The sequence below is a fragment of the Neofelis nebulosa genome, chromosome 7 (genome assembly GCF_028018385.1).
Source record: "Neofelis nebulosa isolate mNeoNeb1 chromosome 7, mNeoNeb1.pri, whole genome shotgun sequence".
NCBI lineage: Eukaryota > Metazoa > Chordata > Mammalia > Carnivora > Felidae > Neofelis > Neofelis nebulosa.
In genome coordinates this window covers 68,613,618-68,685,706 of record NC_080788.1, presented here as the reverse complement: position 1 = coordinate 68,685,706, position 72,089 = coordinate 68,613,618, and the positions used below count along the sequence as shown (strand labels likewise).

Here is a 72,089-nt window from a genome sequence, read left to right as displayed (position 1 = left end):
GGGAGGTATTTTGTTAACTGCATAATGCCAGGCAATCGTAAAGGACTGTCATTTTCACTACAGTTTTTTTACCTCATACCTGGGGACCTGTTGTCACGCCCCGTCAGGCCTTCTTTCAGCCTGAAACCCGGGTCTTTTTTCCCTAAAGAAGAAAGCTTTGCTCAATACCTATTTCTGAGTGACAGCCGCTCCTGAAAAGAATCCACTAATATTTATGATTCACATGCGAAAATGTGTCAAACATATTTAGCAAGCTCCCTGTGAATTCCTTGTGCCTAGCAACGAAAACAGAAAAGGCAACATATGGATTTGTGGTTATTTGAGACCAGTTTGATCTGAATGAACAAATTTGCCTGTTTTTCCAAATGTGAACCTGTACAATGATCATTGTGTGTGTGTAGGACAAATAATGCTCTTCCTACTAGAGTTTTATTTCTATTTTTTCAGAATGAAATTTATATCCCTGGCAAGGAGAGAGTCATTGAGTCTAGTGTATACAGCCTCTGACATTCTAACTCACTTCTCCATGCCCTGTCTTTTCCAATTCCAAAACCCTTGAATTTCAAAGTTATTTCCTTCCTACCGGAAACATTGTATCAGGCATCACAGCAGTAATGATTTCTCTAGAAGAAAGCCAGTGGCCATAACTCCATCCCAGGCAGCAAACCCTGTGGGGGAATTTCAATGGGAAGAATCCAGAAGACAAAAACACCTTGTCTGTTGGGGTCTTGTCTGAAAGGTGCCCCAGTTTCTGGGAGGAGGTGTCGAGGTCAACATGAGAGAGAACTTTCGAGCAGTCAGAGGTGCCAGAGATGGAGTGGATCCTCTTGAAGGGAACCAGCTTCTCATCAGCTGGATGTAGGCACCATTGGGAAAAGAAGCTTTAGGGAATTCAAACACCCAGTAAGAGGCTGGACTAACTGTACACAATGCCTCCAACAACCCCAGGAGCCTGTGAGTCTAAAACAGCTGCATGGTTCATAATAAGTACCAGGCCCCTCTCTGTATAGTTTGAACAAGAAGAACCTGCTTTAAAAAATCCCTTGCATTGACACCGGAAAGTCCACCATTCGTCATTTCTTCTTTTGTGCCAAACATTTTAATTTTCTTAAAATTTTTTTTAAAGGGGTAGTAATGTTAAAAGTTCATCCTTGGGGGGGGCGGGAATAACTGATAAACTACTTGTTCATCCCCTCAAGAGAAAAAATGGAAACCCAATAAAAGCATGAACAGGAAGAAGAAGGAAGGAAGGAACGAAGGAAGGAGCGAAGGAAGGAAGGAAGGAAGGAACGAAGGAACGAAGGAAGAAAGGAAGGAAAGGAAGACCTATGAGAAATTTGGGCCACACCACAGTTATTTGGGACCAAGTTTGACAAGGGCCCCCTTCGAATTTCTCAATTACTTGTGGGGTACATCTTAAAAATCTATCCTATCCCAAATCCCAATCACCTCCCATTGTTACCAATCTCAGTGGACAGTCTACCTTCACAGCTACCCACTGCCTCCCAATTCTACCCTCACTGTATCCAACTCCCACCACACAAAGTGTTAGGATTCTAGAATCATCAGTACAGAGGGTACATTCAACCAAGATTCTTTCTCTCTTTAATCCTCAGTGACTTGAGCTGTTACCTCTGCCCTTTCACCTCCTGCTGCTTTCTTATCTTGTGTCAATCAGGGCCCAGTCTGGAAACTAATGGTGTATCTAATCTGAGTGTTTAGGAAAACTTTCATGAATAAACAACTGACAAACGTTAAGTTCACAGAAGACCATTGTTAAACTCCAAAAGTTTCTCTACATGCAGTAAGTAAAAATTCTTATAAGATTACAAAATTAAATATATCACAATGATATCATATCTAAGTATTATAATATTGTATTTGTGGGAAATCCATAAGTTAAATTTAAAATCATCCAATTTCTTTACCATTTAGAGAGGGGTATATTCCTTGCAGCCTTTCCCACATGCAAATACATATAGTTAAAAATGAATTTATACCACACTTAGCACTCTGTAACCTCTTTGGATCTCAGCTTCCTCCTCTCTAATATGTGCCTTTAGTGCTGTTGTGTTTATCAAATGCATTATTACACACAAAACCCTTAATAAGCACTCAATAAGTAAAATTATTTGTTTTTCATTCAACAATACACAAGTTCATTGAGGACATAACTATGTGCGAGACACTGTCCTTGAGAGCTTCACACCTATTAATTCAATAAATGAGTCCATTAGTAATGCCCAGGGAGTCCACAAATAAAATAAGATGGTGGTCAGTTCCTCTTGATCTTCATCAAGAGCCAAGATCAGGGTGATAGATAATAAACAACAGTAATATTTTCCAAATGTCTCTTTGATTTAGAATTTGTTATACCAGCTTTGCAATGTCTCCAAGAATTTTGTTTGTTTAAGCACGATCTTATCTAAGGTGAAAATAAGTTTCTCTCTGCCCAGAAAAGCCCTTTGAAGAGCAGACATTCACATAAACTGTAAAGGGGTCAGTATTAGGAGCGGCAGAACATTCTAGTAACTAGAAGTTTGGGTTTAGATCAGGCTTTGGTTTCAGCTCTGACTCTGAAACTGGTTGTTTGAAAAATAGGTATCTCTAAACCTCATTTTCTCATCTGTAAGATGGGGTTATTTTCTATTTGTCTTACAAAGGTTCTGAGAGAGGATCATTTGAAAATGTGGATGACACTTCTTAGACAATATGAAGGTCTACACAAGTGGAAGTAATTTATTTATTTCTCAACAGAGCCAAAGTCTAGGTAAATAAAAAAAGGATTTCTTTCCTAACCATTGTTCCTTCAGCAAGGAATCTGATGTCCTGGTGGTCCCATCCACCTTCTTTGGTGTCAAAGCTGGATTAGATCATGTGTTCCCTATATATACTGCTCTTTCCATTACTTCCATTACTGACTTCCCTGGGAGTCATTGTGATGGCCTGAGACAAACCAGGGAATGGAAAAAAGCTGATGTCCCTGCCCAGATCTGCCTTCCTATGTTCTTTTCTCCTTTTTCAGTTTTCTTGCAGAAAACATTGTGATGAACTCAATGTACCAATGGCCATATCCAATACTCGGAGTCTCATTAACAGTAATAATTATTATTATAATAAATGAATAATATTTGTTAAGCACTTAGTAGGTATCAGGCAATTGTGAAGAGTTCTTTTTACAGACATAACCAAATTTAAAACTTCCAACACAGTAAGATAGATGGTTTTATTATTCCCATTTCACAGATCTGGAAACTGAGGTTTAGTGATGTTACATAACTGCCCAGATCCCACAGCTACAAAATCAAAGAGTCAAGAAGCTAATGCAGAGTCTGACCCACATGGAGGCTTGGTAAACGCTTGCACAATGAATGCATCAATGCATTAATCAGAGGTGATCATGGGACACTATATTATGGGTCACTCTTACTTTCCTAGGGCAATTTGACTGTAAAACCTGTGATTGTAACTACTCACCAGCTATTTGTCATCCTCCTATTTTCCTCATTTAATTCTTTGACCCCAGAAAGCCCCCAAGCACATGTTAGATGTGAAATCTATCCCCACAAAGTATGCAGACAAGTGACATTAGAGTTTGCCTTCCGGTTTTCTTAAAACATTACTTTTTCGGCCAACCACTTGCCTCCGTTCTCCCTTCGTTCCTTAAAAAAGGAAATCATTATGTCATTGTACTTCCTCACCTAGGAAAGTCTTTTCAAGTACTAGCCACCCTCATTTCAACACCCGAGGACCCTGAGACCGCCAGAGAAAGGTGTGGTAAGGAGAACAAATATATCAAAGTGAGGAATAAATGCCTGTCGAGCTCATTAGCACCCAGGCACACAGAAGGAAACTGCTATTTTTATCAAATGTACCTTCATTTAAATAAATTTCAGAGTAACTTGGTAGAAACAAGGTTCCTTTGGAAATTTTTGATCCTTCTAATAAGGACTGGCTATCTTATGTGCCCTTTTAAGCCTGGTCTTCAACCCACAGGTGTGTAATGTGTACGTTTTTACATTTGTTCCCTTATAAAATTTCCATCTCTGCCACTTGTCTTTGGTTTCTAACTGGGCATAGACCCGATACCAGCATATAAAAGCTTTATCACTGAGGTGAAGCACCACCTCTGTGACCATCTCTTCCTTGTGAAGCACCAGCTGGGTTTGGATCACTCAGTGTGCTTCCAGCCATCTCATTTCTATAGCTAAGGCTGGTTCAGGACCCAGTGCACGAGCAGGACTTCAGAATTTAATTATATCCACTAGTTTTCTCGCTCAAAACTTTGCCATCATTTTATGGATACCCCAGGATGCTTCCTTGACCTGGCTGTGATCATGCTCATCCTTAGCCCTTGAACCAAGATTTGTTTTCTCAAACACACAGCCACGCAGTCTCTATGCTGAGAGCTTATATTTAGAAAGTTAGCTCCCATTACACACACACACACACACACACACACACACACAGTAAAATACAAAAATGAACCTCCAAGTACTTTTCCCTCCACCCTTTCCCCCAAAAGCAAAGTTAAGAAGATTTACTGTGTGTTATTATCTTAGTAAGCTAGTTTTTCTAGAATCCCAGAAATTATCTTCTTCTTGAACATTCTTGTTAACTGCCAACAACAGCTAACCTTCTCAAATTGACTCTAGAAAATTTGGCAATGTAGCAATAAATCTTAGGGGTCTGCTCTGTAATCCAGCGGTCCTGTAGAAACAGTGTGGTAATGTACATTGATGCTTACTTCACTTTCATATATAACAGTGACAACTGGAAACAACCTAAATACCCCAAGCCAGGGAATCGTTCAAGTAAATTGTGGCACCATTGTATCATAGGATATTTATCCACTAATCAAAAACATGTCGTCAACTTATTTGTTGGTGTGGAAAATATTAACCATCTATATCTAAATGGAGAAAGGCTACAAAATAATACGGACACTGGGATGTTACCTCTAGAAAACCCACATCTGTGGTCCTATGTATTACCATCTATGGAGTAGGAGTCCCACACAGGTATACATCAAAGGACAAACATGGTTAACGGTGATTCTCTGAGCGGCAGAATTTTTTTCACTGTGCTTTTCTCTGAGTAGGTGTTACCTCTGTATTTGGGGGAAATAAACGCTAGCTTTTTTAAAAAAAGGAAAAGTGCTTCTTTGTATTTCCTCATCTCTGAAAGCATGGAAAACAGCTAAGAGGAGGATCACATGGAAGTCTGGCTGCCCTTCCAGAATGTTCACTTAGCTTCTACTTGGTTTGTGGTCCAAGTGAAAGCACTCTGTTAACTGCACTGAACAAACCTCAGTTCCCGAGAGACCAGACCAACATCCTCCATTAAAGATTGGCCTGCCACATTTCTTTGCGATCTCGTTAGAAGTATTGGAAACCACTTTTTGAGAATACATTCATTTCTCTCCTAATATTTGTAGGTTTCTTTCCTGACAATCTAGAGCATAACATGTGTTGAGTCAAGAAGCCACATAGGCTGGAAAGTGCACCAGACTTTAAGTCAGAGAACTGGGTTCTGTCCCATCTGTGTTAAAACTAAGCATGGTTTTAGGGGCATCTGGGTGGCTCAGCTGGTTAAACGCCTGACTTCAGCTCAGGTCATGATCTCATGGTTTGTGGCTTTGACTGCAGCATCAGGCTCTGTGCTGACAGCTCGGAGCCCGGAGCCTGCTTCGGATTCTGTGTCTCCCTGTCTCTCTCTCTCTCTGCCCCTCCCCCACTTGTGCTTTGTCTCTTTCTCTCAAAAATAAATAAAAACTTTTAAAAAATTAAAAAAAAAAACTAACCATGGTTTTAGATGAGTCACCAAACTGAGGCTCTGAGGCTCTGCTGTCCTAAGGAAAAAGAGGTGCCACTAATTCTGTACTGTACCCACCACAGACAGAGGTTACAAAGATTAAATAAGATAATACATAGGGAAGAGGTCAGAAAAAGCATCTATTCAAATGTTTACTATCACTATCACGATTTTTGTTATGATCATGATTATTACTATTACCTGCTCTTGTAACTAAAGAAACTAGTGAATATTGTAATTTGACTTTAGTTTCTAAGGGAGAAAGAATATCCCTGATGTCCGGGTGACCAAGTTATGCTTGGCTGATAGCACCAATTGAGATTATGTTCTTATACATTTTCATAAAATAGAAGACTTGCTTTTATGATGTCAGGTGCATATAGTTTCTGCTTCCTTCTCTGGAGGAAGGCCCTAGGACTCTATTGTTTATGCTCTTTTCCATCTGTGATTGGCTGTCCCTCACCTCTGCCTCTTTTCTCTATAAAAAATGATCAGCCCCAAGCTGCTTCCTTTGTTTTTCTCCTACATGTCTTTTGTACCCTTAGTGCTTAGCTTAAATTCAGGATGTACAAATACTATGTTCAGTGTATATGCATTAACATAATAAATGATTTTTCTGGGTAGTGTTAGTCAGTGATGGGGAAAATGGAGGTGGGAGGGAATCTTGTAAAAAGCAGTGGGAAACACTGACACTGACCAATGAGTATGCACAGGGCAACCATAGGCTCCTGGGGGAGAGAGAGAAAAGCCTGCAGAGAAGCTGTAGTCAAGATGGGTGAGAGTCAGAGGTCTTCTTCATGGTTTAGGAGAGCCTGAGCTCCATTTGGGACCCACCATACTCGCCAGGGATTCTGGAAGAAGAGTCAAAAACATGGTTTCTCAGGGTGGGGTTGTGTGGAGATGTCCAAGTTATTCCCAAAGATAGATACCCACACCCACATGTACACACACAACTTGAGGCCAAGGCCGTAGGTTTGTGCTCTTGAGTTAATCCTCTAACCCGGACTAAGTCCAGGAATATGATGGCTTGGAACTGGATGGGCCATGTGCTTAACCAGTTCAAGATCTCCTTCTCTCCAACACTGTGCCAACTCATGACTCTCATGACCCATGATTAGAAAGATCTGGACCAGGAGTGAGACGACCTCTGACTTTGCCAACCACCACTAAGTAAACTTTGTTCAGCCTAGGCCATCCTTTCCTGACAATTTGAGAAGCTACTGTCTTAATTCCACCCTTCCTCAACTTTCATCTAATCTAGAGCTCTTCGTTCAAGCTTACCTTCTGGATCTAAGTGGTATCTACCGAATGACGGAGTGAATGGGTTCAGCTCTCCCATACACCTTAAGGTCCTGTGATTCAATATTGTCATTTACTCATTCCATCAATAACGTTTGTGAAGCCTTGTTCTGTGCCAGAACTGCAGATACAAAGATAACTCTGGCACGGCAATGCCTTAGAAAGCCTGACAGTCTCGTGCTGTACTGAGACACACGTGAAAAGAAATTTTGGTGGGGAGGAGGGGGAGGAAGAAATGTTCCAGTGAAGAATGTACTGAGAGGGAACTAGCAGACCAATATGCCAGGTTTCTTGAAACCTTATTTAGCAGAACTTTCTTGGAAGTAGTGTCATGAAGTATTAAAACTTGGCTTCAATATCGCACTGCCTGGGAGGGAAGCTAGACATATCATAGACTGCCTATACAACCTAGGCACGCTGATTTGCCATTGCCATTTGGTTCCCTTGTCTGAAAAATGGGTATAATCATACTTAGCACTCTCCTTCCAGGGCTGTTGTAAGGATTAAGGGGGGATATGTTTAACACATATTTGCTACTATGAGATCATGCATAGAAATCTTTAGACGATTCGGATTTCATTAAAAAAAATTTAGTGGTTTTTTTCCCTTATTATCTTTGGGAAAATAAAAATATGGAGGGTAGGTAAAAGAAAATTAGGAAAAAGGAAAAAAAAATTAAAGCCATCGATCATTTGCAAAAAAAAAAAACTTGACTGCTACCCGGAGACAGGTATAACAGATAAAAATGCCCCAGATCAAATGTCTCAGAGGTATGAAAATTTACCAAATCTATATTTAGGTGCCCATATGTTCCTTCTGGCCAGAGTTGCCCCAAAATGCAGACATTTCAGTGCGTACAGCAGCAATTTTCACAAAGGTTTCCCTTTTAGGAGAGGGAGATGCTATAAAGCCTAATCGGTTCTAAGTGATTCTGAAATATTCTATCACTTTACAGCAGAAAGGTCACCACTGGTGAATAAACATAAGGATTCTGTTCTGTGTCTGGGATTTAGCAGACTAACTCCCACTAATGTTAATGGGGCCATGCTGCCAAATCCCCAACCATCACCCTGGATATTTGTTCCAATCCCTTACTGTTGAGATTGAAATGTGTTTTCCAAATCAAAGCTGATCCTGAGATGGAATCACTGCATTGTCAGACAGGAACAGTGTGGCTGATACCCAGGGGACCCACAGCACTTGAAATGAGTTTGTTGAAAGGTGTGTCTTCACATTGTCTACCCAATTCACTGTGGCTTCCTTTGCCGGATGCACAATATAGTTTGCTCATTTTCCAAACCCACTTCCCACTACTCTGTGATGTCTGAGCAAATCAAAATCCCCCAGTCTTCCACATATGCCCCAGACTTCTCTGCCAGAGGAGAACATTTATATTGGCCCCTTCCTACTTCTCTTTTCTTCAAGGAGACCCATTTCAATGCCACCTTGTTGGTGAAATTTTTCTATACCTGCTCCACACCCTCCTACCCAAACACACACACACACACACACACACACAAACACACACACACATGCACGCACATGCACACGCACGCGCACACGCGCACACATGCACACATACAGCCCAGATGTGATGGCTGCCTCTTTGGAACCCCAAATATTTTGAGCCTTGAGTGTGGCACAGTTCACATCCTGCCTTATGAAGTTGTCTCATTTTTCTCAGGTAGTCTGTAGGCACTGTGAGGGTAGAAAGTGCATCACACCTGTCTATATTTCCTTTAACATCCAGTCCAGGCCCTTGCACACCATCAATGTTCAAGGAAGCACTGACTTGAATTGAATGACTTCCTTTTGCTTGTTGATTTTGGAGATTGGGACTTTCAAGGAAGAGGTTGGGAACGGGGGACTTGGGGTGTAATTATAGATGACAGATACTTTATTTATTAAGTTAAATAAACATGTTTGAGAAGGCATCCCTGGTCTTTGGAGCCGGGGAAAAGAACTGGTCCATTCCTCACAACTCCATTTGCCATAGCTGTCAGAGACTTAGAACACTCGCCTGGGTGAATAATGGATCTGATTCACAACAGAAACTCATGCATTGATACTTGGCACCAGTGTCCCTCAGAGATCCCTAGATTTATGCACTGATCTTGCCTACAGCCCTCAAGGCCCAAAGCTGAGTACATTGTAGCTGCAGCTACTCATCTGGGCTTGGTTCAATCAGGTTGGTTTCAGCTAAGGTACAATTCTATCTGGTGTATAATAATCTTCTAAATGAACGTAGGCTTTGGGTAGTCACAAAGCCAACTAGCCATGCCTGTCTGAATATCAGAGCCCTGGCTGAGACCAGACTAATGATTTACCCTTTGCCTGCTCTAATTTTAATTGCTTCCATGGAACCTGCAGGAGGTCTGGAGGTATCTCAGGCAAAGGATAGTTTGTGCTGTTTCTGCTTTCTCACATCCCACTCACCAAATCTAGTAGATGTTCTTGAGGCTTTTATCTAGCTGTTATTTAGCTTTTTTATAAATTGAACTAGTAGCAGATCTTCTTCCTTAAGATTCTGCCTCCCTTAACTTTACGGTATCACTTTTCAACTCTCCTTTGCTAGCCAGCTCTTTTCAGCCTCCATCGTAGGCTCCTCCTCCTCTGTTGACTCCAGCTTTTAACCTTGGTCAGTCCCCCTCACTGCCATGGCCACTGCTTCCGCTCTAGAAGCCTTGAGAGTTGTTGTTAGTCTTCCATCCGTAACTCTTCATCACTAACTTTACCTACGATATAAACAAGGGGAGCTCTGTTGTGAGAACCTCATACTTCCCTTCTCCTCCCTTCCTAGTTTCTCCTCCAAATATCTGATTCTCATTATTTTATGCTAATGTCTCTGACTCCATTGATTTCAATCCTGACTACAGATTAGAATCCCCTAGGAATGGAAAATTAAAAAATACTGATGGCTAGGCTACCGCATCCGAGATTCTAATCTAGGTGGTCTGGAGTGAGTCAAGGGCACTGGAATTTTTTAAATACTATTTTCCCCTGATCGCTGACAAATTTTCATCTTTGTGTTGGAGATGTAGCTTTGACAGCATGCTTGCCAAAGGTCGGGACTTGGTATTATCATTATCTCCAGGGTTCCAGGCCTTGGAGCAGGAGCCCAGGTTCATTGTCTTACATAAGGTCTCCACGCATCTTGGTTTGCTCAGGACAGATCCAATTTACAGCCATTGTTCTTGTGGCACAGTCAATTAGCAACCCTGCCCCTTTCATTCTATAAGGTATCTCTTTTTGTACAATAAATTTATACAGCCCCTCTAAGCATAAGAGTACCTGAAGGTTTGAAAACACTTAGTGTTATGAGCTGGATTGTGTTCCCGCAGGTTAGGATGTGACTATATTTAGAGACAGGGCCTTTAAAGAGGTGATTAAGTTAAAATGAGGCCATTGGGGGTGGGCCCTAATCTAATCTGACTAGTGTTCTCATAAGAAGAGAAAATTTAGACACACAGAGAGTCATCAGGGATACACACGTGTGCATCGAGGAAAGATTGTGTTGTGTGACACAACGAGACACAAGAAGGTGGCCAACTGCAAGCCAAGGAGAGAGGCCTCAGCAGAAACCAAACCTGTTCACACCCTGATCTTGGACTCCAGAAGTGTGAGGAAATAAGTTTTTGTTATTCAAGCCATCTAGTCTATGATATTTTGTTATGGTAGCAGTCGCAAAAAATGAACAAACAAAAAGTCTCACCAAAAGAACAAGCAAGCAAACACACTTGGTAGAATATAAAGAAAGTAAAACCAGTGTAAATACTGTTTCCTAAATATTCCAATCCTCCAAGACGAATGTTTATAGCATTTTCCCAGAAACCCACTGTCTTGAGTTTAGATTTTTGGGGTTCTTCAACCATATAATAAAGGCCTTGACTTGATGTCTTCATAGGATGCCATTAGTTTTCATACACCCTGGGTCTATACAACTGTTCCCATGTGGAAGACTGAGGTACCCATCTCTGGGGTAGTAACTGAGATGGTGACAACACATGTTATATAATGTTACCATGAGTAAGGCATAGTTCCTACTCTCAAGGAGCTGATCTAGAAACAACTCATCTCCATGCAACAAGTAACAGACAGAGTGACTTTCGTGAAGGCTCAGTGCAAGGTCACTGAGCCAACCAGGAGAAGAGTTTAGTACAGGTTCTTGTGTGAGTGGACACCCAAACTGATTTTTTTTTAATGTTTACTTATTTATTTTGAGAGAGAGAGCACTCATGCAGGGGCGGGGGGGGGGGGGGGGAGCGGGGCGGGGAGGGAGGGTGGTGGCAGAGAGAAGAGACAGAGAATCCCAAGCAGGCCCCATGCTGTCAGTGTAGAGCCCAACACAGGACTCCATCCCATGAACTGTGAGATCGTGACCTGAGCTAAAATCAAGTCAGAAGCTTAACTGACTGAGCCACCCGGGCACCCCTGCACCCTCAATTTTAAATGCATTCCTTTGCCTCTTTCCTCAGAGGTTAGAGAGCACAGCTGTTATCCTTCATTTTTTTTTTTAACCCTTTAAATATTTGAGGACTTAAAAAGTACAAATTTTCTTTCCACAGACTACGTAAGTTCAGCCTGTCCAGGGTTCATACATTGGTGCCCACTTTTTTTTTTTTTAATTTTTTTTTTAACGTTTATTTATTTTTGAGACAGGGAGAGACACAGCATGAACGGGGGAGAGTCAGAGAGAGAGGGAGACACAGAATCTGAAACAGGCTCCAGGCTCTGAGCTGTCAGCACAGAGCCTGACGCAGGGCTTGAACTCACGGACCGCGAGATCATGACCTGAGCCGAAGCCGGATGCCTAACCGACTGAGCCACCCAGGCGCCCCACTTTTTAAACTTTTAAACCCAATTTGTACATTGGCCCCCACTACCCCTCCCAATGCACATGTGTGCACACACACGTACACAAACACTCACACGTAGGCCAAAAGGGTCTTCAGTCACCAAAAGACTCTTAAATCTAAAAGAATATATTGGTGTTGTCCTCTCACAAAGTACAGATTAAGGTCACATCCGTCACATAGCTATGTGAAACATCAAATCATTGGTATATTTTCTTCATTAAGTAGAAAGCAACAGAATCAGACTGACACACATCAGTCATTCCGAGGGATGACTCTACATGCCCAGAGGAAGGTATGTTCCCGCCTCCATTTCTGACAAGTGAATTAATCATTTTTCCATTTGCGGGTATTTGGAAACATCAAGGACCTGAAATAGATCAGCCCCACTGGTAGGGGATACACTTCCGCCAGGAAACACTACCGTTCTTCTAATCTTACATCATGGCATAAATACAACAGCCCTTGTTTTCCACACAGATTCCTACTTCTTTCACACCCAAGCATATGCTAAGAGCTCTCAAACAACACTCTTCCTCCATCTCTGGGAGGTGTTTTAAAACATTTTTAGCTCACCAAACAGAAAATAGAGGAGGATCTGTTTCTTTACTCAAGGATAATAATTTTCAATTGCCTATTTATACTACAGATGGAAACCTATAGACGGAAATAAACATATTTTCATTCTAAAATTGGCATCTGCTCTGCTATAGTTAAAGGGTGGCACAATTGTATTTGAAAAACAATCATCCAGGAAATGCCACATTGCCTCACAATGCTCAGACCAAGTGCTTCTGGAATCAGGTGAATAGCAATAAAGAACTGAAGGAAGAATATTAGCCTACTGAGCGAATGGACCACATGTAGACAGAAAATGCCAAAAATAATAGTGAAATGTGTGATGAAAAAGTAAGACCTTATGAACTATAAGCAAAGGATCAGTCTCCTTTGAAAGACCCCAATAGGCAACGACTGATTGACAGTGTACAACTGTGCTGTATAATACAGTAGCAACTAACCATACATGGCTATTTAAATTAATTAAGATTAAACAAAGCTAGAAATTCAGTTCATCAGTTGCACTACCCACATTTTAAGAGCTCAATGGCCACATGTAGCCAGTTGTTCCCATACCGAGCAACATAGATAGTAGAAATTTCCATCATTACACAAAGTTGTATTGGACAGTGGTGCTCTGGAGGGTTCTGTTTGACTATTGGGTTAGCATCATTTTATTTTTATTTCTCTTATTTTTTCATTGTATTATTTCTTTTTTTTTTTTCAACGTTTTTTATTTATTTTTGGGACAGACAGAGACAGAGCATGAACGGGGGAGGGGCAGAGAGAGAGGGAGACACAGAATCGGAAACAGGCTCCAGGCTCTGAGCCATCAGCCCAGAGCCCGACGCGGGGCTCGAACTCACGGACCGCGAGATCGTGACCTGGCTGAAGTCGGACGCCTAACCGACTGCGCCACCCAGGCGCCCCTCATTGTATTATTTCTTAAGTGGGCTCCATACCTAGCATGGAGCCCAGTGTGGGGCTTTAACTTACAACTCTGAGATCAAGACCTGAGCTAAGATCAAGAGTCTGACACTTAACCGACTGAGCGACCCAGGTAACTTGGGTTAGCACCATTTTATACATCAGGCCTTAAAGAGATGATGGGGAGCACAGCACACCTGCTAGATGTGACGGTCCATGGCAGAAAAGTATGGCGGAAAGGAAAAATATTTAACTCGTGGAATTGACCCAATATGATATAGTGTTGGCATTTTATTACAAGAAATATCCTTAGACAAGCAGAGAAATCTTGGGCTAAAATGGAAAGTTGTTAGTAAATCCTACTATTTGAATACTTCATCACAGTCTTCTCAGCATTCCAAAATGTACCAGCCTCTTCTTTTTTTTTTTTTTTTTAATTTTTTTTTTTCAACGTTTTTTATTTATTTTTGGGACAGAGAGAGACAGAGCATGAACGGGGGAGGGGCAGAGAGAGAGGGAGACACAGAATTGGAAACAGGCTCCAGGCTCCGAGCCATCGGCCCAGAGCCTGACGCGGGGCTCGAACTCACGGACCGTGAGATCGTGACCTGGCTGAAGTCGGACGCTTAACCGACTGCGCCACCCAGGCGCCCCTGTACCAGCCTCTTCTCATCCGTTAGCGGCTGATTGGACTTTATTGGTCATCCATTTTTCAGTTCCTGCCCCCAATGTTGTGCTCTTTCGAACATGAAACAAAACACTTTCGAACATACATATAAATAAATAGAACCCCAATCAAAATAGAAAAATAAAGATTCTTCCCTAATTTACGAAAAAAAAAAGGCAAGAACTTTATTTTAAACAAATCCTCAGTTGTGTGTTACACCATGTCCATACCTAAATCAAAAATCATAAATGATAATGCAAAGGAAATTGGGGGCTTCATAAAAGCAATTATTCAAATATTATTCTCAGCCAGTGCTTTAACTAAATACACAGTGGATGTAAAAGGTATAATATGGCACTTAAATAAGAGCAAAGAGAAGGAAACATATTCACAGTCCAAAGAAACAGGTTTTTGAACCTTTGGTATACGTCTCAAATACACATCCGTAAACACATGTTAGCCAATAGTGTTTCCAGGTTTCTTAAGCTAGTGATTAAGTGTGTGTTTCAAAAATAACTGATAAAATAATAAATTGGGATTGACATGGGCTGATTAAGGTCTCTGGTGTGAGCACACAGGTAAATTCAAACCATGGCAAAATGAAGTATAAGAAAATGAATGGAATACACCAGTTAGAAATTCTGTGGCTCAAGTAGACACCCTTGATATCAACAACAACAACAAAATATTTTTAATGCTAGCCAAAGTCCACAAGCCGGAAGGCAGAAGTATCCCAAAGCTCATAGCCACATGCCTAACAGTGCAACGACCATCTCACAGAAGTGTTATACTTGCATATTGCAATTCCCTCCCTCCCACCCAAACCCTGCCCCTAATAAACAGCACCAGTGCAGTTTGAATTAGAAAATTGGAAATACAGAGACATTCCTAAGGTTTTCATAATGACTAAGGGCTTGTCAGATGGGGCTTGAATGCGAACCTCTGCCATGGTCAATCTCCAAAAAGCACCCCATATAATTCCCTCTAGCTTGCAGATAAACCATATTAGGTCTACTGTAAGGCTAGATTCAGAAAAAAGCTGGCATGCTATCCTGGGTTGAAGGAGAGGAGCATGCTGATGGGGGAGGTACACGAAAGATGCCTCAAGGATGTTTGTCCTGCAGCCCAGGATGAAGAGACGTGTTGAGATAGGTCACAAATTTTGGACCGATGAAGTATTTGTTAATGCCATTCACCAGGATATTGAGCTCAGTGGAGCTAAGTCTTACTTGGTAGCTGTGCAAGCACACTGTTGGCAGGATCAGACTGGGACATCAACGAAAAGGCCCAAAGAAGTCCGACTCATCCATCTCATCACTCTGCGCAGTGGTCTCTGTAGGAACCAATGGTGTGACCTGTGGTAATGGCTCTACTTTCTCTCCTCTCCCATTGATGCAGGGTCTTCTCTTAACTAGTCTTGTCCTATAGCTCAATGGCAAGCGAGGGCAGATACAGCCACTCTCTCTGAGTAGTCATCTGCCTTGGGGCAGATTTCATTCCCCAGGCCCTATGTGTGAAGCTGCCCCTTCACACATAGGCAGAGTCACTGGACTGAGTCCTGCCAAAATTGGGAACACTGACCCGGGGCAGGTCCTTGTTGCGGATCTCATAGACTGACTTCCTCTTGGCCTGGGCCCCTCGCACGGCCAACTTGATCTTGCGCCATCCCAGGTGGTTGAGTTCAGCCAGGTTGAGCACAACACAGATGCCACTCACGGCAAACATGAACACTAAAAAGACAGTCTTCTCAGTAGGCCGGGACACATAACATTCCACCTCCTTGATGCAGGGGTAGCGGTCACACTCGTACAACCCTGGGACACTGAAGCCATAGAGAAAGTATTGGCCTACCAGAAACCCAATCTCCAGGGCGTTTCTGAACACCACTTGGATAATGTAGAAGCGGGAGATGCCTTCCTGCCTTCGGAGCTTGGATCGTGCAGCAGTGCGCAGCCCTGATGGGTGTGGGGTCAGCTCCTTAACCTCTAAACAATCTGGCTCTGTCTCCTTGCTGGTGTTCTCTGTGTTCTGCAGCACCCCATTGACAATGGCATTTTGCAACTTCTTATCATCTCGTTTGCCACCACCACTGCCTCCACCCCCAGTTCCTCCAGGACCCCCCATGGACTCAGGGGGCTCCCTGTCCAGGGTTAGGAAGACAGTAGAGTAGCGGCGTTCTCGCTGTTTGGCAGACTGGTGCACAGAGTAGGTGATGAAGCAGAGACTCGGGGTACACACCATTATGATCTGGAAGACCCAGTAACGAATGTGGGAGATGGGGAAGGCGCGGTCATAGCAGGCCTGGTTACAGCCGGGCTGCAGGGTGTTGCACACAAACATGGTCTGCTCATCATCGTACACCGTCTCCCCCACAATGGCCACAATGAGGATCCGGAAGATCACCACCACAGTCAACAGGATCCTGAGCAGGGGAAGAGGGAGGGAGAGAGGTTCTCAAGGGTTGAGTCACTGACTTAGGAAACCCCTGTTCCTCCTTTTCCTGCTCTGGTTGGTGTTTGCCAGTCCTTTGACTGAAGAGCTGTCCATCCCTGGTGGTTCTGACCTGGGAAACTAGGAAATCTTTTTTGGCTCTTCCCTTTCTGCTGGTTGCTGGTAGACTGGAAACACTTCATATTACAAGGATCTCAAATTATATATATATATATATATATATATATATATATATATATATATATATATATCCATGTATTGGGCACGGTGTATTTGCAACAAATAGATTTCATCTGCTACATGGAATGCACAGAGGCAAAAAACACACCTTCACTCTGGATATGGCAAATACACATGGAATATCTGAACAGAGAGTACCTGTTTCAAAGTCTACACACAGAGTGTGCATGTAATTATTTCAAGTGGATATTTAATTTACCCTCAGTATAAATACTGAACTTAATGTCTTATATAAACAGACAGCTATGAATGTATATCCACATATATACACGGCTTTTTATAGTGTATATACATATGAGTATATATATACATATGATGACACAAAATATCAATTGGGAGTGTGGGTGTCTGATACTGTAAGTTTTAACAGCCAAATCAGTTTAGGTTGATAAGTATTTCTTGGGAAAAGATACATCTGTTCCAAAGAGCAGATCCATCTCCCCATTTGCCCTTCTCTGTCCAAACACAATCCTGCCTTCCTTGTAGATTCTATTTAGGGAACCGGATGGAGATTGGCTCTGACTCCAGAGAGTGGTGGGGGTACCACGACTGAGCCAACAACTCTTTTTCTAATGGGAGAAGAGTCAACCCCCCAGTGGTGCTTCAGGGGGAAGGGATGGAGAGCTGATCAGGAGCGGCTGGGGGAAGGGGACATCACCGGGCATCAGCATCGGGTGCACAATTACCAGGGGCACAGGCACACGGGCCGAGGACGATGGGAAGGGGCAGTGGATGGGCTGGGGGCTGTTGGGGCTCGGTCTGGACGTGAGAAGGGACTCCCGGGGGTCGCCCGACGGGGCCCGCTGACAGTCGGCTCGGCGCCCTTACCTCCCGATCATAGTGGAGTGCTGCTGCACCGCGGCTTCCAGCAGCCTCTCCAAGATGGTCCATTCCCCCATCGCTGTGCATCCGGAGGCAGCAGACAAAGACTGGGCAGCACCGGGCACGTTCCCGCTCCTGGCCCCTCCCTGGGCCGCACCTCCCGACTGGGAGCGCTTGCCCCCCAATTAAGGAAGCAAACAAATTAAAAAAAAAAAAATCCAGGAATCCCCTCTCCCTTTTATTGCACTTAAAAGAGGGAAATGAGGAAAGAAATCGTAGCGCACCCCGACTGATGGGGCAGCTGGCGCGGTTGGGAGAGCGGGCACTAACCTCCCGCGCCGTCCGGGGATCAGGTCTGGAGCCCACGGATGCCCGGGAGAGGGGCGGGGCGGGGGTGGCAGCGTGCAGGTCCGTGAGCTCTTGGCGGCCCGAGAGAGGTCTCACCCCCTGGGTTGGGGGCCAGGGAAAGGTCCGGGCAGCACCCCCCCGCGCCAGGCACTTCTGCAGGCACCGGGCGCCACTGTGCTGCCTCCTGCGAGGCCTGGGCGCAGCGCGCGGAGCTGGCTGACGGGCTCGGGAATCCGCGGCCGCCGCCTCTAATCCGCCCTTAAGTAGTCTCTGCCTGCGTCACGCCAGGTCGGCGGAGGGGAGCCGAGCGCGGCGTGTGGCTGTCGCTGCGCGCCGGAGCCCGAGGGGCAGGGGACGCGCGCACCGGGAGAGGGGGGCAAGAGTCCTGGGGCCCCCGCGGGGAGTGGGGTGACTTCGGGAGGAAGGATCGCAGTGCCCCTCGGGGCTTCTCTAGGCGCACAGGTATCCTCACCTGACCGCCAGTCCCCGGCGAGAGGAGGGGGACCCGGGAGCAGACGCGTGGGTGAGTGGGAACGGACGCGAGTCGGTCCTGTGGCTTCTCTACGTGCGTCCCTCACCTTTTTGCTCTTTGTCTTTGGGGCGATAACGGAAATTCCCTCCCTAAATGGAGATGCTAGTTGGGGGGAGGGGAGTGAGAACGACAGTAGGACACTTTTAAATCTCCCTTGGAGAGGATTGAGTGGCTGAGAGGGAGCCTGCCATTCGGTGCCTCCGTGGGTCAGATGCTGGGGTGAGGAAGGCTTGATGAGAGGCCGTTTAGGTTGAAGCTTAAAGGCACATGTGAAGCTGCTTCTGAGGAAGGGGTCTGGGCACAAGTCTATACCTAGGAAGTGCCTCCCGAGAGCAGGTGGGTGGCCATGACTTATAGTCTCGCTTCTCCCAGCACAAACACTAATGCTCCGCTATTTTAAAAAATTATCTATTTGCTTGTTTGCTTATGTGTATATATATTTATGTGCCTGTTTATTTATTTATTTGCTAATGGGGTACCTTGGTCTGAATCTGAATTTAAGGAGGCCCAGTATTCTACTACCGGAAACAAAACCCGTTCACAATCTCACCCCATCTTCACTTATCTGGCCTTGGCTTTCTCCTCTCAACCAACAGACCCTGGTTTCTGTCTTTAAATTTACATTTTGTTGTCAGTTCTGTCCAGAGCCACTGCCTAATTGGTTGCTACAAAATAGAAACCATCACACCAGGCTGCTAATTAGCTCAGGGGTCAGTATTAGGAGACACAGTAGTTGGGAGTGATTCACACAAATGTACCCAAAGCACAATGGGTAAGTAGTTGTCACCCTTTTGAAAATACAGCTGTAAAAAGGTTGATAACTCATCCTAGGTATACACTGCAGCCTTAATTATCCATAAAGATCGAAGCACATATGTGTATTACTTAAATCACCGTGATAAGCTTTCAGCTCTAAAGCAACCAGGGTGGTTGGGTAGCTGGTGGCCCTGGCCCTGGGAGGAAGGGTAACAGGCATGGGCTTAAGTCTACTCACACTGCACTTTTGTATAAGATGACTTTTAAGGCACAACTCAATATTTGGTGTAGGAGGGATCAGTGATATTTCTCCTAGGCCTGATACCTTTACCCCAAGGAAACAGTTTTTCACTGCAAAGAAGTAATACAGTCTACTAAAAATGAGAAAGGGCTCTGGCTCCCTATATTCTCTCCTTTGGGAGACACTTTTGCAGTAAAGTATCTTAGACAAGGGGTGAATGAGTGAGATGGTCCCCTGGTAAATCTGCTTAACATCTTCAAATGTCCTAAAAAACTCAAAATCATTATATTCTCTACATGTGGCTTTACCAAATCCTTAAAGATGATGGTCCTAAGGCCAGAGATTGCCAGAAATACATTTTAAATGTTCATACAATGCAATTTTCAAGCACTAAGTTATGACTACGGTGTCAATCATTAGTTTATTACTTTGAAATACAGTTTAGTCTGTCATATAGATTCAACATGTGAGCACATGTTGAATATATGTAACATGCATATAAACACAAAAACGTCTATACATAGGACCTATATTTTAAGACTCCTATGTTAGATTTGGTAGCCTGTTTGTAGATAAAAACCTTCTCATCCCCACACCTTGAAAACAATGAACTGGGTTTTTAAAAAAAATTTCTTAAGTTTATTTATTTATTGAGGGAGAGAGCTTGTGAGTGGGAGTGGAGGAGGAGCAGACAGAGAAGGAGAGAGGGAATCTGCCCTGTCAGCACAGAGCCCGATGCAGGGCTTGATTCCACGAACCGTGAGATCATGAACTGAGCTGAGATCAACAGCTGGATGTTTAACAGACTGAGCCACCCGGGTGCCCCAAATATGGAAAGTTTCTATGTAGAGCTGCACACTTCTGAATTTCCTCAGAGCACTATCTCATCCAGCTAGATTTTTGCTGTCTCAATTCCCCCCTAGTTGAAGATCACCATTTAAGTCAACTGGGAAGTTCATTCCTTTTGTACTTTTTTTTTAATGTTTGTTTATTTTTTTTAGAGAGAGAGAGAGAGTGCAAGAAGGGGAGGGGTAGAGGGAGAGAGAGACAGAGCATCTGAAGCAGGCTCTGTGCTGACAGCAGAAAGCCCCAGTGAGAGGCTCAAACTCACAAACCCATGAGATCATGACCTGAGCTGAAGTCTGACACTTAACCAACTGAGCCACCTAGGTGCCCCTGTTTTATGCTTATTTAAACGTCATTTTACTCTATGATAGTAATGGTTTTGGATGAAAAACAATGGAGCTCATAGAATAACCTTTTGTTGTACATTAGACCATTTGCTGGGGTCCCACCCCAAATCTGCTAAATTAAAATCTATGGAAGCAAAGTTTAAGTACCTGAATTTTCATTTAATTCTCACCAGTGGCCCTGATAACAATAAAAAGTTGAAAACTTTTGTTTCTGTGAGTATTAGGGCAGAGAGGGGTCCTAAAATCAGAAAACCCCATCTCCTTGTTTCACAGATGTTAAAATTGACCCCCAAATTGGGTGAATTGCCTACAGTTATACTAGTAAGGAAAAAGCTATGAAGAACGTGCTATTTAAGAATCCCAGAGAAGAAGACCAAATAATTTTAAAGGATGAAAGATAAGAACTTTGAAGAAGGAAAAGAGAATTAAGGTGGTTTGGATCATGGGGACATAGCTACCTATACGCATCTAAAGGAAAGTAATACCTGGATCATTGGCTTTGCAAAGCCATGTCTTACTAAACAGTAATTTCCATTAATGGAACAGGAAAATAGTCTCCACATTTAGTGATGAAAACTATAAAGGTACATAGCAAAGGGTGTGTATATACTAATACAAGGAGAGAATAGAGAGTTACTAACACTGATCCAATTTACTACATGGGTTACCTGGATACACTCTTACCCTTATATGTGCTTAGAACTTCACTTTCTTCTCAGCCACAGATTCCCAGGTGAACTTATTAGCTTTGCAGCTTCAAACATTTGGTAAACGAAAACCCGCTAGGAACTTTGTGTAACATGTAAGGATGAAAGTGAATCTATTGACCCCTCCTCTACTGGACTGTGAATTCTTGGGGAGCAGAAGGCATGATACTTATAGGTCATGATACTTTCCATAGTGTCTTTAGCATTGTGGAGACTTAAGTTCATTGAAGGAGCAGGGTGGTTCTCTGGCTCTCTATTCCCCTCAACCTGGGAAAGCTGCACATTCCCCAAGTAGAAGTGGGTCTTGGCCCCCCTGGGACCATAGGTTACATTCAAAGTGAGAGGGGGTCCCTTTTGCCAAGTGAAAGTCCCTACACACTTGGGACAGCCTGAGCCCCTCAACAGAAAGCATTTTTTTGTTAACCTCCAGCCCCCTGCTCTCACTTGGTGCTGCTCTCACTCACGGTGGCCCCAACCCCCTGCTCAGCTTTGCCAGCCTTATGCTGCAGCATCAGAGAGGCAGGGAGCCCAGGGAGCTGGGCCTGGATACATAGATTCCGATGTGCCAGCATCTGTAGCCTCTGGGATTTGTGTGGCTCGGGAGGGACTACCTTCTGTTTGGGATTGGTCTCTGTGTTAAAGTCCTCCACATTTCATTCACAAACAGTTAGGATTAACTGAGTTATATCTCCCCCAGTGGCCTACATACATCTATTTCCTAATGAAACCATCAAGCTGTCTTCTGAGGGGGCAAACCCAACCTGTCTTGTGCGACTTAAAAGAACATAAGTGGCATGTGAAGTCTACTCCTCTTTGCTGCAAAGTGATTTTTCTCTTTCTTTCTTCTGTGCTCCCTTACCTATATTTAAGCCCCAGCCCAACTGTTTATGGAAACACTTGTTTTTGCTGTTCAAAGTTTACAGAGTAATATTTCCTACAGAAGTAAAGCTGTCCAGGGACACCGGATGGCTCAGCTGGTAAAGCATCCAATTTCAGCTCAGGTCATGACCTTACAGTTTGTGGGTTTGAGCCCCGAGTCAGTCTCTATGCTGATAGCTCAGAGCCTGGAACCTGCTTCAGATTCTGTGCCTCCCTCTCTCTCTCTCTGCCCCTTCCTCACTTGTGCACTCTCTCTCTCTTTCTCAAAAACAAATAAATAAACAAACATTAAATAAAAAAGAAGTAAAGCTTTCCAACCCACAATTATAAGTAGCCCTGAATATGGTGACTTCTGTGTGGCTTAGGACTTCCCAGAGCCTATTACCTTCAAAACTATTCCTCAATCTAGTGGTTCCAAATACCAAGTCATGTCCTCACCCCAGGAGACCATGTATCCAAATAGTGAGAAAATCCAAAATCTTCTGCTTGCTAGTCCTTTGAAAAAAAAAAAAAAAAATATATATATATATATATATATCCCTTTTTTTTAAGTTTATTAATTTTGAGAAAGAGAGAGAGAGAGAGAGCACAGGAGGGGCAGAGAGAGAGAACGAGAGACAGAATCCCAAGCAGGTTCCATTCTGTCAGTGCAGAGCCTGACACCCTGACACGGGACTCAATCCCTCTAACTGTGAGATCATGACCTGAGCCGAGATCAAGAGTCAGATGCTTAACCAAATGAGTGACCCAGGCAGCCCAAGGTATACATATCCCTTTTAAAAAATCATATGCACAAATTCCCCATTCCTCAGCCACCGTGTATATAGAGGATACACCTATGTGTAGTGATATCTCAGGGATTAACGTAATATGACATTGTGGCCAAAGCAGATGCATGAAATCACAGCAAATAAATTAACACTCCATTAAGAATCAAATCAGTCCTGCTGACACATAATCTTTCACATCTATGTCAAGTCGTGATTCCCATTCACATCAGGAGCATCCCAGCGGGGGCTTATTAAACCCGCAGGAAGAGATTTCTTTTAAGTCAACCCTATTCAGAAGTCATTCAGCAACAGTGCAGAAGAGCCTGCCTGGAGTCTGGGCACCCCACCCCCCTCTTCACACTCTCATTGTCGCTGTCCAGCCAGAGTCCCAGCCATGCAGGACATAGCTGGGCTTCCAGCTGAGCGAATTTCCAGGCTGTATAAAAGAGATGAGGAAATTGCAGGGGAAATGCACATGGGTTGGACCTGCCTCTGGCAGGTTTGTTAAACTGGGAGAATAGATGTTAGTTCCCACGTGTGCTCTTCCTTCAGGTCTTCCACATCAGAGTATACTGCTGAAAGTTGGATTCATCTGGTTGCTTCATATCTACAGCCAAGATAATTGTGTGGAATTGATATTCATTCCGAAAGGAACCTTCTTTAAGATCTGGAGCTTATTTTCAAGGTTGTTTCTTGCTTTCATAACCATACATGGATTCTCCTGGTTGCCTAGTATCTTGACCTTCAAAAATCAGCAAGTTTCTCTTTTTGCCAAGACTCTGGGGGCTCAGGCATTACTCAGCCCAGAGGCTTTTGTGATTTTCTAGCTCTTGTCTACCTAGCTGCCCTCTGATCACTTTTGGGCACCAAATCCAAGTCTGGTATGGAGAACTCTTGTTTCTGGAGCTGGGGTGAGACTGGAAAGAAGCTGTCACTCACTTATTGACCATGTGTTCAGCTCTCTCACTGCAGTGTTTTGGTAAGTCAGCCAAGGGTTTGTCAAGACCATGGACTCCGACTTGCACATTTGATCCCTTTCACAGTCTTCTCTGATCCACAAAATCCCACACCAAATTTTTCTTTTTGTTATCATATCATCATTCCACCTTGACTATAGACTGCCTTTGGTCATACCTCCCATCCCTGGAACTCATCTTGAATCCACACTTAGTGACCCTTGAGCCTCCTACAGTTGTACTTCACCACTCCCCACCCCTTACGCCACCACCATAAAGGAAAGTAATCCGATAAATGAGCATACCGGGGTGTTAATAACTGATAACCACTTAATGTATTATCCTTCTCAGAGGCATTATCCTCATTTAACTTGGAAAGCCTTCATTCAAAGACATGAATTTTTCTAGGTAGTTTTCCAAACACCACACAGAAGAAGAGAATAGCTCTTTGGGGACAGGGGATGTTCTGAGCTTCCTCAAATCACACCACACAGGTATTTACCTCTTTTATTGTCTATAAAGTGGTCCTACTTGTGGAAATACAGAATTACATGAGCACTGTGGTTCTTAAACTTTACTGTACATTAGAATCACCTGGAGAGCTTTGGAAAATCCCATTGCCTAGCCTGTATCCCAGACTAATTAAAGCAACGTTTCTGGAGGTGAGCCCAATGCGTTGATATATATTTTTAAAAAACTCTCCAGGTGATTCCAACATGCAGTCAGATTTGTGCACTAGTGCAATAATACCCACTACCAACTACTTAGGCAAAATAGCTCTGTGAGAGCCCAGTAAAATAGGCTTTCTCCTAGTGCTGGGAATGGTGCTTCTGGACACAAAGCCAGAATTTCATTCTGAAAATGTGTTCCTGTGGTTCTGTAAGTACTTAGTATAATCCGTACAGGCTAAGTAGTTAGTTGCTAAACTGCAAACACCCATCTCATTTCATCTCAGTCCACTCCTGGCCATCTGGTCCTCTGTATTTCCATTACAGGGCCATGTGTGTATTAATGAAATGATTGCATCCGATTACATCTTTTATTCAGAACACAAGAAGAACAGTCTATGTATTTTATTCTCCAGCGTGACTGTTTCTCTCATGAAGTCAATAATTAAGTTATTCTATTTCATGCAGAGGTGGGATGGTCTTCTATTAAGGTAAGAGTGTATATCAAATATGTTATTGCTTACAATATAATTTCAGTTTTGCTGTCTGTTATCTATAATGTAGACATTTCACTCAAAAGCATAGACTTCCCCAGATCAGATACTTGTTAGTAGTCTCCATTTTATTTATTTATTACTATTATCTTTTTAATATCTATTTTGAGAGAGGGAGAGACAGAGTGTGAGCAGGGGAGGGGCAGAGAGAGAGGAAGACAGAATCCAAAGCAGGCTCCAGGCTCTGAGCTGTCAGCACAGAGCCAAATGAGGGGCTCGAGCCCAGGAACCACAAGATCCTGACCTGAGCCGAAGTCTGACGCTTAACCGACTGAGCCACCCAGGCGCCCCTCATTTGCAGTAGTCTCCATTTTAAAATATCTGTCATACGGGGGACACCTGGGTGGCTCAGTCCATTAAGCATCCCACTCTTGATTTTGGCTTGGGTCATGACCTCGCAGTTTGCGGGATCAAGCCCCATGCCGGGCTCAGGGCTGACACTGGAGAGCCTGCTTGGGATTCTCTCTCTCCCTCTCTCTCTCTGCCCCTCCCCCCATAAATAAATAAACATTTAAAAAATAAAATAAAACAAAATAAAATGTCTGTCATATAATTCAGGTTAATAACCACGTGGTGACAATTAGTATACAAGAAAGATCACCTAAGAGCACCAAAAGGCTGAGTTGTCACTTTTTTCTCTAGTTTCTCTGCAACAGGTCAGATGGTCAGAAAGCCATATACCTAGACTGTATTTTTATGCCATTGCTTGGTGGAGTATGAAGGGTCAGGGGGAAGGGGACCCACTTCTTAGCCTAAATATTTACCACAGTCTTTTGTGTTGTTGTTGCAACCAAGACTGTTCATCTCAGGAAATTTTATAGTGACAATTGTTCAAATAAAAAGGAAGTTTTTCTATCCTGTGACATCTGAATGAACAAAAATAAATGAAGAATGGATGAACCAATAAATAGCATGGTGCTCACTTTTTATTAACTAGCTACATTCTCTCCTGCCCTTTTACTTTACTAGAGTAAATGTTAAAAAATTGACAAATGTATATACATATAGATATAAATATATGTACATTGCTACAACCAAGTTATATCAACCCAATAGTATTTTATTTTTGCACACATAGATTATTGGCCCTCGCATTAATTTGCTTACTCAGTGAAGATTTAGCCATTGTTAGGGTGCCTGAATGGCTCAGTTGGTTGAGCGTCCAACCCTTGATTTCAATTCAGGTCATGATCCCAGGGTGGTGGGCATCAGGCTTCCCTGGTGAGCACGGAGCCAACTTGAGATTCTCTCTCCCTCTCTCTCTGCCCCTCCCCCACTCATTCTCTCAAAATAAATAAATAAGCATTAAAAAATTTACTCATTGTCTAGTGTGTGCCAGGGGGATACAGTAATGAGTAAAACAATATTATCCCTGACCTCATGGGGTTTAAAATCTAGTAGGAGAGATATATATAAATTACTCCATAGTAATGTGTCCTTTTAAAATTGTGATAAGTGCTACCATTGGATGGCTCTGAACTATGCATCTGTGAGTATACAATAGGCCAGTAATATTAATAGCAAAGCAGGTGAAAGGGGTGGAAAAGGAGCATTCTGAGCTCAGGGAACAGCACTAAACAGACCCTGGAGTAGGAGAGAACACATTCCAAGAATTGTGAAGTCTCCAGTGTTGGTTCATGGGGGTAGGGGTAAGGGAGCTGGGTTGCAACATGGCTGGAGAGGCAGCCAAGGGTATCATCAGGCAGAACTCTATAGGGTAGGGTAAAGACATTGGTATTTTCCTAAGAGTAATGTGCTGCTTTTGAGGGCTTCTAAAGAGGCAAGTGACATGATTAGTTTTGTTTTTTAGAGCTCAATCCATTTACATTATGGAGAGACTAGACTGGAGAGGGTGGGCAAGAGCAGATGCAGGTAAATTAGGGATGACAAGCCACTGGTGAAAGGTTATACTCAAGTCACACCCATTCCCATTACCTTCCTTCCCTCAGGGACTATGTGGCTATCCCAAGGAAACACCTCCAGTATTTAACCCTGTCTGCTCTCAGGTTAATGAGCTAGATGGTTTCTCAGAAACCATCCCAAACTCATAATCTGCCTTAATTATGTACGAAACAAATAGGCCCTGATTGTAATGGTCAACATAAATACCTCCGTGATTAGTTGAATCTAAAGAGCATTACTAATTATGATGCGTCTTTCAAACATGTTTATCTCTGAATACAGTAAACAAATTGTGGAAGGCAGCCCCTTAGCACCAAGCAATTCCAAAGAAATGGTAAGAGCGGGCCCCCCAATTAAAGAGCCAGGGCTCCTGTGAACCTATTTTGCCCTGGAAACCCATGTTTTGCCTCAGTTATTCAGTTCAGCAGGGGCCAGGGAAAGGTTCAGGTAGAGGGTAGCGTTCTTTGACGGAGGAAGAGGACACTAATATTTTAGAATTTCCTGAGATTTTGACTAATTTTTTTGAATAACATTGTTTAAAGATGGCCCAACTATCAAATGAAACTGAAGAGATCAACACTGCTGTTAATAAATAGATCCTGGGGAGTAGCACACAGATGAAAGTTGTTTTCCTAGGAGAATATAAATATACTCCAAATTTGGTGCCATAACTCAAACTATTTCTGAGAATCCTCTTTTAGAATTGTCTCCAGAACCCCTTGTTAGCATGTAAGAAGATCCTCATTACTTGAAAAAATCACACCTCGTGTTTTACTATAAGTTGTGTGAGCCAGCCTGATTGCCCAATTTATTTTCATTAGTGGCTTCTGAAAATACATATTTTAATGAGTCTGAATTTAAAAGAGGGGGAAAAATGTTTTGCACCTGCCTCATATAGGGTTTCTTGGCAACTGTGAGCTGGGATTCGGGTCCCTTCTGCTTCTCCAGGATACAAGTTGGAAAGTTTCCTTCTGTTGTCCATGAATATCCAGTAACTTTTGGTTTTTCACAATATCAAATTCCCCTTCAGAGAATGGGTTTGCTATCACTGAAGATATTCATAAACCTACTTTCCAGGCCCAGAATAAATACAACAAGCAGTGAGTTCCCAAAATATTCTGCACACTGACAGGGCGCTATGATGTGCACATGGGTGACCTTGCTCCTCTGCCTTCTCTCGACTTCCATTTGTTCCTCCAGACTCAGTCCAGCTATGCCCACTAGGAAGATCCCTTCCTGCACAGTTGTATTAGGTGCTCCCAGCATATAATTTTCCATGCTGTATAATAATCATCCTCACCAATAGACCATAAACTTATCCAGAGCAGGAACCGTTTTATTTTTGTTTTGTTGTGCTTTTACCTTTACACCCTTCAGTACCTAGCATGATCCATGGGATGTAATAGTCACTCAAATATTTACTAAGTAAAGCTTCGTAAATAGAGCAGCAATAGGACACTGGTCCAGGAGAGAGAGATTTAGTGTCCGGGTTTTTCCATGGCCAGAGTCCATCAATTTTGATCTCCAGCACCACCTTCTCAGGAATTCTTTCTGATCTCAACATTTCTCTTATCTAGGCTTGGTGCCCCTTAGGGGGCATATGTTTCTAAAGAGAGAATGACATGAGAGCATGAGAGATTTGGGCCTAAATTCTGATCTGTAGCTAGTTTCTAGCTAGCTACAGGTTCAATTATTTAGCCTTTCTGAGTATTGATTTCCTTCACTGTAAAATTGTGGAAAGTATCACTGGGTTGCTGGGAACATTACATGACATATAACCTGGCACATAGTAAGTGCTTAATATAATGTCAGTCTGCATTCGCCCTTTGTGCTTCCTTAGCATGCTTTACAAATCCCATCAGTTTCCTTGTCTGCCTCCCTTGTTGGACTTCAAGTCAAGGACTGTATCTTTTATCTCCCTACTCTAGGACATGGGAATTGCTCAATAGTTGCTTGTTCATCGAATAAAATCTCCCATTTTAAAAGCGTAGAGACATTAAAATGACCTGCTCAACTCATACAGCTAAGAGATGGCTAAGCCAAGAACCACGACACAAATTGAATGCTTAAGCCAATACTTATTTGGTCCAACTGCACAAAACCATGAGATCAATGTATACATGTATCTATGAAATAGGATCTGTGCATATCTACACAGGCATATCTTCACAAAGACTGATCAAGTATTAGGCACAATCTAACTTCCCTTCATGGAAGAAGAGGATTCAGTATTTACGTCCATCACTACCAACTCAACGTAGCACATATTTCACTCTTCTTATTGTACCATCTTCCTGAAATAACTGTATCATACTTTTGTTGAATGGGTAGTCAGAGTGTATATTGTGTTATGTGAGTCCTATTTCCAGCTTAGTTTTGTAGAATTCCATAATTTCTCTTTTGTGTAAAATTTTATTCTCCCTGATCTGAGCATTTTTGTTGGTTGTTTTGATTTTCTTTTTTTAAAAAATTTTTTTTTCAACGTTTTTTATTTATTTTTGGGACAGAGAGAGACAGAGCATGAATGGGGGAGGGGCAGAGAGAGAGGGAGACACAGAATCGGAAGCAGGCTCCAGGCTCCGAGCCATCAGCCCAGAGCCTGACACGGGGCTCGAACTCACGGACCACAAGATCGTGACCTGGCTGAAGTCGGACGCTTAACCGACTGCGCCACCCAGGTGCCCCTGATTTTCTAAAGTCTTATCATTTCTTCAACCCCAAATTCTCTGTCCCAGTTATCCCTCAAAATATTTGAATATGCCATGTTCTGTCCATTACGTTTTCTTAGAGAAACTTCTTCCACAACATTCTGACTTCTCCAATCTGGACTAATTAGAGAAGCGAGCAACTGATATACTGGGATGTACCATCACCATCATCCTGGGAGTTCCCTTTCCCTCTCTTCTGTGTGCAATGGTTTGCCCCAGGTTTTTTCTTTTGTGGGGTCCTCCCTTGTTTTGATAAAGTACCTCCTCTACTAATTTGCTGACAAATAGCCCATGGGAGGAAAATGTTAGAGGCCTCTCACATCAGCAATTGACTTCCGTCTCCTGTTGCGTCACCATTTCCTTCCGAATGTATAGTCCTTCTCCATTGTCTTATAGCTTCCAGTATTTCCCCTGAGAAGTACAAAGATGTTCACATTGTTGCAAAAGTGTGCAACTTTTTCTGTAGAAGATTTTTCAGATATTCTCTTTGACCCTTGTATTCTCATATTTCACAATAGTTTGCCTTAATGTAGATCTTTTCTTCATCTATTGTGCTAGATACTCAGGAGGCCCTTTCAGGCTACAAACTCATACATCTCAGTTGTGGGACAGGTTCCTAGATTATTTCGTTGATGACTTCCTTCAGACCTTCACCTCTATTTGCTCTGTTCTCTCCTATTAGAATTGATCACTTGGATATTCATCCTTCTGGACCTGTTGTCTAATTTTTATCTTCCTCTTTAATTCTTTATTTCTTTGTTCTGCTTTCCGGGAGATTTCCTAAACTTTTTCTTGCATTCCTTTTATTTCATTTTTTAAAATTTCTATAATCATAATTTTAATTTGCAATAGTTCTTTTGCACTGTCTTGTCTCTCTCTCAGAATAATAATATAATTTTTGAGGTTTTCTTCTCCCTGCATGGTCTGTGTTTACTCTTTATTTTTAAAGTGTGTTTCTGTCTTGGGGCACCTGGGTGGCTGAGTTGGTTAAGCATCTGACTTCAGCTCAGGTCACGATCTCATGGCTCATGGGTTCGAGCCCTGCATCTGGCTCTGTGCTGACAGCTCAGAGCCTGGAGCCTGCTTTGGATTCTGTGTCTCCCTCTCTCTCTGCCTCTCTACCGCTCATGCTCAGTCTCTCTTTCTCTCAAAAAATAAACATTGAAAAAAATTTAAAAAAATTGTTTCTAGCCAAAGCATAAGAGACTCTTAAAAACTGAGAACAAACTGAGGGTTGATGGGGGGTGGGAGGGTGGGGAGGGTGGGTGATGGGTATTGAGGAGGGCACCTTTTGGGATGAGCACTGGGTGTTGTATGGAAACCAATTTGACAATAAATTTCATATATTGAAAAAAAATTGTTTCTCTCTCCATATTTCACATTGCAGGCTTTCCTTCTCAGATATCTTCTGACTTTTGGTTGTCAGCTCATATATTTGTTTTTTAAAAATATTTGTTTATTTTTAGGAGGGGAGAGGGGCAGAGAGAGAGGGAGACAGAATCCAAAGCAGGCTCATGCTGTCAGCGCAGAGACTGATATGGGGCTCGAGCCCTCCAACTGTGAGATCACGACCTGGGCAGAAGTAGGATGTTTACCCCACTACGCCTCCCAGACTCCCTGGTTGTCAGCTCATGCTTAAGAATGAATGGAATACTATGAAACTGATTGGAAACTCCAAGTGGGTGGGTGGGGCCTGTTGACTACTGGCTTCAGGGTAGAGCAGTGCTACTGGCATCTGGTAGATGGATCCTAGGAGCGCTGCTACACATCCCACAAGCACGAGACAACCCACACATATAAAAGAGTTATCCTGCCCAAGATGTCAGTAGTTTTGGTTGAAAAATCCTGAGTTATGTCTCTGGGCCATTTATTTAAAAACCTCTGATTTGGGGTTTTTTTTTTTTTTTTTTTTTTTTTTAATCTTTCTCTTGGGCTGGTCAGATTCTGCTAAAAAGAATCCACCAGTGTCCTGCCTGGGGAATTCAGATCTGATTCCCAACATTCTGGGAGTCAGGGGGTAGTAGTGAACTGGTGGTTTTAACAGAGTGCAGAGGTCACTTAATCACTCCCTTGGTCATATTGTCTCCCCATCATCAACTGTGGCCCCATCTGGATGCTCAACTGACTGACCCACCCAGGTGCCCCAAAATGTAGACGTTCTGCTGGCTTTTTCTAGTTTGCAAGTGCATGTTACCAAATGAGTTTTGATGTCAGGAGTGGTTTAGCTGTGTTTTTTTCTTTTAAAGAAATCTATGGCTACAAATATGAGGAGCTGATTTGGAGCCCACATAATCTGCAGGATGCAGTATGATAGGAGCCAGAAAAAAAAAAATTTAAACCTAAACCCAAAAGAAAACAAGAATCTAAACATAATCTGCTAAAAATAAAATAGCAGTGTGGACAAATTGACTAACTGAAATTCTGTGTGAACAAAATTCAGATTTCTCCAGCTGACCAGGTCCCTCAAGCAGCTGGAAAAATGATGTTAACTCAGTGTCACTGGCTGTGGTCTCTCCCTAGAAATCTAATTTTCACTGTTGTGAAATTCTCTGAAATCCAGTGACTCAGGAGGGGACCTGGATTGTGCTCTGGCTCTCCATCCCATGCACAGATGCTGCTCTCAAGGCCATTAAAAAAAATCTGCTTTGGAAGCAGAGTGGGGATATAGTCAATCTTCCCAGGTACAATGGGTGCCCGAGATGATTCTTTCACACTTCAGCCCTAAGACTATTATCTGCATGAAGGCAGACATTCTATTCTGTGACTGAGGAGAATTTCTAATATCAAGTAGAAAGCAGGAGTAAAGGCACATTTGCATTAAAGTTGTGCAAATAAATGCAGCCCAAAGTAACTGAAACCTGAGCCTAGAGTGACGTGACTCTTCCATTTTAATATCTAAGGGAACTACTTGTATAATGCCATGGCAACAGCATCACCTTCAACGGTTCTCCTGAAGAAAATCTTGCAGAAACACGATCCCAATACATGAAGATTTGGCATGGATTTGATGAGCCAGTGGTCAAAGTATTTCATGTCTTACTGTGTTTCGTTGTGTACTTTCTGACTTTTGAGAAATTGCACAAATAACATTCAGCTTAGAAAAATTAGAATATATAAGCAGCTAAAGAAAACTATTCCATTCAGATAGAAGCACTGCCTTGCAGTGATTTTTCTATGCCTATATACCCAACTATTAGAGAGGGAGAGCAAAATATTTTTTGAGACCCAGAATTAAAGTGTTTCCTCGTCATAGGCCTTCACTGAAAGAATAATGAAGAACTGTCAATCAAGAAAAAAAATTAAGCCCAGAGTGGAATGTCAGGGGGAAAATATTATGAAAAAAAAAGGTAGTCTTGTTCATAAAGGTAAGTATCAACTGTAAATACTTAATGTGGACAAAGTGGGGATAAAAACAAATTTAAAAACAGCAACATAACACGAGGGCCATAGAAAATAACTTTAGGTTGTGTTAAGTTAAATGTGTATTAAAGGCTTAAGAGCAAACACAAATAAATGGAAATGGGATATAAACTTTCCAGGCTAGTAGAAAAAACATCAGTTCACTAGAAGTCAGTGTCTTAGTCTGCTCCAGCTGCCATCACAAAATACCAGACTGGATGGCTTAAACAACAGAAATTTATTTTCTCCTAGTTCTTGGAAATCCAAGATCAAGCTGCCAGCCTATTCAGTTCCTGGCAAGGGCTCTCTTGCTGAACTGCAAATGGTCACCTTTCTGCTAACTCCTCAGACAGAGAAGAAAGAGAGAAAGCAAGCTCCCTGGTGTTTCTTCTTATAAAGGCATGAATCCCATCATGAGGGCCCCATCCTCATGACCTCATCGAAATCTAATTACTCCTAAAGGCCCCCACCCCCAAATACCATCACACTGAGGATTAGGGCTTCAACATACAAATTTTGGGAGGACACAAACATTTAGTCTATAATTGTCAGCAAAGGAAGACAAGGACACTAAACAAACAAACCAAAATCACAGTAAATTAAAAAACAAAACACATAATTCAGTGATAGAAGTATTAAAATGTGACTTATTTTACGGCATAGTATCTAGCAGCAAAAAGTGAAAGAACTTGATCTACGTCCATATCCACAGATATCAATAAAAATAGATCTCATAAACAAAACAAAAAAAAGGAAGGTGCTGGATGATAAGTAGAAGATGGCTTCATTTGTATAAATGTTAAATACAGGAAACCACAGCCTATGTTTTCTACAGGGATATTTAGGAGATATATGAATATTTGGGAACTGTACAAAAAAATACAGTCATGGATTAGAAGAATAGTTACCAATTTCAGAAGACTGGAAACAAAACAAAACAGAAACTAAAACCGGAGAAGGGGTTGAGGAGGAGTACAAAAGAACTTGAGGTTTACCTGAAAAAAATTTTAAACACCTGTATGGCAGGCCTAATGTTAAGCATTGAAAATAATACAATGACCAGGAACAGGTTTCCTGTTCTCCCAGACCTCTTCTCTTCAGACCTAATGGTCTGAAGGGAAGGCAGATGTTAATCAAAGAATTACAAAAATACAAATTATAACTATGGTAAGTTTAAGGAAGGCAGTGGGGGAGTGCAGGAGTAGCGAGGAAGGTAGCACTCTAAATGGAGAAGCCACCATGTGCAAAACCCTGGCAGTGGGAGTAGACATATATAAGGCAGTAGGGCTGAGGCTGGGGAAGGGGTAGGGGTTTGTGAGGTGGGGCCAGACCATTTAGGTCTTGCAGGCTGCTTTAGGGCTTGGACCTTATCTGTAAAGTAGCAGAAAGCCATTGACAGGTTTCATTTGGTAGGGGATATTAATCAGACTTGCCGTATTAAAAGATTGCAGTTGGGGCCCCTGGGTGGCTCAGCTGGTTAAGCAATTAGACTCTTGATTTTGGCTCATGTCATGATCTTGCAGTTGTGAGATCAAGCCCCAAGTTGGGGTTCCACGTTGGATGTGAAACCTGGTTAAGATTCTCTCTCTTCCTCTCTCTCCCCACCCCCCACTCGTGCACACACTCTCTTTCTCTCTCTCTCAAAAAAGTGTTTTTTTAAAAAAAAGATTGCTCTTGATCTCAATTGGAGGGGCAAGAAGAGATGTGTGGGAGTTATTGTAGCATCGGGTGAGACTGGGAGTGTGAGGAAAAGGAGGCAGAGGAGGTGAAATTCATTTCATCAGAGTCAGAAGATTTTTAGAAGAACATTCGAAAGGACAGTCTGATAGATTGGCCATGATTAGTGAGGCAGAAAGAGGTGAAAAGATGAGTCCCTGGCATCACTGTATGGACTCTTGCCACTTCAAAGAGGTGAGAATAAGACCAGGCTTGGAGGTGAAGATTTTGAGTTTGCTTTTGGACCAACTGAATTTAAAGTGCCTTTGAGACCCAAGTAGCGATTCAAGGAGGTAGTTGAATATAAATGTTTGAAATATAAAGGTGGGAATCAATCCTTGGGGACATGGGTAAATTCACTTATGGAGACACTGTGGCATGGGAAGATGGCCTAAGTCATTGTCCTGACAAGTTCTGTTACAGCTGGCAGGTGGAGATGAACCTGCAAAGAATATGGAAAAGCTACACGTTGGAGGCAAACCAAGAGTATAGCCAGGAAAGAAGGTATTTCACCAAGAGGCAGTTGTCAGCTGTGATAAGGGTTGAAAAAATGGCTCTTTGGATTAGGCACCATGGAGGCCATCAGAAATATTCACAAGAGCTGTGTTGGTGGAGTGAAGTGACAAACTGGAGTGGGCTGAGAAGTGAGCAGTTAGGAAAAGGAGGCAGTCCCTTTGAGGGGTCTGACTCTGAAAAAGAGAAAGAGAACAGTGACTGCAGTGGAATGTTGGGTTGAGGCAGAGTGATTTCTAATGCAAAGACCTGAATTTGTGTGTTTGCTATTAGGAAGTTGCGGGAGTTTCAGTTTCTGGCTTGAGGTTGGCAGGGGCAAGTCACGAAATACAAAGAAGAGAAGGGGAGAGCAGTAGAAGTAATTGTTTGAAAGCTTAGGGAAGAAGGTTTAAAGTGGCAACCAGTTACTAAATATGGGCTAGATAGGCACTACACTAGTCTTTAGCCTTATACGTGTTATCTCCTTACATAGGGGCACAACTGATCTCTCCTACGTTGTAAGGTCTTTGTTTAATTTAGCTTATTTTTTTTTCTTTTTCTGTAGGAGTTTCTGTAGGAGTTCCTAGTTCAAATTCCACACTGCACACAGAGCTGGAGCTTATGAAGGGATGGCCAAGTTCTGGATGTAACTTCTGAAACCACCTAAAGCATTCTTGGGAACATGTTGGGCTGTGTGGTCTGGGGAACAGGTAAAGTCCTGAGTGTGCAGAAGTGCATGGGACAATCTTGATAATGCACCAGGGCCACTTCTGTCTGATTGAAGTGGCTTTGAAGAAAGGGACAGGCCCACGATGCAAGTTGGTGACTCCCCCGTCCTGGTCCATCCCTCCCTCCACACACACCCCATCCAAACCCTGACTTACTTGGTCCAATCTTAAGAAGCAAAGTACTGAGAGGGAAGGAAGAGACTTCATGTTTTTTCCTGATTCACTAACGATGTTGTCAAAGGCTCTGGGTGAGATACTTAATTTCTCTGTCTCCTGGTTTGCTGTCTGTGAAAGGGTGACCCTAATGCCAGGTTCCTGTGGGGACTGTGACAGACCGCATTACAAGAGAGGCTCTCTCGGATACTTCAGTCCCCACCCTTAGAGTTCAGTTCATCTGTAAAACAAAGCATTGGACTAGAAGTTCTCAGGTTCCGCCCAGCTCTCTCCTTCTGTATTCTCTCAGGGGGAGGAGGTAAAAAGGGAATGGGGGAAGAGAACTTTGAACTAAACCGGATGACAGGACTGTCTCTTCCAGAAAAGGCACAGTGCTGCACAAGCAGCATCTGTGAGGTATGCCTCAGTTCTCCTTCCAAACTTGTTTTTCCCAGGGGTCTCCTGAGGCCTCTCAAGAAGGCTCTCGAAACTGACCTGAAATATTCACAACTTGAACCATCAGGAAGGGTTACTTTGATTCTGTCTGAAATCTTCCCTGCATTTGGTAAGACAGAGCAAAGAAAGAAAAATAAATTACTGAAGGAAATGAATAGGATAGTATTATCTATAAAACACAATTTGGAAACTAGATGAAGATACAAGGTGTCTGTTTTACTACTGTCACTGCCTTTATGGATATTTGAAAAGTCTCCTAATAAAATGGTTTCTTGAAAGAATATCTGAAAATCGGTAGTTGTAAACCATTACTTTTCAAATGCTCTTTTTCACCATGATACACACACACACACACACACACACACACACACACACACACACACACACATTTATGTTGCAACCCAGTACATAAACATATAGACTAAAACCAAGTTCCACAAAACATTATTCACCCTCACCATGCACCACACCATACACAACATACTCTGCTGTTTTCTATTTTCTGCCCTGCTTCTTTAAAAAAATGTTGGTTGGAACCTACTCAACTCGTTTCAAGAATCATTTAATGGCTCGTGACCTACAGTTTGAAAAACACAGTTCCAAACAGTATCAACTCATTCTGGTGGGCAATTGAATACTTGCCTGCTGGCCTGGGCCAGCAGGAGAGTAATGACTATTTGGAGAGGGATTGAAACAGAATGAGCAATTATGGATATTTGCCCAGCCTTCTTGGAAAAGCCTGACCCTGGTCTGGTGATGGGGGCATCATCAGGGCTTAGTAAAATGAGAGCGTTTCATAAGCTACCATTTCTGTGTACATGGCCCACTTGCCCAACTTTTCTTACACGGGCTTATTTGCTTCTAGAATCTGTCCTGCCAACCAGCAGCCATGGTCTGCTGATTCTTCCCCACTCACCTCCCATTTCTGCCTTCTCAGAGGCACAAACCAGTCCTCAGGCATTTCTCCAATTTGCTGGGGATTATGAATTTATATCCTGTCCTCTCTTCCCTCTTCTCTTCCCCCCAAATGGTGACTGTCCCCCCAAGCCCAGGGTCATTAACAAAAGCAACATCTTCAAAGAGAAGGGATGAGGACATGACTGAGATTCGCTCAGTACTTAAATCCCATTGAAGTACCAAGGTCAGGCCTGGCAAGCAGGGGACAGACAGCCTGCATCTGGAAAAGAGAAGGTTTAGGGCACATCTGACTTCAATATTTAAAAACCAAGTGCCCAGCTGTTCAGTTCTTCAACAAATAGCACTCAAATACCTCCTGTAGAGGAAGGAAATAATTTTAGGACAGAATCATTGATTCAAAGGACATCAAGAAAATACAGAGTAGACATCATCCTGATCTGCTATTTAAAAAAATAACTTTAGGGATGCAATTTTACAATGCTTTATTAACAGGTCCACCAATCCAGGAGTGTTATATATGTGAAATGTTTACTAACTGGAAACAAATGTTTACATTGGATAAACTACCTCCTAAAAAGCCCATTTCCTCTGTTCATGCAAATGTTGCTATTTGTGTGGAGTGGAAGGGCATTTCCACTTCTCCTACCACAAAAGCTGTATTTCTTTCAATATTAAGGTTAATGAGGGCTGGGGCCCTGTAATCTACATGAGTAGGTTAATTCTCATGTGTCCTAGATAGTTGAGAGAGAAAGAGATTTAGAACTTTGGCTGAAGGGAGATGCACACACTGCCTGCAGTGAATGCATGCAAAGAAGCAAAGAACACTCTGTAGAAGGATCTCTATACCTCAGCTCCTCCATCTACAAGGCAGAGATGCTGAATGTCACCCCATCCTCCCTTGTGCATGAATGAGAAGTTCCAGTTCAAAGGTATGTGACTCGAGGTTTGATTATATCATAGTAACAATGTTTTGTCAGAGTTGCCATGACATTGCTGGTAAGACACCAATCTTGAGTTTATTGTCAGAAATGGAGATGTAGTTTGAGTTGATCTCATATCCTGTTGTCAAGGTCGTGGATGGATTTGCAAGATGCCCTTAAGAAATGTCTTCAGAGCCAAAGCATAAGAGACTCTTAAAAACTGAGAACAAACTGAGGGTTGATGGGGGGTGGGAGGGAGGGGAGGGTGGGTGATGGGTACTGAGGAGGGCACCTTTTGGGATGAGCACTGGGTGTTGTATGGAAACCAATTTGACAATACATTTCATATTTTAAAGAAAATAAACAAATAAAAAGAAATGTCTTCACTGACAAAGTTGAAAGCTCAAAGTTGAAAGTTACAAAACATTACAAATGAATAAGACCATTCCTACCCTTTCATTAAAAACGATAATACATTTTGCCTAAAGGCAAAAGAATGTGACTTCTACCCAGCTTTCTCCCCTACCTGGCTACCTTTGACATTGTTGTGATGAAAAAGGGTAGGGCGAGAAAGCAAAAGAGATGAACAAGAGACTCCTATTTGTTAGACCTCACAATAAAGTCCTCACTGTTACTGTCAAATGTTTAGATGCTTCACTTTTTTTAAAAAATTAAACTTGATAAATAGAATAATTTGGGATTTATCCGTTCTGACACTGTCTAGCTCTGTGCTAGACATGCTGTACTAGGAAATGATGGTTTAAAAAAAGGTCTAGTAGTAGAGACAGCAAAGAGGTGAGCTAACAATTTAAGTTATGATTAGTATGAAATTCAAGAACGGATAAAACTAATCTGTAATAATAGAAAGGGTTGCCTTGGATTGAGGTGGAGAGGACTGAATTTGGAGGAACAGGAGGGAATTTGGGGCATGATGGAATGTGTGCCATATTTTGATTGGGGTAGTTGTCACTGGTTATACACATTTGTCGATGAATTGCTTGCTTAAAATGGGCATGTTTTATTGTACATACACTACACTTCAATAAAGTGAAAACAAACAATAATATAATATGTGATATGAAAGAAATGAACCAAGGGTGGAGGCAAAGGAGGAGTCTAACTGCAATGAGAGTCTCAAGAAGGCTTCTCTGTGCTGTCAAGGTTCTTGGCCATGAGTGAGAAAGAGGCCCATGTGGAAGGAATCCCATGAACAAAGGCCCTGACTGTTTTCCTTATTTTTCTTGCAATCGAGGACTTATATGAAGACAAGGTCATAATTTTACTCTTGACTGGGGAGTCCTTCTACATGTGGGTACACAGGAACAAGAGCTAAATGGTACGAAGTTTCTTTTTAAGGTGATGAAAATGTTCTAAAATTGACTGTGGTAATGGTTGCACTTGTCTGTGAATATACTAAAAAACAATTAAGCTGTGCACTTTAAATGACTGAATTATATGGTATATGAATTATAACCTAAAATTGTAAAAACAAAAAAAATAAGATAATTCTATGATGAGGCAGACTTGGGTGCAAACTTTGGACACAGACTAAAGCAAAGTAACCTGGATGAAACCCTTCATTTCTACTTCCTTAGCATTCTGCTCACATGTTGAACCAACAAGATGGAACTTCAGATAGATCTTCTACTTCATTCGTAGGCCAAATAAAACCCATTCCTACCCCGGCCCCCCTGCAAACACAAAAAAATTATCCCAAACTAGATAAACTAGACATCCATTTCAGATAGTGTGGCACTTTGGACACCCTGAACAATCATCCCACCTGAAATAACAAAAATCCTGTATTACATTTATTATTTTAAATGTATTATTCAGCTGGCATAAAATTGCCTCAGAGCCCTAAGGCAAAGTGAAATCCTGGGGAGTTCCGTGTCCAGAGCTGGTGAGAACAGCCAGAACAGGACGGGTTTTGCAGAGGTAACAAACAGGCTCAGGTTAACATAACAGTTTCTCATTTATGCTTTGGGTCTGCAGGAGGCACTGCTCATTCTAATCCTGTGGGGACCCAAGCTGATGGAGGCTTCAATTTGTCATGTGACTATTGTAATAGATTTTCAATTCTTTGTATCATGCTTCTTTCTCTTAAGAGTTTGAATATATATTTTATATTTTATGTCCTCCCTATTAAGATTTATATTTGGAGTAAACACTCATCAAGTTCTTCCTGCTGAAACGCTCATCCCTACCAACCTACGGTTTTCTTTTTAAAAACTGGAATCCTCATACTCTATTTCAGTGATGGAGCTCCCTTTTATGTATTAACATCAAACCAGTTATTATAACACAATGGAATTGACACTAGAGTAGTGGGTATAAAGGAGACTATGGCTACCCTTTACTGTAAGACTTAAACACATTTAAAATAAGTTGCTTTAACTTGAGAGGAGGCTCAATGTGGTATGAAAAGTGCTTCCTACACTGAGAATTCAGGAGGCCAGTTTAGATTTTATGAAAAGGCCCTGTAATGTAAGGCCATGGTGATTATTAATTGAACTCTTTGAACCCTATATCCCAAAGTCATAACGTTATTTAGGTCCCTCTCTCCTTTGGCATGTGAAGCTTTACATTCTCAGCCTTTGGAGTATGTGCTGCCTAAATTGTCTAGTTGCTCTTGGACTATTGAGTTATTCAGTAAGGATCTCTGCTCACCACGCCATTCTGGATCCAAATGCCAGAATTCACCTTCTTTAAATATCATTCAGTGGATCACTTCACCTCTCAGAAAACACACCAGCAGAAAACACACATGCTGTCATATCAAATCCAAATTCCCACACTTGTCTTTCAATTCTTATGCACATACATACAAACACGTGTGTGTGTATGTGTAATATATATCACATACACTGTATATAAATAAATATATGTAAATGTAAAAATATTAATGATAATGATTATAGAGCATTAACTAAGGTCCTACTATGTGTCAAGGTCTGAGCATGGTATCAACTTTATTCCATTTAATCTTCACAGTAACTTTGAAGGGCGGTTCTAGCGTCATCTGTGTTTTATAGGCAAGGACACTGCTCTCCTGTGTCTCCAAAACCCATGCCCTAGCCCTCATCCTACTGGGTCCCAATCAAGCGGATTGTTGCCTCCCCACCACACACTCTCTGAGTCAGGTCTCCCCACCACTTTCATGTCCCTCAAACCACTCTCTGCTCATTCAGTATCCCTCCCATTCTCCCAAACCCTTACCACTTTTCAAGACTCAGGGCAAATCCCATCTTTGGGTAATGCCCTCTCTCCCATGTAGGACTGGAGCTGCATTTAAATTACCTTGAAATTTTAATTTCCTTGAAAACACCTGGCCCAGCCAAGCCATCAGTCTGGGTAGCCTCAATGGCCACTCCCTCTTCTTGCCTGCCTCATCCAGCCCACCGCACACCCTGTCATTGCTGCTTATGAAACCCATCTTGACCCTATCTACACTTCTCCCCATCTTCACAGATTCCTCCAGATCCAAGACCTAGCATCTCCTACCTGCATCAGTGTAAGAGCTCCTAGTGATTTATGTGCCTTCACTCTTGTTTCTCCAGTCCAGTCCCCACAAGGTACCTAGAATAAGGTTTTAAAATATGTTTTATATTTGTAAGCTTAAAACCCTTTAACATCATTCTGTTACCTTTAGAATAGAATCCAAACTTTATCATGGTCCAGAGGTCCTGTATAATGGGTGTTATGACCACCTCTCCAGTGGCACTTAATCTACCAACCCCTTCATCCCTCATCACTTTCATCCACTAGGCTCCTCTCACTTCTTTCAACACAGTAAACTCTTCCACATCTGGGTCTTTACAGATGCTATTTCTACTGCCGACTTTTCCCATTCTTCAGAACTCAGATTTAATGTTGCCTTTACAAAGAGGCTTTCCCTGACAGTCTTACCTAACTGGAATCTTCCTCTCTACTAGAATCTCCATTCACTGCACTCTGCTATTTCCTCCTTGGGCTGAGATCAAGTTCTATCTATGTATATGTAGATTTGGACATTTGTTCTTCCCCCAGTGCCACCCCAACACATAAACACACTGGACCACTGAAATGTAAGCCACATGAGTATTCTGGCCATGTCTGCTTTGTCCCCAGCCCTCAGTACAAAGATCCCAATAAGCATATGTTGGCTTAATCAATCAATCAAACAAACAATCAATTCTTCCAACTAGATTTAAACTATTTGACAGGATAATTTTCTTTTTCTCCTTAAAGCTCCTTTCTGAACACTGAGAATATGACAGGAACTCAACTTCTTACTAGTGGGTTGAATACGTGCTGAGAGCATGTCCTCTGCTTTCCAGCTAGCCTCAGAGATGAGATCGACGGGCTGCTGACTAGGATGGGCAGCAGCCTCAAGAATCCCGACTCTGGGCTCTGCCATTTATTAACAGTATGATGTAAGGCAAATAGGCACTTAAGGTCTCAATTTTCAAAAATAAAATGGGTATAGTAGCCAATGGGCTGGATGCCTAAGATGTTAATGATTAGGATATTAAGAATATTATTTAACAATGATTGAGTGCATCCTCTGTGCCCACACTGCACTAAACCCTTCAAATATATTATCTAATCTAACAAAACAATAAAGTAGGGTCTACAATTATCCCTTACTTTCTGTTTTCAGGTTCTGAGAGTTCCTCTATATGGTTTTAATAAACTCTCTTCCTAACCTGAAATAGTTTGAGGAAGGTTCTGTCCTTAAGGCTAGAAGAGCACTGACCAGAAACTGGGGCCGAGGAACATAGAACTCAAGACCCCAGAGAAGATAAGAGAAGTCCAGTGAGGCAGGTGTATGGCATGGAACCAGGAAGCTGAGTGGCAGTGGGGCAGGAATAATCTGTCTCCTAAAGTGGCTCTCCCGCAAGGGCCCAGTTGGTAAGGAAGGGGTTAGCTGGGAGACTTGATTTGTGGAACCAAATTCTCTCCTATCAACGTTACTTGAAACAATTGAACATCTGTTTGCCCATCTATGCTAATTTCATGGATGTAAAGTGAAAAAAAGGGAAACCAAGGCTCTTGAATGGGGGCCAGAAGAAGGGAAGGGAGGATGGTGGGAGTCAAAGAGCACAGAAGAACAGAAAGGAAATCCTCTCCACGTGGCCAACAGCTCTACTCCCTGTTGATTGCTCTCACCTGTGTTCTGTGTGGGGGTACAAATACACATGCACACACATGCGCTCATGATGTAGCCTCCCCACCACAACTTCCTTTAATTTGTCTTCTAGGTCTCCAAGCAAGAGCCTTGGTTTCCTCTTTGCCTTTTTTCTTTCTCTCAAGCTTTCTATTCTTTCATTTGTCCTATTCTGATTCTTTGGCTCCAGAAAAATTCAAGATCTATGGAGAACCCATTGCAATGTGATTTGAAGGGAACTTTACAACTCATTTCCTCCTCTATCCACCCCTCAAGACTGAATCTTCATAATCCATGCTAGAAAGAAAGAAAAAAAGCCGTTGGGGAAGGGAAGTCAACTGGGTTGAAGTTCACTTGAAGCACAGGTGTCCTTGTACTGGGCACTGTGCTTGGTGTCTTAGTACATGATATCACTACAGCCTCATGGCAACTCTGGGAGCATGATTTTAGTGAGCCCCTCTGTTCTGATGTTCAGAGAGGCTAAGTTATTTACTTAAAGGCAGAACCAGGATTTGAACTTCAATCTTTTTGACTGAAAGCCCTCTACAACATCATTCCTTCAGATTAGTATAATAAAAATAATAAACAATGTCATACAGAAAACTATCGTCAAATTATAAGTGTGTTCTCTAGTGGGAAAATATGTTCTCTAACTTTCCCCCAGGCATATAGATTAGGTAACTGACATGCTAGCTAACGTGGTCTGTTCTCTAGGGAAATGCAAGTGAAGAAAAGGGAAGTTCATCAAGATGTGAGTGGTAGGTCTGTCTCTCTTTCAAAAATAAATAAATATTTTTTTTAAAAAAGGGGGGGTGCGCCTAAGTGGCTCGGTCAGTTAAGCATCTGACTTCAGCTCAGGTCATGATTTTGTGGTAAGTTCGAGCACCACATCGGACTCTGTGTTGACAGCTCAGAGCCTGGAGCCTGCTTCGGATTCTGTGTCTCCCTCTCTCTCTATCCTTCCCCTGCTCACACTCTGTCTCTCTAAAAAAAAAAATAAAAAAAAAAAATAAAAAAATGTGAGTGGTAGGGAGAATGTCCTGGGTAGCCAGCATTGGGTAGAAGACACTGGAAAAGAAGTTCAAAGTGTAGATCCTAAAGTTAAAGATGTCTTGGTAAATTTCATTATTTTTTAAAATTGCTTTTAAAACTCCTACATGGTACCTGCACTCTCATCTCCTACCCTACATGATGCATACCCTGTCACTATCCAGTAGTATTTCCAAAGCTCTTCAACTGAACCTGTTAACCCAAGTCCTTGCTGACACTTGCCTGCAGAGTCCATTGCTCATCTACTACTAATGCCATATTTTAATTCAGCTTTACTGAAACCTTCCCTTGGGTCTGTTTCTTTCCCCTCCCCAACCCTGCTTCCCATGGAAGCTGCAGTAAAACAATGCAGGACAATAAGCAAACAACACTGCTAAGACCAGGCCACCCTGCTTGCCTCTAACCTGACTCAGCTCTCTTTGCCAAGCAGGGAAGAGAGCCCAGAACCCCAACAATTGAAGAGAGCCAGTCTTGAACTCTTTATCTGCCTGGTCAGTGTTGCTTGCATCGATTGCACATCAACTGAACTTCTACCATCAGGCTCACTGGTGGCCAAAAGTATACTTCTACAGTCTCTCCAATGCTTTTATCCTGTAGCTTCCAAATGAGAGTTTGGTTGCCATGGCAACAGCCAAGTTCCGCCAGAAGGAGAAATTCCTTGTATAATGAGCCCAGACCTTGTGAAAATAAAGGAAATCTCATCTAAAATGGAGAGGGGGAAGCCCTGAAGGGGGAGCTCTCGTGCATGTACCACTCTGAAGCCAGTGTAACCAGTGGGAAGGAGGATCAGAATTATTCTGGCAAAGGACATTTTTCACATAGGAATTTTGTCTCCTGCATTTAAGAAAAGGAAAGAAGATCCCTCCCTGCCCCAGCAACATTGCAGTAACCCCCACTTGTAGCCAATAAGAAACCACAACCTTGAATTCTTGTTCTTCTCCCATAAACTTTTGTTCTAAGCCACGCTCCTACAATATCCTCCTAAAACCCAATAAAAGCTGACCTTCCCTTTGTCCCTCTGGATTTGCTAATGGATCACCATGGCCTGCTTGTCCCAAATTGTAATTCTTCTGTTATTTCTGAATAAAGTCGGGTTTTCTTTGCTTAAATAAAATTACTCTTTGCTCTGTTTAAAGTTAACAATCTTAAGTCGACTATCAACAACTCTTGCCAGTTTTGGCCTAAAAGACTCAAAATTTCTTCACTACCTATCAGTTACTAGGAGATATTTATAGCATTTGTGTCTTGTTAATCACAAAGAAAATCTGACTTATTTCTTTTTAAAACACCTGGCAAATCTGGTCATAGAGAGATCACTGGGTTCCTGGGTCCTGGGCTATACTGGAGTCTGGAAAAAGTCTGGTCAATCACACATACCACCATCCAAAGTTTCTCAGTCTTACCCCCCAGTTTTGTTTAAGTGAAGTCATTGCTCTTCTCAAGCCCTTCTCAGGACCTGTTATATCATATAAAACTCCCAAACTGGAAGTTGGAGCCCTCGCCCACAAACTACCATTTTTCCCTTCAGCTCTAGCTCATCCAGTATTGTGTGTATGCCATTTTGTTGCCTTCTGTTGGAGAATTACCCCTCCCTTACTTAATATTGGCCAGTCCGTATGATGAAGATTGTATGACTCAGTCTTTAAGCCTGACCAGACTGAGACTTCCCTGGAAGTTTTGTCAGAAACAGGTAGGAAGACACTGTTGTTTCAGAGGCCTATAAGTTGGTAAACCATGAATCTTGGGCCATCAGGTCAAACATGTGGGAAAATCTTGTATTAGTCTGCTCAGGCCACTCTAACATAATAGCACTCACTGGGAGGCTTAAACAATAGAAATTAGTTTTCTCACAGTTCTGAAGTCTGGAAGTTCAAGATCTAGGTGCCAGCAGGTTGGTTTCCGGGGAGACGTCTTTACCTGGCTTGCAGACGGCTGCCTCCTTGCTATGACCTCACCTGCCCTTTCATCTGTACATGCACACTCCTTGTACTTTCTCTTCTTATAAGAACACATGTCCTATTGTATTAGGGTTCTACCCTTATCACCTCATTTAATTTTAATTACCTCCTTAAAGGCTCTATCTCCAAACACAGTCCCATTAGGGGTTGGGGTTTCAACATACGAATTCGGGGGGAAATAATTCAGTCCATAACAGATTCCATAGAAGAAATGGAGAGAAAAGTGACATCGTTATAGTCAACTGATGCTGCTTCTCTATTCCATTTTCTTCAGTAATTTTCCTTTTCTCTGTAACTCTATTCTTTTGATTATTTTAAAAAATTCTTTTTCTTAGTTTATTTTTGAGAGAGAGAGAGAGAGCAGGGGAGGGTCAAAGTGAGAGGGAGAGAGAATCCCAAACAGGCTCTGCACTGCCAGGGCAGAGCCCGATGCAGCACTCAAACTCACAAACCGAGAGAGCACGACCTGATCTGAAAGCAAGAATCAGACGCTTAACTGCTTAACCAACTGAGCCACCCAAGTGCTCCATATTCTTTTGATTATTTAATCTCATTTACATAATGACCATTGCTAAGAGATGACCATTGTTAAGAAAAATGAAGAAATGGTGTTGGGGATGTTAGAAATTAACAAAATAGTCTTTTCATTATAAATTGAGAAGAAATATCATGATCTCTATAGGTTATTTACATTGCATCTTAACCAAAGACACATTTGCTATAGACCTCTCAAATATTCTACACATGTGACGATAGCCTTAAAAAAACAAACTTGGGGCACCTGGGTGGCTCAGTCGTTTAAGCGTTTGGCCCTAGCTCAGGGCATGATCTCACGGTTCATGAGTTCGAACCTTGCATCGGGCTCTGTGCTGACAGCTTAGAGCCTGGAGCCTGTCTTCAGATTCTGTGTCTCCCTCTGTCTTTGCCCTTCCCCTGCTCGCTCTCTCTCTCTTTCTCTCAAAAATAAATAAAACATTAAAAAAAACTTTGTTGCCTCACTGTCTTCCTGCAGCACAATTTTGAGAATATTTAGCTGTTCTAGGACCTTATACATATCACCAAGCAAAGATGAGAAAACCTCAGAATTCAACAAGATCCATGTGCTTATCACTTATGCATATATCAGATGTTGATTCCAAAAACTTCTACTTTTAAGGAGAAAAAACAATATCTATTCCCTTTCCATTCATACATGGAAAGAACCTAGGCAATAGCCCAGCCAGTTGCCTAAAGTTGAAGTATTCATTCTATAGTCTGAGGATAAAATTCATAATACTTATGTATTCAATTTAGGAAATGATAAAAAAAGGACACAGAGACTGGTTAAGTCATCTCCTCATATATGCCCCAATTCCATCTTCTTGGTTAATACCTAGCTTTTAAGCCAATCTATCTATGCTTTGGGACACAGCTGGGGGTGGGGGGTTTGAAAGGGTACCATTTTCCTTATTATTTAATGCTTAATGCAAAGAAGGACTTCCATTCCTCTATGCTAAACATGGAACTCTAAACTGACTCCTTAAGCACAGAAAATGTGCTTTGATTCACCTTTGTGTCCCCTGAAACTACTACTGCCCAGAGTCAGGAATCAAGAGATACTTTGGGAGTGAATATTATAAAGACACAATTATGACCTTGAATAATGACATTGGCAACTTTACTAAAGATATCTGATGGGGGGAAGAGGAGCCAAGATGGCGGAACAGTGTGGAAGTTTTTTGTGTGTCTCACGTCCATGAGATACAGCCAGACCAACACTAAACCGTCCTGCACACCTAGAAAACTGATTTGAGGATTAACACAACAATCTGCACAACCTGAACCACAGAATTCAGCAGGTACGCGGCGCAGAGAGGTGAACCGGGGGAGAAGCTGGGGAGGGCAGGAGGTATTTTTGTGTGTAGAGAGAGGACGGTGGTGGGGGAGGGGGAGGGGATACGGGAAAAACAACATCCCCAAAAAAGCAGCTGGAGAGAAAGTGGAAAAGTGGAAACAGCCGTAGGGACTGAACGAGAAAGGAGAAAGGAGAGGGTTTAAATTCCATTAAGACTATAAACAGGGGGAGCATAGAGTCTTAACTCCACAGCTCAATACCTGGCAGTGCTCTGGTGAGAAAGGCGAATCCCCAGGAGCAGAGTGGAGTCCAGGGTTCTTCAGGCCACACGGGAGAGGCAGTTGCCCTGCTGGGAGGACACCTGGTAGAGGCTGTGTGGTCCCCCAAAGATAAGGCCCCAGTGGACCCGGGAGAACAACCACATTCGCTGGTGCTGGAACAAGATCGTTAAGGGTGAAGCCTGGTGCCAGATGTGTGTTGTGATTTTCCATAATCCCTGAAATTCTGATGCTACACCATCTTGCAAACTTTTTCTGGGGCGGGCTGGCACCCGGCCGCAGTCTCTGGGCATCGGCAGCAGCCGGGTCCAGCAAATGTTCCTGGGTGTGGCCAGCACCTGGCCATTGCTTGGTGAGACCCTCCTGCAGAGCTGCCTAACGGGTCAAAGCCGCAGTCCCTCAGAAGTAAGGGTCGGGGAAAAACAGCCGCATCTGAGACGAAACTCAGGAGGGAGGAGTTGCCTGGGGCTTGGTCACGGACTGTGTAAAAGCAGGGAGTGGATGGAAGCTGAAGACAAAGGACAGGTGCGCAATTGCTGATCGGGGAGATCAGATATGATACAAGACAGTGGGTAACGGGGTGATGCCACGGGCAATGCTTCCGCGCATGCGCATACGCACCTACAAGCGCCTCAAGAATCCACCCCAGTAAGCTAAGCAGCGCCATCTAGTGGAGAACGGAGCCGTTACACTAAACCCTGCCCAACTGGGCCAACCTCGCTCTTCAGGAACACCAGTCTCTCCGCCTGCTTAGTTTATGGACTATAAAGCACTTCATAGTTTGACTCCTAGGGGAAAACGAAGTAATTTCAGTTGTATTTCAGTCTGTTCTCTGGTCCATTTATTCAATTTTCTTTCCTTCTTTCTCTCTTTCTTCTTCTTTTTTTTTTTTTGTTCCTTTTCTTGAATACAGAAAGAGAAAAAATTCATTTTTATTTTAAATTTCTTCAAAAATATTTTTCTTTAATTTTTTCTATTATATTTTTTACTTTTGTGTAAATTTTTTCAAATTCTATTTTCCTTACATCATTTAATTTTAGTCTACTTCAGTGTATTCATTTTTTCAAATTTTCAAACGATTTCCTTTTTATTCTTTCCCATTTTTTCTCTAATCTTTCAAGCCCCTTTCAACACCCAGACCAAAACACACCTAGGATCTAGCATCATTTATTTGATTTTTTGTGTGTGTGTGTTTTTAATTTTTTAATTTTAATACTTTTTTAATTTTAATTTTTTTACCTCATTAATTCCTTTTCTCCCTTCAATATGATGAAATGAAGGACTTCACCCCAAAAGAAAGAGCAGGAGGAAATGACAGCCAGGGACTTAACCAACACAGATACAAGCAAGATGTCTGAACCAGAATTTATAATCATGGTAATAAGAATACGAGCTGGAGTCAAAAATAGATTAGAATTGCTTTCTGTGGATATAAAAGAAGTGAAAGGTAGTCAGGATGAAATAAAAAATGCTATAACTGAGCTGCAATCTCGAATGGATGCTGCAGTGGCAAGGATGGATGAGGCAGAATCAGTGATATAGAGGACAAACTTACAGAGACTAATGAAGCAGAAAAAAAGAGGGAGATGAAGGCAAAAGAGCACGATTTAAGAATTAGAGAAATCAGTGACTCATTAAAAAGGAACAACATCAGAATCATAGGGGTCCCAGAAGAGGAAGAGAGAGAAATAAGGATTTTGTGAGCAAATCATAGTGGAGAACTTTTCTAACCTGGGGAAAGACACAGACATCAACAAAAACCGACCATCAACAAGGCATATCATAGTCAAATTCACAAAATACTCAGGCAAGGAGAGAATCATGAAAGCAGCAAGGGGAAAAAAGTCCTTAACCTACAAGGGAGGACAGATCAGGTTTGCATCAGATCTATCCACAGAAACTTGGCAGGCCAGAAAGAGTGGCAGGATATATTCAATGTGTTGCATCAGAAAAATATACAGCCAAGAATTCTTTATCCAGCAAGGCTGTCATTCAAAATAGAAGAAAAGATAAAAAGTTTCCCAGACAAACAAAAATTAAAGGAGTTTGTGACCATTAAACCAGGCCTGCAAGAAATTTTAATGGAGACTCTCTGAGGGGAGAAAAGATGGAAAAAACAAAAACAAAAACAAATAAATAAAGACCAAAAGCAACAAAGACTAGAAAGGACCAGAGAACACCACCAGAAACTCCAACTCTATAAGCAACATAAATTCAGCAATAAATTCATATCTTTCAGTACTCACTCTAAATGTCAATAGACTCAATGCTCCAATCAAAAGACATAGGGTAACAGATTGGATAAGAAAACAAGATCCATCTATATGCTATTTACAAGAGACCCACTTTAGACCTAAAGACATCTTCATATTGAAAGTAAGGGGATAGAGAACCATCTATCATGCTAATGGTCAACAAAAGAAAGCCAGAATACTGGCTTAATTCAGACAATCTAGACTTTAAAATAAAGACTGTATCAAGAAACGAAGAAGGGCATTATATCATAATTAAGGGGTCTATCCACCAAGAAGATGTAACAATTGTAAACATTAATGTGCCAAATGTGGAAGCACCCAAATATAAAAATCAATTAATCATAAACATAAAGAAACTCATTGATAGTAGTACAAAATTGTAGGGGACTTCAACACCTCACTGACAGCAATAGACAGATCATCTAATCAAAAAATCAACAAGGAAACAATGGCTTTGAATGACACACTGGACCAGATGGACTTAACAGATATATTCAGAACATTTCATCCTAAAGCAGCAGAATACACATTCTTCTCCCATGCACATGGAACATTCTCCAGAATAGACCACATACTGGGACACAAATCTGCCCTAAGTAAGTATGAAAAGATGGAGATCATACTGTGCACATTTTCAGACCACAACCCTACGGAACTCGAAATCAACCACAAGAAAAAATTTGGAAAGATAACAAATACTTGGAGACTAAAGAACATCCTACTAAAGATTGAATGGGTTAACCAAGAAGTTAAAGAGGAAATTAAAAAGTTCATGGAAGTCAATGAAAATGATAACACCACAACCCAAAACCTCTGGGATGCAGGAAAGGTGGTCATAAGAGGAAAGTATATAGCAATCCAGGCCTTCCTAAAGAAGGAAGAAAGATCTCAGATATACAACCTAACCTTATGCCTTAAAGAGCTGGAAAAAGAATAGCAAATAAAACCCAAAACCATCAGAAGACAGAAAATAATAAAGATTAGAGCAGAAATTAATGCTATCAAAACCAAACAACAGCAACAACAACAACAAAAACCAGTAGAAAGATCAATGACACCAGAAGCTGGTTCTTTGAAAGAATTAACAAAATTGATAAACCACTAGCTAGTTGGATCAAAAAGAAAAAGGAAAGGACCCACATAAATAAAATCAAGAATGAAAGAGGAGAGATCACAACCAACACAGCAGAAATAAAAACAATAATAAGAGAATATTATGAGCAATTATATGCCAATAAAATGGGCAATCTGGAAGAAATGAACAAATTCCTAGAAACATATAAACTACCAAAACTGAAAGAGGAAGAAACAGAAAATTTGAACAGACCCATAACCAGTAAGGAAATCGAATTAGTAATCAAAAATCTCCCAAAAACAAGAGTCCAGGGCCAGATGGCTTTCCAGGGGAATTCTACCAAACATTTAAGGAAGAGTTAACACCAATTCTCTTGAAGCTGTTCCAAAAAATAGAAATGGAAGGAAAACTTCCAAACTCTTTCTATGAAGCCAGCATTACCTTGATTCCAAAACCAGACAGAGACTCCACTAAAAAAGGAGAACTATAGACCAATTTCCCTGATGAACATGGATGCAAAAACCCTCAACAAGATATTAGCCAACCAGATCCAACAATACGTTAAAAAAATTATTCACCACGACCAAGTGGGATTTATACCTGGGATGCAGGTCTGGTTCAATATCCACAAAACAATCAATGTGATTAATCACATCAATAAAAGAAAGGACAAGAACCATATGATCCTCTCAATAGATAGAAAGCATTTGACAAAATACAGCATCTTTCTTGATAAAAACCTTCAAGAAAGTAGGGATAGAAGGATCATACCTCGAGATCATAAAAGCCATATATGAAAGACCCAACACTACTATCATCCTCAATGGGGAAAAACTGAGAGCTTTCCCCCTAAGGTCAGGCACGCGACAGAAGTGTCCATTCTCACCACTGTTATTCAACATAGTATTGGAAGTCTTAGCCTCTGCCATCAGACAACACAAAGAAATAAAAGTCATCCAAATCCGCCAGGAGGAGATCAAACTTTCACTCTTCGCAGATGACATGATACTCTATACGGAAAACCCAAAAGATTCCACCAAAAAACTGCTAGAACTGATTCAAGAATTCAGCAAAGTGGCAGGAGATAAAATCAATGCACAGAAATTGGTTGCATTCCTATACACCAACAATGAAGCAACAGAAAGAGAAATCAAGAAATTGATCCCATTTACAATTGCACCAAAACCCATAAAACACCTAGGAATAAATCTAACCAAAGAGGTGAAAAATCTATACACTGAAAACTATAGAAAGCTTATGAAATAAATTGAAGAAGACACAAAAAAATGGAAAAAGATTCCATGCTCCTGGATAGGAAGAACAAATATTGTTAAAATGTCAATACTACCCAAAGCAATCTATCTACATATTCAGTGCAATCCCTATCAAAATAACACCAGCATTTTTCACAGAGCTAGAACAAATAATCCTAAAATTTGTATGGAACCAGAAAAGACCCTGAATAGCCAAAGCAAACTTGAAAAAGAAAACCAAAGCAGGAGGCATCACAACCCCAGACTTCAACAATACTACAAACCTGTAATCATCAAGACAGTATGGTACTGGCACAAAAACAGACACTCGGATCTGTGGAACAGAATACAGAACCCAGAAATGGACCCACAAACATATGGCCAACTTATCTTTGACAAAGCAGGAAAGAATATCCAATGGAATCAAGACAGTCTCTTCAGCAAGTGGTGCTGGGAAACTGGGCAGTGACATGCAGAAGAATGAACCTGGACCATTTTCTTACACCAACCACAAAAATAAACTCAAAATGGATGAAAGACTTCAATGTAAGACAGGAAGCCATCACAATCCTTGGGGAGAAAGCAGGCAAAAACTTCTTTGATCTTGGCCACAGCAACTTCCTACTCAACACGTCTCCAGAGGCAAGGGAAACAAAAGCAAAAATGAACTGCTGGGACCTTATCAAAATAAAAAGCTTATGCATAGCGAAGGGAACAATCAGCAAAACTAAAAGGCAACTGACAGAGTGGGAGAAGATATTTGCAAATGACATATCAGATAAAGGGTTAACATCCAAAATCTATCAAGAACTTATCAAACTCAACACCCAAAAAATAAATAATCCAGCGAAGAAATGGGCGAAAGACATGAATAGACACTTGTCCAAGGAAGACATCCAGATGGCCAACTGACACATGAAAAAATGCTCAACATCACTCATCATCAGGGAAATACAAATCAAACCACAATGAGATATACCACCTGACATCTGTCAGAATGGCTAACATTAGCAACTCAGGCAACAACAGATGTTGGCGAGGATGCGGAGAAAGAGGATCTCTTTTGCATTGCTGGTGGGAATGCAAGCTGGTTCAGCCATTCTGGAAAACGGTATGGAGGTTCCTCAAAAAATTAAAATTAGAACTACCCTATGACCCAGCAACTGCACTACTAGGTATTTATCCAAGGGCTACAGGTATGTTGTTTCAAAGGGGCACATGCACCCCAATGTTTATAGCAGTGCTATCAATAATAGCCAAAGTATGGAAAGAGCCCAAATGTCCATCGATGGATGAATGGATAAAGAAGAAGTGGTATATATATACAATGGAGTATTACTCAGAAACCAAAAAGAATGAAATTTTGCCATTTGCAACAACCTGGATGGAACTAAAGGGGATTATGCAAAACGAAATTAGTCAGAGAAAGACAAATATCATATGACTTCACTCATATGAGAACTTTAAGAGACAAAACAGATGAACACAAGGGAAGGGAAACAAAAATAATATAAAAACAGGGAGGGGACAAAACATAAGAGACACTTAAATATGGAGAACAAACAGAGGGTTACTGGAAGGGTTGTGGGAGGGGGGATGGGCTAAATGGATAAGGGGCATTAAGGAATCTACTCCGAAAATCATTGTTACACTATATGCTAACTAATTTGGGTGTAAATTAAAAAAATAATTAAAAAAATAAGAAGATGTCTGATGAGCCCCAAACACGCAAAATTTTGAATCCAGACTCCCAAAAGGCTAGGTGATAGAATTAATGCATGACTGAAGGTTTTTGTATGTTTATAACATTATGAGTATAGTTTAAAACTAAAGATTTATGACTAAAGATGCTTTGAGGAACACCATTAGATAAGATGTCAGAGAATCTGGCTTCCTAGCTTGGGTATTCCATAAACTGTGTTAACACTGCACTAGCTGCTTAATCTTTCTGTCTTGATTCCCTCATCAATATTTAAGTTTAAATACATCCATTCAAATGCTCCAACAGTTCATGAACAATTAACTTGAAAATGAAAAATTTTAGAGCTTTTGCAATTAGGTGGACATCTACCTTTCCAAAGTGATTTCCTAAGTCATCAGCTCCCACCAGCCTGCCCTGTGCCTTGTTTGCTGGCTTCTGTCCCCTTATTTATGTTTTTGAGAGAGAGATGACTGGGAGAAGGGCAGAGAGAGATGAAGAGAGAGAGAGAAGCCCAAGCAGGCTCCATGCTGTCAGTGTGGAGCCCATGTGGGGTTTGAACTCATGAACTGTGAGATCATGACCTGAGCCGAAGTCAGATGCTTAACCAAGTTACCCAGGCACCCCTCACCTCTGTACTTCTTAACCATTCTTCAAGACTCAGACCCATGTCCATCTCCTTGAAGTCTCCCAGACCACACACATTGGGAGTTTACACATAGTGTAGGTGAGCTCCTCAAGGACAGAGCATGACTGATTGCTTTGGATGCTGCTCCCAGCAGCCCCCACAGCATATGTTGCAGAGTCCAGCATGAAATAAAAGGAATATTGTGGCTTTCCACTCCCCTTGATCCTTCAGACTTCCTGGCCTTCACTACACTCAACCCAAAATTCCAAGATTTCAAAGACATGAAGAGACTGACGACTTATGTCCCACAAATTAGTTACTCATGAGGCAAAAGGATCTGGTACCTGTTTCCTCATGTTTAGTTTGAATATGCACAATGATCTTGATTTGTTTAGGGAGTGTTTAGAACTGGATGTGGCTGGGCTTAACCGTGAGCCAGCCTCAGTGTTTCACCATTAACATGCATAGCCCTTGGAAGGACAACTGAGGAATCCAGCATTGAGAATTTAAGCTAACTTACTTAAAACTTCCTCATTACCAATGTGTATGTGGTTCCTACAAAGTTACGAAAACAACTGGAGCCTATATGAAAACAACTTTCACTGTCATCCATAGTAACTAATCTTAAAGTATTGTGAAATCCGATTTCATTTCTCGTTTATGTGGAGCTGAAGTTAATCTACTTTTCACATGTGAAATATATTCATGATTCTGTCCCAAAGTGGAAAATTGATATTTAGTATTGTTAAGCCCCCGCTAAATGTCACACTAATTCATCGGCTCAACTTTGTGCTACTGTAATATTACAGTGCTCATGGGGTCAAAGTCACCAATATATGAATTCAGACTGAAGTGAGCAGACACTGGCTCCTCCCCATGCCTACCAGAAAAAGAAAGATGAGAGACTTTCGTATGTTGCAAGTCCGGGTCTGGTTTATTTATAAAGCAATAAATATTAGAAGCACAAATAAATTGCACATGTGTAAACAAACTGTACAATGATTGATGAGAGATAAGGGAGGGTGGTTCGGAAGATTCCAAGAAGCATAATACTGTCATCCTGAATGTAAGGTAGACTAAGAGAGAAGGCACCTTAGAAGCATTTGCGGTGGACGATGGACGGGCCTGCCTCATCATACTCTTGCTTGCTAATCCACATCTGCTGGAAGGTGGACAGGGAAGCCAGGATGGAGCCCCCGATCCAGACAGAGTACTTACGCTCAGGGGGAGCAATAATCTGCAGGAAGGAAAGAAAAACTTCCAGTGAACTCTCACATTCCAGGCAACAGATCAAGCAACATGCCAGAGAGAGAGATTCGCCGAAAAAAATATTAGATGTTAATTCATTGTAACGTGAGATGCTTCATACCAGAAATTAATATGACTGAATCGAGTTTTACACACTGTCCTCTATTTCATTATTTCCATTATCAAAGGCTCTACAAAATAGAATTGCCCCACTTCCCTGAACTAGAGTATAATGTGGCAACAAGCTATATGCATGATAGAGGACAGCCCAAAAGTTGGGGACTTTTAAAACATGTCCGAAGATTTAGATTTTTTTTTTCCTTCCAAGATTTATTATTATCTGCTGCTTGAAAATGTTTTTAAAGTCTCCTATCTCAGGAAAAGTGCTAGAAAAGCTAGTAAAGTTTATAGTAGGTGGGAAGCAAAATGTGAGTTCTACTTGGAATACTAAGTCCTGCCTTGGCTCTCACACCACAGGAGTTCTTTACCTTAATCTTCATGGTGCTGGGAGCCAGGGCAGTGATTTCCTTCTGCATGCGGTCAGCAATACCAGGGTACATGGTGGTACCTCCAGATAAGACATTGTTGGCATACAGGTCCTTGCGGATATCAATGTCACACTTCATGATACTGTTATAAGTTGTTTCATGGATGCCAGCAGATTCCATACCTAGAAATATGTTTAAAAAAAAAAAATCAAAGTGCACTCAGGCCAGGGGCCCAGGTGGAGGGAAGAAAAGAGGACTCCTTTGTGTTGATAAACACATTTGTCTCCCATTTGTCTCTGAAACATATGTTCCTCTATAAGATGTTCCACACTGCAAGGCATTTGTGGAACAGGTGTGTCTAAAAGTGCTGACAGTTAATCCACAACAGATTCTGCCAAGACACAAACAACTGTGTTTAGCACCTGTTTGGAGCGAACACGTGCTGTATCCATCAGATGTATGGAGATATATTTGGAAAGGGTGAGACATACATTAAAATTAATGCAGTTTTTATTTATGGACCAAGATAAGATCCCGACAAGCTTCCTCTTAGAAATCATTCCCGAGGAAAGACGTGTGGTGAAATACAAGGGTCCTGTTATTACAACGAGTATGATCATTGTTGGATTTCATGATAAGTAACTTCAGAGGGAAGTCCAGCTACATGGTAATGGAACTTACTGGAATAAGTCAGCACTTCTGAGTAATCATTCCTTTCCTGCCGATTCGAATTATTCAACTACTATTCTGTCAGAGCCTCTATTCGGACATGAAATCAATGTGTCATCCTTTATCATATCACTGCAACATTACAGTATGGCCATCCTTGTAATGGGCCGTTGGGATCTGAGGCTGAGCTGTGTGGGACTCTAAGCTATGACTTCTTTTAACTCAAGAGCCTCTTAATCCTTCTTGATTATAATAGACTTTACTCTGGGACACCCCCAGATTTCTAGAGAAAAGCTGTGCATGTGCACCAGACGCTACAACTCACCAATGAAGGAGGGCTGGAATAGTGTCTCAGGGCAGCGGAAGCGCTCATTGCCAATAGTGATGACTTGGCCATCAGGCAGCTCATAACTCTTCTCCAGGGAGGAGGAAGAGGCAGCCGTGGCCATTTCATTCTCAAAATCCAGGGCAACATAGCACAGCTTCTCTTTAATGTCACGGACAATTTCCCGTTCAGCTGCAGAAATAAAGGTTATCACGGTCAAGTTCTGAAGAATGAAGTAGGTAGATTCTCTGGTGGAGGAAAAAAGCAGACACGATGCTGTGGCAGAGGAGACACACACACACACACACACACACCCACCGGTGGTGACAAAGGAGTAGCCACGCTCAGTGAGGATCTTCATGAGGTAGTCAGTGAGATCCCGACCAGCCAGATCCAGACGCATGATGGCATGGGGCAAAGCGTAGCCCTCATAGATGGGAACGTTGTGAGTTACACCATCCCCAGAGTCCAGAACAATGCCTGTCAGGAGAAATAGACAAGAACAAAGTAAATCTCCAAGGACACCACTGCTCTAGCTGTGTCAAAGCCTACTTCCAATCTTGGCTAAAAGATACTAGCACTGGGCATGGGTCCAGATAAAATTAGATCCCTTACACACAAAGAATAAAAATGAGCATAACGAGTGCTAAATCTGAAGCCAGCAACAGCTCACCCTTTTAAATATTGTAGTAGAAAAATTTCCCCAGGACACTTTCAAATGACCATCCCTTCTACCAGCCATTAGCACATTATGTAAGTATCCAGGCATGGATACTTTCCTCCCATCCAACAAACACGTGTTCTCTCTTTTTTGACTCAGACCCTGTAGGAAACGTTGGTTCTCCTTGGGGATGTTTGCCCAGGGACTGTGATGGTATGGAGCACATTGTGAGGAGCCTTAATACATGATATCACATGCTTTAGGAAAGGTAAGGATCTAACTCCATGTGCTTTCCATCGTTAGAAATGCATGTGATCTGAAACTGTTGTTACCTCTCTCTCTTATCTCGGACACCTTCCCAGGGAGTGTGAGGGCAGGGATCATTCCTTTTGCAACTGGGGAAGCTGATTCATAGCAAGGTCAGTGCCTTAGGAATGTGCTTAATCAGTGACTGTCTCCACAGCCCAAACATACCTGTGGTACGGCCAGAAGCATACAGGGACAGCACCGCCTGGATGGCTACGTACATGGCAGGGACATTGAAGGTCTCAAACATGATCTGAGTCATCTTCTCACGGTTGGCCTTAGGGTTCAGTGGGGCCTCAGTCAGCAGGGTGGGGTGCTCCTCAGGGGCCACACGGAGCTCGTTGTAGAAGGTATGGTGCCAGATCTTCTCCATGTCATCCCAGTTGGTGATGATGCCATGCTCAATGGGGTACTTGAGAGTTAGGATACCTCGCTTGCTCTGGGCCTCATCACCCACGTAGGAGTCCTTCTGACCCATACCCACCATGACTCCCTAGAAGAAGAAAAAGATGGGAAAGTCAAGCTTCCACTATTTCAGGAATATAACAGATGCCTCATAAATTTACATCTAACTGGCCAAGTCAAGGAACATCTTATAAATACCAAAAATAACAAAAAATAGAATTTTACCTCAATTTAGAAATATCATTTCAAATCAATCTAGTACCTTCCCCCTATCTACCCCCCCCCCCAATCCCCAGGTATAATTCTATTCTTTAAAATATAACTAGGGAAAGAGGAATGAAGCTACTTCACCAAAGAAGTACAGCCTCACCTCATTTTAAAAATACCATAATGCCTTCATTAAATTATTAAGTCCATCGCCCATGTCAACTAGAATATAAATGACTGAATTAATGACACATCACATTTCTCCTAAGAAAAGATTTTGACATTTATCAAGTGAACATAAAAAGATGGGCTGATATGCCATTATCACTCCACAAGCGAAATCCAGCCTGCCCAGAGCTGGCCTGCAGTACCCATCAGTCACCACCACTGAGGCATACAGCTCTAGCCCTGGCAACCTGTCTGGCCAGGCATGTGGCAAAGCCAGAGAGCGTGGCATTTCTTTTAATAAGCAAGGTGGTATGTCACTATCCCCATGGCACTTGCTGCCTCTGTCACGCCTGGCTTCTAAAAATGCGGCAGCCAGGAAGCAGACAGATTACATCCTCTGAGAGCCCAGAAAGCTGGCTGTGAACGGAGGGAGGAATGTGGGCTGGGTCCCGGTTGGTGGAGAGAAGTTGTATCATTGCAAGTTTTGAGCAGGACTGAAAAGGGAGGCCGAGGGAAAGACTGGAGTGTGGAAGGGGCAGAGAAAAGGCGCAGTACTGAACATGAAGGTGCGGAGTGGAGGGGCGAAGCCGCTGACTTTTCACACAAGGAGTGGGCCCCTTGGAGAGCTCTGTCCCTGAAAGGTGGAAGGGGTACCCGTGCACACTGGGCGGTGTGAGTATTGTTTGTCCTGGCTTGGATCTGAGGCTAATCCATCTTTTCCTTATTTGACCCGAGCAGTTCATGACACAGGGGCGTCAGGTGAGACAGTTCCTGGATTGCTGGCCTGAGGAAGTGGCAGGAAGGGGTGCGGAGTGGGGCTGGGGACCGCCCCAGGTAAGAGCAGGCCAGTCGGGGCGGGAGGTTTACCTGGTGGCGCGGGCGGCCCACGATGGACGGGAAGACGGCACGGGGCGCGTCATCCCCAGCGAAGCCCGCCTTCACCAGCCCGGAGCCGTTGTCGCACACAAGAGCGGTGGTCTCCTCGTCGTCGCACATCCTGGCACAGCTTCGATGGGGTCTGCAGGTGGAGAACCGGGTGGCCCGCCCTCACTGCCTGCGGTGGCGCTGGCCTCCTCCCGCCCGGAGGAAAGGACAGAGCAGAGGAGGGTTGGGGGCGATGGGGGGAACGCCTGCCGTCTCCCTTCCCGTCGGGGCGGGAGAGGAAGGGTGGGAGGTGGCTGCGGAGGTTGAGGGGGACGTGCATAGAGCAGGGGAGCGGAGCCCACCCAGGCTCCCCCGGCCAGGAGTCACGTTCTGTCCCGGGGGCAAGGAGATACCGTCACCCCTTAGCAAGCCCTCCCCAGCCCTTCACATGTTTGCCCTTCCGCGAACTGAGAGCCCACCTGGGTCCCAACCACACTCCCACGCCCAAGCCCCCGCTGGAGGGAAACGCGCACGACAGCAGGGACCCCAAACGCCCCGTGGGGGCGGGGGCCGCAGGGTTCGCGTTCTGCGCGCCCCTCTCTTGTTGTGACGACCCGGGACAACAGAAGTTAGAACCAAATCCAGAAGTTTGGTCTTTAAAAAAAAAAAAAAAAAAAAAAAGTGGCGGAGCGGCAGTAGCGGGGCCCGCCGGCTCGGGGCGGGCGGGCTCTGACTCACCGTCCGCGGGTCGGGCTCGGCTCGGCTCGGGCGGCAGGCGCTGGGAGGCCGGCGCGGGGCGCGCCGCTTTATAGTGCGCTGACGGACGGGGTCAGTTGGAGCGGCCGGGGGCAGGGGTGGGGGGCCTGGCCGGCCACCTTGCCTTATTTGGTCGCCTTCGCACCACTGAGGAGCGCCCAGGCCATTCATGGAGCCAAGGGCAGGGGAGAGGATCAGCCAGGGGGCTCCCAGACCATGTAAGGAAGGGGAGGGGGCAACCAGGGGGATGGCCAAATAGGGAGCGAGGGAGGGGCGGGCGGCGAAGGGTAGGGGGCAGGGGAAGACTGAATGACGCCAGCCCACCTCCTCCCCCTTCTTGGATGGAGGTGCACCCTGGGTGTGCTGTGGGTTTGTTCCTCCGCGGCCCCGCCAGCCTGAGACAATAAGCCACATACAAGCCGGAAGGCTTGGCTCTCTTCCCTCTGCTGAGGGGTCCTGACAGCTGGACCGGGACAGCAAAGGAGCGACAGCAGCTTCTCATCTTCCAGGACTGGAAGCCCTGGCACTCCTCGTGGGCGCTCAAGGCACCACACCAGTACATTTGGGTGGCCAGAAAAGGGGCACCTGGGACAGGTCACCCTTCTGGACTAGTCCCCACCGGCCTGGGTGACTTGATTCAGGTTGCTGGTGTCACGCTCCTCTAGGTCAGAAAGCGGAGGTTAACCAAGGCCACCCTGACCCCCGGCTCATGCGTGGCTTCGGGTGTGGCTAGGGAAGAGGCTCAGAACTGCAGTAAGATCCTGGCCAAGTCTTGCTGGAGAAGGGGCCAGGTTTCCCCCAGCACAGAGAGCTGGTGGCTCTCCCCCTACTGCCAAGGTTCTGCTCAGACTCCTGTCTTCAGGCTAGAAAAGGATCCCCTACTGCCAAAGTGAAAGAAGGAGGGAATGCCAGAAGTGGTGTGTGCACTTGGCTGGTGGATAGATGAACATCTGTAAACTGGGGGCAAAGGCCTTTATGCCAGGTGGAGACGAGACTGAAAGAGCAAATATTCTTGTCAAGAAGGTAACAGCAGCTTCAACCAAATGCGCACATCACAGGACAGCAGAGTTAGAAAGCAGAGCCTTGCCTCCATGCCACCCCCACCCCTTGAACTACTGAATCAGAATTGGCAAGATGCCCAGTTGATTTCTACGTACATAAGAGTGTGAGAAGCAGTGGTATAAATGACAGTGGCTCCTTCATGCAAACACATGTAGAAGGACTACATCTTGGGACTTTGGAGAAGGGAACAGAGAGATGACATGAACCGGGGAGAGGAGAAAAGAACAGAGAGACCTAAGAAGGACACACACGCATCACTGATTCGCTGTGGGGTGCCCTGTGTTCTCGGTTCTTGACTGGCACTTTGATTTTTAATGCTTGTGTTCTCCCTCCCGCTCACACCAGTTAAAAATAGAAAACTGGGCACAAGGCATTCATCTCTAGAGTGGTCTTGGATTGATATGCTGAGGAGGTCTACTGATTAGATACTTGTCCAGACTAGGGAATGTTGGGCCCTCCCTGCTGAGCTCCCCAACCATGTTTGGGTTGGTCTGGAGAAGAAACTGTGTGGGCAGCTGGGTGATGGAGCCGGGTGAGGGGTCTGGCTGGGATCATGCCCTGCCACACAATACGCCTTTTACGGTGAAAATGCCCGTGCACAGGATGCAAACAGTGGAGCTGCCTCAGCTCAAGCATTTGCAGAAGAAAAAGGAGAAATGGGACTGGTGTTACAGCCAGACAGCCCCGGGTTCAAATCCTGTCCTCCCTCACTTCTGGTGCATTTGGACTTGGGCAGTCACTTCACTTTCCTGAGCCTCAATTTTCCCCTCTGAAAAAGGACACAATAACGATAATTCTTTTCTGCCAGGGGTTATTAATTATCAAAATAATTAGGGACAAGTGATAGAATCCACATAGAAGATACAAAGAAAATGGTCACCGTTACAGTTCAGGAATAGTGATACTCTTGGAGGCAGCAGTAGCTTGCTCTTTTGAAGAATTGGGTCAATTTCATTCATTTATTGATTCAGCAAATATTTATGGGACAGGAACTGTGTTAGTCACAGGGATGCAGCGATAAGTGAAACAGAGCAGCTCATACTCCAGGGCAATTACAGAAAAGTCAGAGCCACTGATGGAGCATGGGGTGAAAAAGGAGGGAATCACTGTGATAGTCATGAAAAGAGGGATCCAAAAGAGGGGTCAGAGAAAGACTTTGTTTTTTTTTTTTTTTTTAACATTTATTTATTTTTGAGACACAGAGAAGAGACAGAGCATGAACAGGGGAGGGGGAGATACAGAATCTGAAGCAGGCTCCGGGCTCTGAGCTGTTCGTCAGCACAGAGCCCGGCACAGGACTCGAACTCACGAACTGAGAGACCATGACCTGAGCTGAAGTTGGATGCTTAACCAACTGAGCCACCCAGGCGCCCCAAAGCCTTCTTGAAGAAGTATCACTTCATTGTCTTTAAAGTAGAGTAGGACTGAAATCCGTGGACATTTGTGTGAAAGCAAGTTTCGACCTGGAGTGGCGGATGGCAGATTTCCACGTTCACTGCCATATGTGCAAAGGGAATTCCTGGAAAGTCCAGTTTATCACTGAGCACCAAGGCCATTGACCCGAAGCCTTTGTCAATACTTCCAGGGCTCAGGAGGCCAATTCTAGCCCGCCCGTCTTGAGATCAGTCTGCTCTGGTGGGAGTGGGTAGGTGGGTGGAGCCCTGAGACCAGTTTCTTAAGACAATCTAACCCTTAAAATGTTTTTAAAACAGTTTCATTTCTTTCCCATTCAAAACAAAACGCAGGGGTACCTAGGTGGCTCTGTGGGTTGAGCATTCAACTTCTCACCAGGTCACGATCTCACAGTTCTTGAGTTTGAGCCCCACGTCGGGCTTGGTGCTGTCAGCGAGGAGCCTGCTTTGGATCCTCTGTCCCCCTCTCTCTGTCCCTGCCCCACTTGTGCTCTCTCTCAAGAAGGAATAAACATTAAATAAATAAAACAAAATGTATTTTCATATGCATTATATTATGGCAAGAAAGAACACTTTTTTCCTTTAAAGATGTTGACAGTTCAATATTTATTAATTGTAATACTACTCAATTTCCACATTTTACAACTCTGGACCCTATTGTATATATTTTAAAATATAAGTCAATGGGAAAGTAAGATTCAATGACTGATTTTTTTTTTTTTTTTTTTTTTTTTTTTTTTTTTAGTGCACACTCACAGGATAGCATGCAAGTGAGTGAGGGGCAGAGAGCGGGGAGGGGAAGAGAGAGAGAGAGGGAGAAGCAGGGGCTGACCCAGGGCTTGTGTTTTTGCATGAAGCGAGACTCGTGCTCACCTGATGTGGGACTTGAACTCACAAACTATGAGATCATGACCTGAGCCAAAGTTAGTTGCTTAACGAGTAAGCCACCCAGGCACCCCCTGATTTTCATTTGATACAATTTTTGAGGGATCCATTTAATTTGAAAATTAAGATTGGCTTCTGTCACATTTACTTATGTACAAATAACCTCTCCTCTGTGGTGCAGCCTAGATATTCCGTTTCCTTTTTAATTGTGGCAAAATATACATAACCTATCATTTCCCATCTTAACCATTTAAACTTGTACAGCTCAGCAGTGTTAAGTATATTCACATTGTTGTGCAACCAATCTCCCAATTTCATTTTTCCATGCGAATTTGGGTTAAAGTGACTTCAGAAGCCAGGAGTGGCTGTGTGAGAAAGACTGTGAGAAAGACTGGTCTAAACCCTCTGAGGCAGGGAGCCATTGCGCCTGTTTTGCCAGAGGTCACTGAGATGAGCAAAGGGAAGAGTGAGGATTCGCCTCCAGACACCTGGCTGCGCCCTGTTCTGACCACCACCTGAAATGCCTTCCCAGACTCTACCTGGGCTGCTGTTTCTCAGAGTGGAACGTTAGAACCACTTGAAGCCAAATTCCCGGGACTGTCTAGTAGTCCAGGTTCCACCCTGGGAGATTGAGTCTGCATTTTTAAATAAGTCACTGCCTCTCTTTCCCAGGTGATTCATGGAGGGAGAAACCTGGCCGCGCTGCCTGGATGTTTCTGCCCCTCCTCACGGAGCTATGCTCAATGCTGCCCAAGCTGCCAGCCCTGGCCAGAGTCCAGCTTGGCTGACCTTGAGCATCCAGGGTGGGAGGGAAAGCCGGGGTATGTCCCCAGGGCTCTCAAGGGCCCTTGAGGCCCTTCTGGGCAGGGATAGGCCATGAGGCAGACGTGCAGGGCAGGCTAAAGGAACAGAAGGTGGGACAGTTCCCGCTGCCCTTGCCTCGAGGGAAGCCTGTTTGGTCCACCATCTGCTGGGATCTGGAAGGGAGCGGCCGGCCTCCTCCTCCGGGCACTGGGGGATTAGCAGTCACTTATCTCAGCTGTTCCTCCATTGGAGGTGTCGCAGTATTTACAGAGAAGCCAGAAACAGACTTAGCCACACTTAATTCCCCCCCATGAGCCCTCCCCACCTCCCCTGTGGCCCCTCCTGCATTCCTCGGGCAAGGAGGGAGGGAGAGGCTCTTTCTAGACCACACTAAGGGTGGGTGGGGGGAGCCAGCTTTCTGAAACATTTCTATTTTCTTTCCCTACACATTTGTTCACTCCCACTGCCCTCTGGCTGGGGCTGGGTTTCAGTTTTCATGAAAAGAAGAAAGTGACGTGACTGTGAGGGTTGCAGGGCCCCCACACATCCTGGCGCTCAGAATTCAATACCGAGGCATGCCTAATCTCCACCACATGCTTTCCCATGTTTCACACGCAACCACCAAAGAGATTAACCCAGGGGGAGGGTATTTCAACTCTCCACAGATTCTGCTCTTGGCAGATTCTGGCAGTGGCTGCCTTCTGACATGAGAGGTCCGAATGGTGATGAACCATTTAATGAGATTTTGAAAAGGAGGACAAAGCAAGGAGGAAGGGAGAAGAGGAAGCAGGAGGTAGAAGGGGGGGATTTCTTCTGGATCTTGGAGCCACATGGGTCTAACAATCTAAAAGCTACATTTTCATTCCCTCTATCCTGATGTAAGTCCAGGAAATCACAAAGGATCTCTAATAAGCTTTTTTAATTCCTTAAAAGGACTTTTGCCCTCCAAGAATGAAATGCTGATGCTCACAGGTTTCTGTTTGGAAGGTGTTTCTCTTAGCTCAGATTTGGCTTGCTCCCCACACCGGCAATAAGTCTATTTATGGAGTTTCAGTTTCTCAAGTGTTACCTGGAACAAGCCTGGCTTTCCTGGAGAGCCCAGGTGTGCTATTGCCCAACCTAAGCCTGACCGTGTTTCATGCTCATACATGTGCCAGAGAGACTGCGTAGGTGAGATCTGTGAGCTCAGAGATGACAGCCACTTTTCATTCACCTGCACACCATGGAGCCCATCTCTTCCCCATGAAAGGTTGGGCATTCATTCATTCGACACACAATAATAGTATTAGGAAAACTACTCGGTAACATTTCCTGAGCACTTGCTGGGGGCCATGCACTAACTGGAGACTATATGTGGGTGCATGGTCCACTAGAAGCTTTCTAGACGAAGCGAGACTGGCTGCAGAATCTGCAGAACTGCCCTTTGATGTGATGTCACCAGCTTATACTGAGGGGATGTGTAAGAAGTAGACCGCCTCTGTCACAAACTGAGGTACCACGGCCTCGATTGCAAAAATGTTGTCACCAGCATTCACCAAAGGACACTGCCGTCTCTATGACCCTTTTAGAAAAATGTCCTTGCTGGCTCTAGTAGCAACAACAATAGCACTTTAGCGGTGTCTGGCTGGCTCAGTTAGTTAAGTATCTGGCTCGGTTTCGGCTCAGGTCATAATCTCAAGTTTTGTAAATTCGAACACCACATTGAGCTCTGAGCTGACAGAGAAGAGCCTGCTTGGGATTCTGTCTCTCTCCCTCTCTCCCTGCCCTTCCCCCATGCTCACTCTCTCTCTTTCTCTCCCAAAAATAAATAAACTTAAAAAAAAAAACCCAAAAGACAGTAGCATTCTGTCAAGTAACTGGTTTGTTTTGATCTTGTAGATCCTGAATCTAGTGACTCACCAGGTATTTCTTTTGGGAGGGGCTAAAAAAAATCTTAGAAAGCCACCCATGTGGCCCATTTGTTAACATGATTACAAATCGTTATGGTCCATTTTACATGCCCACTTCAACTTCTCCTTTTTCTTTGTCTTCCACTGTTAACCTTTGTCTCTCTTTGTAAGCTGCTGTAAAACTTTTGTGGGACAAAACAAAGGATGGATGAATAAATAGAGAAGACTGAACTCTGGGGACAGTGGAGAGAACAGGCAGCTAGGAGTCCAGATGACTGGCATACGTCTGTAGGTTCCTTTCATCCCTGTGCAAGTGCTGTATTGCTTTGATTTTCCTCTTAATATCATGATAAGTATAACTGGAAACATAGAATAACATCTCCCCCAGCACAAAATAATATGTGCTTATTGTGGTGAACCGGAAAACAGTGGCCAGAAAAGTACAAAGAAAAAGACATGTCTGGTTGAGTTTTTTTAGCCCTATATTTTAGCATCCCTAAAATAAAACTAAATGTGATATGAAATTCATGAGGCCTTGGCTTCCATATCTACTTAACAGGCGCGGGACTGAGGAAAGACAGCCTCCTATTCTGGTAGTTTGCAAGAATGTCCACTTGTTCTTCAAAGAGAGACACGCAATGCAAGGAATTTACATTTAAAGTATTTCTTGGCTTTACTATTATAATCTAAATTATCTCTAGTCAACAGCTGGAACCAAAGAATGCCAAGTTGGGAGCAGGGTCTGCTCTTAAGATTGTACCATCTATATCTCACTTATATATTTTAGAGGGCAGGTGTTAGTTTCCAATTCAGCTGTTGAACTCTTTCAAAATTGCAGTCTAAAAACAGAGATCTATTACTAACATAAAACTCGGCCATATAAATATGTTGCTGGAGGCTTTGTCTGTATGTGGGGAGTTGGAAAGTAGTTTGAGAGAACAGGTCTACAGTAATTATATGATCAGTATTTCCCAGTTCCTCTTGGTTAGGGCTACAGATAACCAATTCATCTCCCCCCAAGCCCCAGAGCCTCTAATTTAATTTCATAAATTAGAAAAATAATAAAGATAAAGGCTTTGCCTAAAACCAGTAATCTGTATTAACTAGGGGAAGGGAACAGAGATGGTTTCTCCAAAATAAGAACAACTGAAAAGCCTTCTCAAGCAGTTGAGTGTGGATGCTGGCCCTCACATAGATAACTAGGGCTAGGTGCTTCTGGCATTTCAGAGAGAAGACCCAACCTTCAATAACTGAGAATGGAAATGAATCAGCCATTAAACCATGATGTGGCTTTGAAAAATGATGAGAAAAATCTCGAGCATGAAAAATGATGAGAAAAATCTCGAGCATGATCGAAAGAATGTAACAGAGTAAAGTGTTACATCACCAAAGAAATACCTGCAAGAACTGGATAGATCTCAGGTGAGAACATTCTTTATGGAAGAACAGGAAGGGTGTCCTCTAAATTCTATTCAGATATGCAGTTTTCTGGGGAGAGATTCTAACTGCTGTTTAACATTATAGCTCAGTGTTTATAACTGCCACAAAAGGTTCATGCTGGGCCCATCTCCCCACCAGTGGGTATAAAGCCATCTTCTTCCTGGGTCCTCTGCCCAGTGAGAAGAGAGTCCAGAGCTTTTTTCCTGAGGGTGCAGAAAGGGAGCCCTAAAACCCTACACCAAGCTGACCCTTCAGATTAGCGTAATGGGTCATTTCTGGTGTCCAGCCAAAGATCACATCATTATGCTGTTGGCTCAAGGTGGTGAGTGGGAATGAGGAGAGGGGGCAGGGGGATGGTGATGGGGGAGTGACCTACAACCCCTCTACCCTTCCCATGAAACCTGACATACAGATACTGGTGCAAGGGCTGAGGCTTTGCTTTTACACTGGGCAGTAGAAAATCTAGGGTAAACATGGGCTCGTTTTGTCCAGCTGAGGGATGTGGGCCCCAAAATGGTAATAGGAAAGTCAAAACAGATCCCTTGTTTATTAGAACAGCTCCAGTGTTCTAGAAGTGCCCACACCTCAGGCTTAAATATTAAACCCTAAAATATAGTTCTGTATCCTATAACTTTATGTTGTCAGATTTTTCTGTGATCTAGAAACTAACCTTTATTCTGACTACATATGAGAGGTTAAATGTTAAGCTTGCCTACTTTCTCACCTGGAATAGATTTGTGTGAATCTGAGAGAATTAGTCATGAGTAAAAGATTAATTGCTTTGGGACTCCTTCGTGGCTCAGTGGGTTAAGCATCTATCTGACTCTTGGTTTCAGCTCAGGTCATGATCTCACAGTTTTGTGAATTTGAGTCCTGTATCGGCTCTGTGCTGGCAGCATGGAGCCTGCTTGGGATTTTCCCTCTCCCTCTCCTTCTGCCCCTTGCCTACTGGCACTGTCTCTCTCTCAAAATAAAAAAAAAATAATAAAAAATTTCTTGCTTCTATTTCCTACATTTCATAGAGTACACCTTTCCAAAGCATCTAATTTAGTCATAATCACACAAACAGGTTTTCAAAAACTTCAAAGTTGGTGTTGAGCGGTGGCTACGAATGAACAGATGTTCTTTGTTTCTTCAGATAATAGTGGGTATAGAAGCTCTAGGTAACATTTTATAATGTTGCCACACTGAGACTGTGATACATATGAATATACCTTTTCCTCAAAAATGTTCATGGTAGAGGGGCACCTGGGTGGCTCAGTCAGTTAAGTGTCCGACTTCAGCTCAGGTCATGATCTCGCAGTCTCTGAGTTTGAGCCCCGCATCAGGCTCTGTGCTGACAGCTCAGAACCTGGAGCCTGCTTCAGATTCTGTGTCTTCCTCTCTCTCTGCCCCTTCGCTGCTCATGCTCTGTCTCTCTCTGTCTCAAAAATAAATAAACACATTAAAAAAAATTTTTTTTAATGTGCATGGTAGAAAAAACATGGTACCTGATTGTCAGAACCTGTGTCATTTCCAGTAAAGTATCTCTTACCCTCCCTGTCTCTCTGAACAGTATTTCAATTCTCAGCAGCAACGAAAAGAGCATCCCGTTCTCAGTAACTGGTTTTGAACAAAAGATTTCAAATAATTTCCCTGGGAAATTCCAGCTTGCTTTCACCTATGCAGAAGCTTAAGAATGTTCTTACTCTCTCATTTTACAAATCACTGAGCAAAATTTTTCAGATGAATAAACCTTTGATTTGAAAAAGCATTATTTTTTTTAAAATTTATTTTTAATATTTTTGAGAGAGAGAGAGACAGAGCATGAGTAGGGGAGGGTCAGAGAGAGAGGGAGACACAGAATCTGAAGCAGGCTCCAGGCTCTGAGCTGTCTGCACAGAGCCCAACACAGGGCTCGAACTCACAGACTGTGAGATCATGACCTGAGCCGAAGTTGGACGCTCAACCGACTGAGCCACCCAGGAGCCCCGAAAAAGCATTATTTTTAAAAAATGTTTGTTTGTTTATTTATTTATTTTAGAGATAGATTGCCAGAATGCGAGTGGGGGAGGGGAGAGGGAGACAGAGAGAGAGGGAGACAAGAGAATCTAAACTAAGCAGGCTCCAAGCTGTCAATGCAGATCCCACTGGGGGGCTTGAACTCACGAACCATGAAATCATGACCTGAGCCAAAGTCAGATACTTAACCGATTGAGCCACCCAGGTGCCTGGAAAAAGCGTTATTATTATTTTTTTTTAAGTTTATTTATTTATTTTGAGAGAGAGACAGCAGGGGAGGGACAGAGAGAGAGAGAGAGGGAGGGAGAGAATCCCAAGCAGACTCCACGCTGTCAGTATGGAGCCCAACTCGGGGCTCGATCCCACAAATGAGGAGATGATGACCTGAGCTAAAATCCAGAGTGAGATGCTCCATCAACTGAGCCACCCAGACACCCCTGAAAAAGCATTATTTTTAACTAAATAGAAAGAAAATAGTGGTGCTTATTGTGCAAATGTAGATATGAACAGGAGGAAACATACAATTTTGTAGCTAAGTGGGGTTCCCTTGAAATCAAGACGTGGCTTTTTAATCTGTCCATTTAATCAATATTTATGAAATGCCTTTCTCTGCGCACCAAGAAAACACTTAACACTCTTCTAGGCAGTATATAAACCTGACCATCTGCCACAAACACCTGTGCTAAGCAGCAT

The 72,089-nt window shown here is 43.0% G+C and overlaps 2 protein-coding genes and 1 long non-coding RNA gene across 3 annotated transcripts; 1 reads left to right on the top strand and 2 right to left on the bottom strand.

The window, feature by feature from the left end:
* Positions 1-14,284: 14,284 nt before the first annotated feature.
* On the bottom strand, positions 14,285-18,247 carry GJD2 (gap junction protein delta 2). Its single transcript, XM_058738280.1, has 2 exons — positions 17,638-18,247; positions 14,285-16,540 (listed from the first exon to the last, which is right to left on the bottom strand). The coding sequence occupies exons 1-2, from the start codon at positions 17,706-17,708 to the stop codon at positions 15,646-15,648; spliced, it is 966 nt and encodes a 321-aa protein (XP_058594263.1). The 5' UTR covers positions 17,709-18,247; the 3' UTR covers positions 14,285-15,645.
* Position 18,248: 1 nt separating this feature from the next.
* Positions 18,249-45,575, top strand: LOC131516798 (uncharacterized). Its single transcript, XR_009264251.1, has 3 exons — positions 18,249-18,502; positions 36,018-38,636; positions 45,257-45,575. It is a non-coding gene; the product is annotated as an uncharacterized LOC131516798 (long non-coding RNA).
* Positions 45,576-56,712: 11,137 nt separating this feature from the next.
* On the bottom strand, positions 56,713-62,005 carry ACTC1 (actin alpha cardiac muscle 1). The gene is made up of 7 exons (XM_058738278.1): positions 61,886-62,005; positions 61,151-61,301; positions 59,672-59,996; positions 58,855-59,016; positions 58,537-58,728; positions 57,543-57,724; positions 56,713-57,043 (listed from the first exon to the last, which is right to left on the bottom strand). Exons 2-7 carry the CDS (start codon positions 61,277-61,279, stop codon positions 56,900-56,902), a joined length of 1,134 nt encoding a protein of 377 aa, XP_058594261.1. The 5' UTR covers positions 61,280-61,301; positions 61,886-62,005; the 3' UTR covers positions 56,713-56,899.
* Between the last annotated feature and the right edge of the window lie 10,084 nt (positions 62,006-72,089).

What these genes read in the sequence shown, in the direction of transcription:
- GJD2 (XM_058738280.1), bottom strand. Translation starts at nt 17,708, where the DNA reads ATGGGGGAATGGACCATCTTGGAGAGGCTGCTGGAAGCCGCGGTGCAG. An exon ending in CACTCCACTATGATCGGGAG is followed by an intron (nt 16,541 to 17,637) that starts GTAAGGGCGCCG and finishes TCCCCTGCTCAG; the next exon opens with GATCCTGTTGACTGTGGTGG.
- ACTC1 (XM_058738278.1), bottom strand. Translation starts at nt 61,279, where the DNA reads ATGTGCGACGACGAGGAGACCACCGCTCTTGTGTGCGACAACGGCTCC. An exon ending in TGGGCCGCCCGCGCCACCAG is followed by an intron (nt 59,997 to 61,150) that starts GTAAACCTCCCG and finishes TTCTTCTTCTAG; the next exon opens with GGAGTCATGGTGGGTATGGG. An exon ending in CTACTCCTTTGTCACCACCG is followed by an intron (nt 58,729 to 58,854) that starts GTGGGTGTGTGT and finishes TTATTTCTGCAG; the next exon opens with CTGAACGGGAAATTGTCCGT.